We start from the raw sequence: 72,089 nt of genomic DNA, 5'->3' as shown, positions 1-72,089 counted from the left end.
GTAAAATTTAAAGGTCAACGTATCATAATCAGTACTCTAAAACTGAGGTATTAAATTACAAATTTAGTGCGTACATGTCATTGAAAGTACAATCCAAGCTATTGTTGGAAGCTACGTAGGCAATCGATAAATTTTGTCAATTTATATCAGTATATTTAAGCAACCTTGGCTTCTTTATAAAACAACAGGCATTTAGGCATGCAGAAATATACAATTTAGTTTCGTTTCGTATGTTCAGGCTTAACATCCTTACGTAATACCGAGGTTATCAAGGAGAAGACTTTCGCTTAACGTGACATCCGAACCGCTACTTTGTTTACGCATGAAAGAAGGGTTGTGGTTCGACCGAGAATTGAACATGGGACACCTTGATTAAAAGGTAAAAAGGAAATAAAACTAATGCAGATGGTTTGATGTATGGAAACGTGACCATGAAGTTCACACGATTCGCCTGACAAAACTTTTCTTCATTCCATCTATGAAGTAGAAATAGTGCGCGTACTGTGAGTTATCTGACTTCATTTCTTATTGTTTTTAAATCGTTATTATTACTAATTACCAGCAATGACGCTTTTGCGAGGGTTAGGGGGGCGGTCTTTCGGACTGAAGCCTGTTCCCCAAAATTACGGAATGTCTAAAACAAACGAAATATCTATTAGTTATGCCTTTACTCATAAACTTTAAGCTGCCGTCAAATAAAAATTACGAATGTTTAGAAAAACTAAACATTAGTAAGAAAAAAAACCTTCCAAAATACTTTTCTAAATCCACCACTGATTCTCAGTATAAAATGATCTTCAAGGTTGTATCCGGAAGATTATCGCTAAATATATAAACGAAACAAAATACAGTATTAGTTATGCCTGTACTCATAAACTTCAAGCTCCTCCCAAATAAAATTAGGAGATTTTAGAAAATGAAACAATCAGAGAAACCCGTCTCAAAGTACGTTTCTAAATCCGCTACTGATTATTTGTATAAATTAGTATTCAAGGTTGTATCCGGATAATTATTGCTAAATCGTTGCACAGCTACAGTATAACAGAAATATGGAAGTACGGTTAGACGGATATATTGAAAAACGTACGCTTTGACGGATATATAGAAATACGTAAGTTTAACTTCTGCGTTAGAAGCTAGAGTACTAAGCTCTTAGAAATGAAACAGACGACAAACTGAAATGATATCGAGAAGAAAAAATATCGATAACTCAAAAGATAAAATAAAGTTAAATAGCCTCTAAAATTGCCCTCAAATACTACATTCTTCATGTTAGCTTTAATTCGTAAAACATGTGCTCCATCCATCTTGATGGTGAATTTTAGAGCGAAATATGGCATTTAGGTCATGGAATTCTTATCTAAGCATATAATATCCTATAAGAAAGCTATTTAGATAGAAAAATCATGAAAATGAAAAAAGCCAAAATTTCCAAAATTCTCGTTTTTTTCCGAAAAAAGCCGGCTTTTTATGTGAAAAAAACCATCGATTCAAAAAAGCCGGCTTTTTTGCATCTCTACCTATAACTAAACCTTGATTCTAGAGAGATTAATTTGTATAGTATTTTGTGAAAATACTTTTATAGAGGAAACTTTTTATAATAAAAACTGGTAGTGGGAGTCGATTCCGGACGCTCTTTTTATTAAATGCTCTACCCACAATCCTATATGAAACAAAGTTTTACAATATTTAGTCTAATATTAGGAGAGATATTAAAAATTTTAATATAATTTATCCTCAAATTGAATCTGCACCCTCCAAAGCTTTGGACCCTTTCCGAAATAAATTCCTGCGTACATGCCTGTATACTGTAAAACATCAAAATTGTTGTAGTGGTCTAGGAGGAGATTACTGCCAAATATTGTTAATTTAAGTTTCATATAAATACATAGATAGATGAGTTAACAAGTTACAGCGAAGAGCTTATTTTCCTCTTGCAATAAAAAGTCTATAGACCTGGTAACGCTGTATATATTTGTAGACATGCGCAGCGTGTGCATTATTTGCTTTTCTGTTTTGCAGTTTCTACGAGTTCTCAAGTGTTGTTTCTGTTCCATCCATGTCAATCCGATTCTTTTCATATAAATCCATCAACTGGATCCACTCTTTCATTTTCTTTCATTTTTTTGCCATCTGGTTCCACCAACCGAATCAACTGATTCAATCCATCAGTGAGCGAAACTGTCTTTTGATTCCGACAAAGTCAATCCGGTTCGTTTCAGAGACTCCATCCTTTCATTTCACTGAAGGATTCGTTCTTTTAGAACAAATCGAGAATCGAAATCATTCCGGAACTACCCCTCATTAGAAATTACTAAACCATCTCATACCGAATAGTTAGTTTGAGCAACGGATTTTAAGTGCTGATTTCATTTTTTAGACGTAATAGTGGAAACAGCTATGACTATTGTGACAGGGACAGGTAAGAATTTAGTTATTATTTCCAAGTTATTTCAGAAACTGTCCATCATGGAGTGTTTTTAATAGTTTTAATTAGAAATGAGAGTAAGCACAAGTGTGTTAACTTTGTTGAATACTGAATACATAGAGTAAGTATATACATGTTAGCAGGGGTGCCCATAGGGGACACCTATGATGCGCAGCGCGTCATGAGTAATTTGGGGAAAGATAATTTTTCGTCTAATTTCGTTTTCAACGAAAAACTAACAAATTATCCCATGTAAAACTTAACGTAATTCTCCAGAACTACGTTATATTCGTGATAAAATTAAAATGGAAAGAGATTATGCCCATTCACTACCATACAATTCAAAAAATCATGAAGGATAATAAAATTAAACACTATATGGGGGTACTAAGAAAACGTACGCTGTGGGCAGCAGAGAATGAAATCATTAAACGTGAAGTAGGGTAGAGACAGTTGAATTCAGACATCTCAGAGGGTTCACAACCATAGGTTTTGCTGTCGTCCTCTTGAGTTGCATGAGTTGAGTTACGGTAAGTTAAGGTCCATTGGTACGAAGTAATGGTGTCCGAGCCCACTGAAACTTATTAGTGTCCCCCTGAAAATAAAGTCTGAATTCAGCACTGGGTAGAAAATGAAAGAATAAAGTATAGGAATTTTAAGGTTGACTTGAGGGAGATATAGGGAGTGAAGGGATTTTATTGGGGCGCGTCACGTACCTTAGAGGGGGTGGGGTGGGGACTGCTGCATTTAATGAGTAAGTAAGTAGGGTAAGTCGTGTATCCCAGGGACATTTTTTGTCATTTCACTTTCCAGAAGTAAGTGTATTTTTATTAGGCTAAAGAAAAAGTATGTTCTGCAGCAATAACACGAATGGCAGAGCAATTTTAAATTAGCAAGTCGTGTATCCCAGCAGCGTATTCAGGGTTTGTTTCGGGGGCTATGAGCAACACATGAATAATCATTTTAATGCTGTGCCGACAAAGTTTACTTTTGGATGCAGACGAATTTTAATAAATTCCGTGGGACTTGAGCCCGATTGCCCCCTAAACACACCACTCTGGTGTCAATTGGTATGTAGGTGGGAAATGTATAAAGTGATCTGGGTTATTGTACCTAGAACTAACATTAAATCTAAAGATAATTGGTTGTTGTCAAGAACTAATTCATTGTTAGCAAAATAAACGATAAAGTGTACTGTACAGAAATCGTAGTCTGCTTCCTCTTTCTGATTAAAATAACAATTTTTGCTTTGCCAAGGAACTGTAAAATCAAGAGCATGTAGCATGTATAAAACATATAAGGTCGATGCATAAGTTCGTGCGGTTTTCCTTTGGGCAACAATGCAGCATGAAGGGATTGTTTATCGTTATTCCGTTGTTTCACCGTAGTTTGGAGTTTGTGTGTTGTGAAACATGGGTTTGCTTAATTGTGAACGTATTAGTGTATCATATTTCAGACAAATTAATATGTAATGTCAAGTTGAGAAAAGTGATAATTTCCGTCACGTTTTATCCTTGAATTTAACCTAGGATCCAGTGCAGCAGAAGCTGTGAGAACAATTTGTGCAGTGTACGGGAATGAAGCAATTGCTGAAAGAACAGCATAGAAATTCGAACAGGACGTTCACAATTTCGAACAGGACGTTTTGACTTGTCTGGTGATCCACGTTCTGAAAATCCTTCAGATTTTGACGAAAATCGCTTGAGTGAGTTGCTTCATGAGAACCCTCGTCAAACAACGCGGGAAATGGCGCAAGTTTTTGAATGTGATCAGTTAACTATTGTACGCCATTTGCATTTGATGGGTAAGGTACAGAAATTGTGTACACGGGTACCACATATGTTAAGTCACAGTAACAAAAATAAACGATTAAACATCTGTTCGTCATTCTTTTTCCGGCACCAGTTGGCTTGTAATAGGCAAAAGGGATTCCTTTCGAACATTGTCACAGGTGGAGAAATGGTGCCTGTATGTCAACATGAAGAAGAGGAAAGAGTGGCTCAGCCCATCAAAAAATCAACTCCCCGTGCCAAGGATGGTGCCCATCCACAGGAAATCATGTTATAAAGATGGAATTCTTCACCATGAACTTCTTCCTTCTTCCAAAAAACGTATGCTCTCTGCTATGTATAGCGACCAACTAAGACGGCTTGCTGTTGCTGGTGAAAACAAAAGACCGGGACAACCAGTTTTATTACTCCATGATAATGCTCGTCCGCATACGGCGAAATTGTCCAAGGATGTGTTTGTTGAACTTAGCTGGGAACCACTTCCTTATCCTCCGTATTCCCCTGACCATGCCCCCTCAGATTTCCATCTCTTTCGCTCTCTCTCTAACCACATTCAGGGATAAGTGTTTCCTGATAAAGCTTCTCTTGACCAGTGGCTAACAGATTTCTTCCAGTCAAAACCAAAACAGTTCTACAGGCGAGGTATTGAACTGCTACCTGAACGTTGGCAAAAGGACATAGACAGTGGAGTGGAATACATCACTGAGTCATTGTGAGTTAATGTGAGTGACAGTAAAATGTGTGCAATGTATTGTTACACTCGTAGAATATGTTAATTTTATGTCTATGTTGTATTTGTTTTTGAATTAACAGAACAGCAGAATAAAAATAAAATATTAAATATAAGAACCGCACGAACTTATGCATCAACCCAATAATATTGCAAAATTATCACATTGCTAAAATAACATACAATAAGTATTGAAGTAGGTATCTTCGATTTAAAAGCATACATATTCTCAGTTCATTACATCAAAGAATGATTATCATATACAAAGTATTGGTCCTTGGTACATTAAAATCCGTGTCTCTTGGTACATGGATCGCTTTATTTATAAGCAAATGCAAATATAACAAAATGAATGCGTAATAAATTAAAATTATTTATATGTAGAAATCATAGTTAATCTCTTACATAAAATTCAAAGTCCTGAGTGACTGACTGATCCTCGCTCAAGCCAAACAGCTTAAGTTAGAAACTTGAAATTTGGAAAGTACATAGTATACACGACTCCAAAAGTGCATTACCACCTGCAATTCTCGTTTTCCTAAAATAGCAGGCAACCCAAAAAGCTCGGCGGTTGGGTTGGTTGTGAATTCGAAAGGCGCTGGACCAAACCTCAATTTTGTAATAAATATATCAGTGTGGCAGACTGCAAATAAGGGAATAAAACAAATTGTTAAAAATGACAATAATATTATCATGACGGATCAAAAGTTACAAAATGATCTTACTTAAGCAGTTCAAAAAAGAAGAATGGCAAAAGACACATATCAGAGGAAAACATTTCTCTCCTCACCTCCCAAAAAAAGAATCTCATAAAAAAGAAAAAGTTACATAAAGTTACGTAAGATTTAATATAAAAGCCCCACTCTATATTGTGAAAGTTGACACCCGAAATACAAGAGCAACTGAACCAAAGTCAATAAAATTGTGCACAGATGTTGTAGACGTAAAAGGAGGGAATAGTAGTTTCGTATTTTCCTGGAAAAAACTTTTGGGTGGGGCACGGACCCCTCCAAACCTTTTATCACGACATATCAAAACTGCTAGTAACAGTATGTCAGAAGTGTGTAAAAGACATGAATAATTGCAACGGAACATTTTCTATTGAAAATACGCAAAAACTAAAGGAATACGGCCTTTTTAAATTTTCTGCGGAAAAACGGATTTAGGGGCAAAAGCTCCCACCCTAAATTTTGAAACTTGATGTCTGAAAGGCAAGAAGTGAACCGAAGTGAACGAAATTAAGCGCAGATATTGCAAACGTAACATGAGGATACGAGTTTCGTATTTTCCTCGAAAAAACGGTTAGGTGGGGCACGGAACGTGGCACGGAAAATCAAATGTGCTGGTAACAGCATGTCAGATGTGTGTAAAGGACATGAAGAATTTAATCAAACTGCGTCTATGGACAATACGCAAAAAATAAAGGAAAACATTTATTTAAATTTTCTGTGAAAAAAACACTTTTACGGGAAAAAAGCTCAAACCCAAAATTTTGAAATTTGATGCCCGAAAGGCAAAAGGAAGTGAACCGAAGTGAATGAAATTGAGCACAGATTTGTAGATATAAAATGGGGGAATACGGTTTTAGTATTTTTCTGGAAGTAACGGTTCGGTGGGGCACTAACCTCTCCAAACCTTTGATCACGAAATATCAAAAGTGCTAGTAACCGTATCTGAGATGTGTGTAAAGGACATGAAGAATTGCAGCGAAACTTTATGTGTGGACAAAAAAATAAATGAATATTGTTCTTTTTATTTTCCGCGGAAAAACGGTTTTAGAGGGAAAAATTCCCACACAAAATTTTGGAAGTTGACGCCCGAAAGGCAGAAGAAAAATGAAATCTTTGAGTTTTACGTCTCACGGTTATGTCGGTTAGGCTAAGGGAGACAGATGTTGATGATGAGTAATCAATGAAATGATGGAATGAAGAAAGTGGGAGGAAACGGAGAACCCCTAGAAAACCCACGCACACGGTGTTTGTCCACCACAAAGTTCACTTGGCGGGGGCTGGGAACCCGGGACCCCAAGCACCAGAGGTGAATACTCTACCACTGAGCCACGGCGGCCCCTGAAAAGCAGAAGTAAACCGAAGTGAATAAAAATTTTCACAGATATTGAATACGTAAAATGAGGATATGAATGTCGTATTTCCCTGGAAAAAACGGCCGCTTAGGGCACGGACCCCTCCAAACATTTGACCACGAAAAATAAAAGGTCTTGTAACAATATGTCAAATGTGTGTATAGGACATGAAGAATTGCAACGAAACTTTGTGTATGAACAATACGCAAAAAATGAAAGAATACGTTTTCTTAATGTTCTGCAGGAAAACGGTTTTAGGGGGGCAAATGAACCCACCCCAAAAGTTTGAAATTTGACGCCGAAAAAGCAAGAAGAAGTGAACCGAAGTGAATGAAATTTTGCACACATATTGTGAAAATAAAATGTGGGAATTCTAGTTCCGTATTTCCTGGAAAAAACTGTTAGGTGGGGCACGGACCACTCCAAACATTTGCTCAGGAAATATCAAAAGTGCTAGTAACAGTATATCAGATTTGTGTAAAGGACATGAAGAATTCCAATGAAACTTTATGTACGGGCAATACGCAAAAGAAAAAATGGAGAAGGGTTTTTCTGCGGAAAACCGGTTTTAGGGACAAAAGCTCTCACACAAAATTATGAAAGTTGACGCCGGGAAGGCAAAAAAAGTGAACCGAAGTGAATCAAATTGTGCACGGACATTGTAGACATAAAATGAAAGAATATGGGTTTGCTATTTTCCTGGGAAAAAGGATTGGGTGCGGCACGGACCCTCCCTAACGTTTGATCACAAAATATCAAAAGTGCTAGTATGTCAGATGTGTGTCAAGGACATGAAAAATTGCAACATAACTTTGTGTATGGACAATACGCAAAAAGTAAACGAATACGGGTTTTTCTAAGTTCTGCGTGAAAACGGTTTTAGGGGGCAAAAGCTCCCACCCTAAATTTTGAAAGTTGAACTCGAAAGGCAAACAGAAGTGAATCGAAGTGAGTGCAAATTAGAACATATATTGTAGACGTAAAATAAGGATACGGGTTTCATATTTTCTTGGAGAAAATAGTCGTGTGGGGCACGGACCCCTCCAAACCTTTGATTAAAATTCTAATAACAGTATATAGAAAGTGTATAAGGGACATGAAAAATTGCAATGAAACTTTTTGTATGGATAATACGCCAGAAATAAAGCAATACGGGTTATTTTATGTTCTGTTGAAAAATGGTATTAGGGAGCAAAAGCTCCCACACAAAATTTTGAAAATTGACGCCCGAAAGGCAAAAAAGTGAACCGAAGTAGATGAATTTCTACACAGATATTGTAGACGTAAAATGAGGGAATACGGTTTTCTATTTTCCTGGAAAACAGGGTTGGGTGCTGCATGGACCCCTCCAAACCTGTGATCACGAAATATTATAAGTGCTACCAACAGTATGTCAGATGTGTGCAAACAACTTGAAGAATTCCAACATAACTTTCTGTATTAACAATACGCAGAAAAATGAATACTTTTTTTTTGTTCTGCGGAAAAACGACTTCAGGGGCAAAAGCCACCACCCGAAATTTTGAAAGTTGACGTCCGAAAGGCAAGAAGAAGTGAGCCGAAGTGAATAAAATTGTGCACAGATATTGCAGACGTGAAATGAGGGTACGAGTTTCGTACTTTCCTGGGAAAAACAGTAGGGCGATGCACAGACCCCTCCAAACCTTTGATCCCGAAAAATCAAAAGTAATAATAACAGTATGTCAGATGTGTGTAAAGGAAATAAATAATTGCAACATAACTTTGTGTATGGACAATACGCAGAAAGTAAATGAATACGGTTTTTTTATGTTCTGCGGGAAAACGGTTTTTGGGGGGCAAAACCTCCCAAACAAAATTTTGAATATTGACTCCCGAAAGGCAAAAAGAAGTGAACCGAAGGGAGTGAATTTGTGCACAGATATTGTAGACATAAAGTGAGTGAATACGGGTTTCGTATTTTCCTTTAGAAATCATTGGTTGGGGCACCGACCCCTCCAAAGCTTTGATCACAAAAAATGAAAAATTCTAGTAACATTATGTTAGATGTGTGTAAAAGACATGAAGAATTGCAACAAAACTTTCTGTGTGGACAAAAAATAAAGAATATGTTTTTCTTTTTTGCGGAAAGACGGTTTTAGGGGCAAAAGAACCCAAAACCAAAATTTTGAAAGTTGACGCGCGAAAGGTAAGAAGAAGTGAACTGAAGTGAATGAAATTTGGACAGATATTGTAGACACAAACTTATTGAATAAGTTTCCTTATTTTCCTGGAAAAAACGGCCAGGTGGAGTATGGACCCCTCCAAACCCTTCATCACGAAATATCAAAATATCTAGTAACAGTATATCAGATGTGTGTAACGGACATGAAGAATTGCATCAAACTGCGTGTATGGGTTGAGTTGAGTTGATTTTAGTTTAGCGTCCCTTTCAGCAGCGAGGCTATATGAGACGTTGACCTACTGATTAACGTGGAATCCGAACCACATGAGCTCCCGCCGGGAATCGAACCCGGGTCTCCCACGCCAAAGGCGCGTACGCTAACCGCTTAGCCACGGAGGAGCTCTGCGTGTATGGGCAATACGCAAAAAATAAACGAATACATTTTTTAATTTTGGTTAAAAACGGTTTTGGTTGGCAAAAGCCCCCGTCTACAATTTTGGAATTTGACCCCAAAAGACAAGAAGAAGTGGACCGAAGTGAATGAAATGTCCACTAATATTGTAGAGGTAAGGTGAGGGAATACGTGTTTCGTATTTTCCTGAAAGAAAAAAAAATTGTGAGTGAACCGAGGCGATGAGTTGCGGGAGAAGTGGACCGAAGCGAAAGCAATTGTATGTAGATATTGGATATGTAAAATATGGCCTCTCGTGTTTCACAAGTGTCTTGTCTCCATCCGATTTCTTCAAATTTGGCAGATCAAGTAACAGCAAACACAAACAGTATAGCGTATTTTATAGTGTTTCAGGACGCACCTTTAACCCTTGCAATGTTTTTTCAGCACAAAGAAAAACACGTGTCGATTTATTTCCAGTTTGGTATTGGTATGCCAAATTTGAAGCAAAACGGATAGGAACACTTGAGAAACATGAGAGCCCTTAGTTTACATATAATGTCTACACACAATTTGATTTGCTTGGGTCCACTCCTTTCTGAGCTATTACGGTAATATTTCCTTTTTTTTTTGGATGGGACCTAGGCCCCAACACTGTTTTTCCGCAAAAATTAAAACACGTTTCATATACTGTTTTGCAAATAGTCCCTTTACGAAGTTTCGTTCCAATTCTCCATATTCTTTAGGAACTTTTGCGTATGCTTATTTGCACTTTTGATATTCCGTAATCAACGGTTTAGAAGGTCCGTGCCTCACTCAACCGCTTTTCTCAGGAAAATACGAAACCCAATTATCTCGTTTTTCGTCTACAATATCTGCGCACAATTTCATTTAATTCGGTGCACTTCTTCTTGCATTTTGGGTCTCAAATTTCAAAATTTGGGATGGGGGCTTTTGCCCCCTAAAACCGTTTTTCCGCAGAAAATAAAAGAAAAACCGTATTCGTTTATTTTTTGCGTATTGTCCCTACACAATGTGTCGTTCCAATTCGTCATGTCCTTCAAAAACTTCTGTTATTAGCAGTTTTGATATTTCATGATCAAAGTTCTGGAGGTGTGTGTGTCCCACCTAAACGGTTTTCTTTTTTTCTCAGAAAAATGAGAAAAACGTATTCCCTCATTTTATGTCGACAATATCTGTGCACAATTTCATTCAGTTCGGTTCACTTCCTCTGGCCTTCCGGGCCTTAACTTTCAAAATTTTGGGTGTTAGCTTTTGCCCCCTGAAATCGTTTCTCAGCACAAAATTTAAAAAAAAACCGTGTGCCTTTATTTTTTGGTATGTTGTTCATACATAAAGTTTCGTTGCAATTCTTTGCGTCCTTTACACACATTTGCCATATTGCTACTATCACTTTCGATATTTCGTGATGAAAGTTCTGGAGGGATCCGGTCCCCACCTAACCGTTTTTTCCAGGAAAATACGAAACACGTGTTCCCTCATTTTATATCTGCAATATGTGTATAAAATTTCGTTTACTTCGGTTTCCTTGGTTTTTGCCTTTGGGGCGTCAACTTTCAAAACTGTGGTTGGGGTCTCTTGCCCCTTAAAACCGTTTTCTCCGCAGAAAATAAGAAACACGTATTCGTTTATTTCATGTATAGTATCTACCTTCCAAATTTTATCAAGATCGGAGTGTTACACTTCAGAAGTGTTGCTTGTTAATAATAATATATCTCTAAATTTTTATCAACAAATAGAGGCAATTAATCAAAAAATTGGGATCAATTGGAACTTCGGCTCCTACCAACATTGAAAGAAATGACAGCACAAGTATTTAGATGCAAGGTAGACATAAAATTTAGAACTGAGATTTAACTATATTTCTGTCATGATTTTAATGCAGACTTCGAAGTTCTTAAATGCTAATTAAGTCAGGATTTCACATCCAAATTAAGTTGCAACATAATAATTCTTGTTAGAAAACCCGAATCGGCAATGCGAATTTAAGATGAGCCGATACTTTAGATAGCATGGGAAAAAGGTGAAGAGTGTAACCTAAGTGTGCTGCCAAGTGAGTATGGAGGCGGTTTAATAAATTGGATGTCTTCTACTCGGCAGAGTCCACTTCAACCGTTTAATTTTATTTTAAAACAAAACATTTTTGTCATGAGTTACATTTAGGGATGCGCACAAGACGAATCGAGGCAGGATTTTCCTGACAAAATTCGAGTCGAGACATGGCACTTCCAATAGAGAAATATACATTTTTCGAGTCGAGACATCACTTTTACAGCACATTTTCGAGACGAGACAGCCACAAATCTTGTCTCGTGCGCATTCCTAGTTATATTAGCACACACTACATGAGTGACAATTTATATTATTATAGAATATACTATGAGCTTTAATAGAAAAAGTGTAGACACTCGATAATTATTTTATGTAGTAAGATTACAATAGATTCTTATTCGTGCCGTGTATGAAGTTATGATATATGAATTGGTTTCAACAGGCGGGGATCCAAGAGGAACTTTATAGGGGATAGGGATACAGCCCCCCCCCCATGACGCTCAGGTGTACACTGGATAGACTGGGTTTCAATCCTACTTTATTTACACTGGGTAAAGTTGGAAACTATGGTTTAGTCCAGCGTTTCCCAACCTTTTTCAACTTGCGGCACACTTTAGGGTAACTTGAATTCTCGCGGCACACATATTATTATTATTATTTGAAAATATAAAATACTGTAGTATTTTTTTCTGATTACTGACATCCTTCTCACAGAGAAGAAAGCTAGACCACTGTTTTTTCCCCGTGGTAAATCATTATGCTTATTTTTCATTTTAATTTAAAAATAGAAAACAATTACAATCAGATATAGGGCTCAAGTTGTTAAAAATACACTTTTTTTTCGAAAACTGTATCCAACCTTTCATTAAGAAGGAGGATCACTAAATAACGAACGAACAAACGAATCTCTTTTACTTTTAAAACACAAATATAGGTAATTCGTATGCATGTTTACTTTGCCGGAAGGATTGAATAATATTTTAAATTTCAAGTTACGAAATATTCTGCAACAATAACGAAGCAATAATGGTCATAACAATGATAACAAATACTTTTTTTTCATAATTAGAAATGTACAGAAAAATGTTCTACAGAAAAGTAACACAGTATGAAACTTTAAATTTTAGACTCATATTAGTAATTTGAAATACAAATATACATTTTTCTGTATGTCTTGCAATTTGATTGCTATAGAATTAATAATTTTGTTCCGATTTCCTCGTGGCACACCACTGTGCCGTGGCACGCCGGTTGGGAAACGCTGGTTTAGTCCATCCCTTGATCATATTCTGGTTCTGCGGTGTTAATATCTGGTCAGAACTTGCTGTTCTAGAAGCCTTAAGTTCATACGCGATAAAATAGTATTTCCGCATTATGCACCTTTTAAAACTATTTTTAATATTTGTATATATCTTCAGATAAACCCTCCGTGAAAAGCTTTATTTATTGGATACTGTATTTCTGACGATGCTTCCATTATCAAATAGTGTATGTAGTTTTATTTAGCATAGAATTGCATACGACAAAACAGTAGATAACATTCTCATTGTTTTAACTTTTCTTGAGTTGATTTTGAGCTTAACGTCCCTTTCAGCAGCGAAGCTATATAAAACGTGGACCTACTAATTAACGTCGAATCCGAATCACATGAACTCCCACCGGGAATCGAACCTGGGTCTTCCATGCGTTAACTTTACTTGAATTTTTACTCGAACGCTCTGCAGCGGATTTGAAACGGTGGACTTGCCACCCCTGAGTTTTTCAATGAATGTATTTCTTAGTAATTATTTTAATTTTACTTTTGAAAAGGTGTAAGAATTATGCTTTTTTTTTTAAAAAAAATCCTTGAATTATACGTAGTCAGTGTTGAATACAGGTTTCATTTTTGTACGTGGCAATAGTAACTTCCATGGTCCCCTCTCTTCTACCTCTAGACACAGAAATATTGTTTTTAATAACGCCAAATTACGATTTTTATCAATAAAGAGTGGCTGTCCTACTAACACTTGTATCGATTTCCTGCTAAGCAAAGATAAAGTGAATCTAAAAAGGTAGTTGAACGGTAGGTAGCGGCATGACATCACGCCCTCCCCCATGCCTATCTTTGCCCATTTTAATTTCTTAGGAACTGGGGGGACGCCGTACGCATTTTTTGGAGATGGGGGACGGCGTCCCCTGCATTCCCAAGCACTTTTACCTCTGCTGCTAAGTATTAATTGCTGTAAGGACTAACGAAAAATATTATGTGGTAATTCTACTACTACTACTACTACTACTACTACTACTACTACTACTACTACTACTACTACTAATAATAATAATAATAATAATAATAATAATAATAATAAATGATCTGAATGATAGATATTTTTTTAACTTTCTAATACAATCTCTGTGGGCTTTCGCGAATCTGGATATATTGTTTTTATGAGGAATAAAGAGGCTTCAAACAACGACGATTTGTATAAAAGTCTTATCAGGTGTCTGACAGCTGACCTTGTGTCTGTTTTTTTTAACACAATGTTACAAGGCACAGAAGCGTGCGGGCATTTGGCTTTTTTTGCCTGAGTGTAGTTTCAGTACTAAAATCAAAACTTTCGTTCTGCCGTTGGCACGTGTCGAAGCAGCTTGTTTGCTGTGCGATGTTTTGCCTTCAGGCGATCGACTAGATCGAAGAGTCAAGAAAGAAAGAAATAAACAAAACGATATGCTTGTTTCATGGAGATATGCTTGCTTCTTGGCATTAGTGTTTGAAAACCAAAACTGTTCTGAGTATCCATTTTGTTATGTCCATAATAAGTATAAAGGGAAATGTTAATTCTCATATATAGTAGGGGTAAAACTGAGGGGGAACGCGAGGGTAACGTTATACATATTAGGAATGGCCGGATCCGGATCTGGTCGGATTCGAAGATCCGGATCTGGATCCGGATCTCGGATCTGGGTCCGGATCTCGAATCTCGGATCTGGATTCGGATCTGGGTTCGAAATTCGGATCTCAGATCTTGATTCTTATCCAAACCCACATCCCACCCAAATTGTGATAAACTTGAATATCAAAAATTCGCCGAAAGAAATTTCACGAAGTCCTGACAGTGAAGAAGAAAACAGAAAATTAAGAAGAATACTGGCAAGTCTATTTGTCTCCTTCAATCTACAGTAAAGATTAAATGCTTGCCTAACTAAAAAATAATCTGATTTGATCCGGATGAGAGTTCGAATGTCGAATCTAGGTCTACCCGGTGGCAGGACTGAGATGAAATACATACATATTTATATTTGAAACCGGAGTACAAAACACGAATATTTAAAATTCCTCAATACACCTACTTCATTGACAGTTAAGAAAACATAAACAGTTAAGATAAGTATTGACTAGTTTTTACGTATATTTATCTTGCTCAATCTGCTCAAAATATCAAATGTATAACTTACAATTAGATTTAATAATTATTTAATAAATCACAATATGAGCACCGAGAATAAACTATGAATTTTGGTGCCCCTTATCTAGATTTGAAATTTCGGATTCATACATAGAATCAGGCTGAAAGATAAATATTTGAGATCTGGAAACCGAAACAAGTGCTAGTACCAAGATCGTAGCCGTTTGTACCTAGGTAGTGCGAGCGGAAGGCACTTGCACTAAGTCCGGGTGTACTTTGGGGAACACGAGAAACTAAAAACAGATATATATTCTTTTTCAGGGGCAAGTCGCGCTTTAACATGACTTTTCATGAGTGTTGTGTTTAAATACGAAAACTGTAATGGCGACTTGTTTGAAATAAATGCCATTTTTTTAGCAATAAAGTTAGGTACTTTCACATTGAATAAAAATTAGCAAAGCATATTTCACTGATTAGAAATCTTCGGTTCGGTTCTTATGGAAGCTTTCACACTGAACCGAAGATTTCCTCATGTGGGTATCGGATTGCCACAATTCACCTTTCTGAAAGACGTGGTTTATCAGGAGGTCGGCCAAGATTCTTTTGGACTTAGCGTGTAGACTGCTTCTGGTCTCAATTATTCAAATATAGTAAGACTAACCGTATATAAAGTTGGTTCGAAATGATTTAAAATGAAGGGTGCGGTGGCTCCGTGGTAGAGCGTTCACCTCCGGTGATTGGGGTCCCTGGTTCGATCAGAGCACGCGCCGTGTGGACTTTGTGGTGGACAAACATCGTGCCCGTGGGTATTCTCGGGGTTCTCCCGTTTCCTCCCACTTCCTTCATTCCACCATTTCACTCATTTCTCATTATCACCGTCTCCTTTAGCCTAACCGGCATAACCGCGGGACGTTAAACTTAAAGATTTCATTTCATTTCATGATTTAAAATATCACTAATTGACCTTAAGGGGGGCGCGGTGGCTCAGTGATAGAGCGTTCACCTCTGGTGCTTGGGGTCCCGGGTTCGATCCCAGCCCCCGCCAAGTGAACTTTGTGGTGGACAAACACCGTGCTCGTGGGTTTTCTCGGGGTTCTCTCGTTTCCTCTCACTTTCTTCATTCCACCATTTCACTCATCTCTCATCATCACCGTCTCCTTTAGCCTAACCGGCATAAGCGTGGGACGTAAAACTCAAAGATTTCCTAATTGACCTTAAGGGTATAATTGCGATTTAAATATTCGTAAATTAGAAGAGATGTAAACATTAAGCGTTAAAATAAATCCGATAATTCCTAAGGCAACCTAATAATAGCAATAAAACTTCTTATGTAACATTTTCAAAGCTAAGGTTAACAGTTATGTTCTTGAAGAGGGTTTATGGCAACATAGATTATAAATCCAATTATCATAAGTAGTACCTCTGACAACCCCGCATTTCACATCACCATCGCACTTCATCCTGACAATTCCGGACATCCGGGCAATTCACTTACCCACAATGACTTTTCAGGGGTTCCAGTGACATCAATATCTCAGTTTGGGTTTGGGTTCATGCTTCGGTGAACCTTGACTATCACCATCAGCAGCTATTAGAGAATCAGAACTTATTTCTCTATTAGATAATGTGGGTAACTATAGCTTTTCGTCTATAGAAGACTGAAAGCCTGCCTTCGGTGCCCGTGGTCATGGGTTCAATTTCCGGAGAGGCACTCAACAATTTCGATGTTGACCCAGCATCGTGGGGGAGTTATCTTAAGTAAGAGGTAGCGGACTCCAGTCTAGAAAGCCGGCATAAGGACTTCGGGTGTCGATGCGTTGACTACACATCCCCACTTTGAACGTAACGCCGCTGGTAGGAACCAAAGGACTGTCGTGCCAAGAATTTAGTTTGTTTTAATTATCATAAATGCCTTCTTTATTATTAAATTTTATCCAATATTTTCTTTTCAACTAGTTTGCGAAACTCGGAGCTAGCTACTTGTTTTCTTTTTAATTCATGTTCATAGTTAGAAGAACTAAGCACTAAGGAAAAACAATCTTTTCAATAAAATTCGTCTCGCGTCTTTCGTAGCTCTAAGTTTAGTTATTTTAAGTTTTTTTTAAGTTGAAGGGCGGTTTATCATTTCCCCTCGCTTTCTCTATTTTTTCTAGTTTTACCTATATTTCTTTGCACGGACATTGCGCCTATACCTACGTGCTTAGTGTGTTCGCTTACAAAAGCGGGCCATTTTCCTGCCACTATAGAAAGTAAGAGTGCACTGTATCAGAGAAATATTAATTGACGTATGTAAGTGAATATATCTGTGACGAAGTCGTAATTACTCAGTTTTTGCATCGTACATAGTTTCCTCATCCTCATTAATCTCTTTACCGCCGCTTCCTGAATTCCAGTTCTAGTATTCTTTCTTGATAGCGGACTGATGTCTCATGTAGACTTATTAACTATAACATCAGCAATAAATAAAGTACGGTTTAATTTGCACTAATTTTAAAACATTACATTAATTAAATAATAATAATAATACGGAGCGAGCTCAGGCTACTTGTTATGATTCTTGCTTCGCAATTGGATAATACCGGATTCGAATTCGGAGACCAGCCATCCTGACTGAGGATTTTCCAGGGTTCTTTCTCAGTTATACTGGGCAAATGCTAGGTTAGTACCTTGATCTAAGGCTCTGGAGACCTTCCTTCCATTCCTTTTCCAATGTTTTCATCTGTTGATTACTACAGTGTAAATTAGCCTCTGAGGATGTATCTGGTAGCTTATAGTGAAAAAACAATAACGACGTAATATATCTTCACGAAACGTGTGGGTTAATTTAACTACAGCCTTACAGTCCCAATATATAGCTAAAGTTTTAATATCAATTTCCTGACTTTTAAATACTATTTTCATATTGTTTCAGCTTTCAATTTTCTCATGTATGTTCCCACCGAGAATTGAACCTGAGATCACATGAACAAATGCGAATATGTTAAATATTTTTGAACACTTTAATATACTAAACACAAAACGCTTCAATGATACGACGCATGGATATGTTTTGGTTACCTCCTGCAATGTATGTTTAAAGAAACATGGAGGTTGAAGAAAAAATAATAGAAATCTCTTTTATATTTACTCCTTCAACAAACGACCGACCTCAGAAGGGCAAGCCATAAGTTAGGTAATAAAGTCATACAATGAACACAACCATATCGCTCTCCTGAAATTCTCACGCCAACCAGTCTATATTTTTTGTTGTATATACCTTCGAAGTGAAAGATATTCACTATTACATTTGTTGATGGTTGGACTCTAGTGAGTCAGAAACTACTATTAATAAAGTGTTTGTTTTGTCTAGTATTCCTGCGATTAGAAGGGCCTTATCTAAAAGATATTTCATTTGTATATGAGAAAAAAGTTTATTTTCTAAGAATAAAATAAATATTTTCAATGTGAAGCTAACATTAGCTTTCGAAGAGGAGCTAAACAGAAGAATTTGTTACCATTTACATCAGTTTTCAGACAGTTCACTATACTCTGAAATGGGAAGAAATCAATCTTGGAAACATTTTACTAAAGCGACTTCGACAGAAAGTGCAACATGTAAATATTGCAAGGTTAAAATAAAATAAAGAACAAAGGTAGCACAAACATGTTACGGAAACATTTAAAAGCACAGCAACCAACTATATCAGTGAATCCGAAAAAAGTTTTAACGAATTTTAGATATTCAATTTTATAAGATCACAATTTCAGATGTAGGTTTGGATACGAATCAAGATCTGAGATTCGAATTTCGGATCCAGATCCGAGATCCGGACCCAGATCCGGATCTAGGTCCGGATCCGGCAAGATCCGGATCCGAAAACTTTTGGTCATCCCTAATATATATAATAACATAGCATATTTCTTTCCAAAATTTTATAAAAACTATTTATTTTATACAGTTCAAAATTCGGCCAAATATTTATTAGTATTAATATTGCATGTTCACTTTTACTTTTTCTTGCTAAGGTAATATTATAGCGCGCTAATTATAAATTAATTTTCTTCCATTTAAATGCTGTTTAAGATATTGGCTGCATTTTGCAACAGTGCAGAACAGCAGATAGGAATCTAACCAGGTAGATTTCTTTCTCTCTCTTCCCTCGCTAGGTCACGTGCGTGAACTTAGGATTGTCCGCGGAGAAAAAGAAACCGATGGAATGCAGATTGACAGCAAATAAGAACAAAGTCTGTTTTCTTTCTCTTCATAGATCGTAAAGATTTCCTTGATTCTATGTAAACATCTCCGCGAATAATTACCTGTACAGGAATATTGCAGCTAACAACGTAAGAAAGTTTCAGAAAATCTGTCTATGTTGTTTTCAAGTGTGGGGAGTCTGTTCATCTTATAAAATCAGTTTCGAAATGTAGAGTGTAGAACAAACTCACTTATTTTTTGCATCAACTGACAAAAATTTACATACAGATCAAAGAGAAGTCTTAGTGCGTTTGCACACGGCAACGATAATATCGGTGGAAGCATCGATAATGTCGGCGGTGAAATCGACTTCAATGTACTCAAATCGTAGCTTACGCACGCCACCGATATTATCGGCCGATCCTCCGACACGCAGATGCTGTCGGCCAAGCCCCAGATAATGTCGGCGGTATCGCCGACACCGATTTTGTCGGTGGCAATGTTTTCTTATGATTGGATGCACATGTGGCTGATAATGTCGGCCGGCCAGTGGGTTATATGAAGAGAGTGATTGACAAGGCGCTGTATATTTTTGTTTCGTTTCTTGTCTTTGGAATTTTGTTGTTTCCATTTTTTTCTATTATAATTGTATAATAATATTATTATTATCTTGTCCTATAAACAACTTCGGAACAGCTTATTATTTTTTTACAGTCTCTGTTTTGGAGTAGCTAATTCCCTTTATTAAATAAGTATAAAATATGGAAAGTTTGAAGAGTACTGGTTTCCCTCTAAATAGCTATTACCAAATAGAATATGGAAAATTTAGATAACCAAGTTCTTGATTATTTTCCACGAATTTTTAATTTTTGTTCTTTCTCTCTCCGTTCTCTCTCTCTCTCACACACACACACTCTTTGATGGTATATTTTTTTAATCTATTAATGCATTTAGATTTCAATACATTCTGGAAATTAATTTAAGCGTAATTTTCAAATTTTAATAGACTGTGAACATAAGCATATGGAAAAAATCCTGATTCCTTTTATTTTCATTAGAATTGTGTGCAGATCACTTTTCCCGGTTCCACTCAATAAGCAGTGATTGAATACAATATTTTTTGACAAGTCAAAGTAGAATTATTATTTTGAAACGAAACCAACACAATCAAACACTCTTTCCCAAGCTCCAAGGACAAGTTGCTCACTTGGCATTTTCTTGATTGTGATCTCAACAATAGGGATGTGACTTCATGCTTCACTTGTTACAGATTTTTTCTCTCACTTCCAAAACTATCCCAAATCTCCCATTTTAAAAAATAATGTGTAGAATGGCAATTGAAAACAAAGACCAAAGCTATGTATCCAAGTTTTCCCTCTCCTCTTTGTACCGGGATCGACCCCCTGATAGAGTTCTGCATTTTAGCTACAGTGACTGGACCAAAAGGTTGTGTATTATTGCATTCTTACCTTTCTAATTTTCCTTAGATTTTTAGAGATGGCAGGAATTTTCCCATTCAGTATTTTAACCGTTATTGAATTTGTGGAATGTAGACTTTGCATATGGGATAAGATAACAGACTCTTTCAAGGACAGGATTGAAAAGCAAAAAGCACGGCGAGAAATTTATGCAAGCCTTGTCCAGGATTTTGAGTTCATGGACAAAAAGAAACGAGAAACGACAGGTATGTATGCAACAGCGCAAATCTGTCTTCAACATTAGGGGAAGGGGGACGGGTAAGATCGTTCCCATATTATATATATATACATATATAGCGATGTTCAAAATATTTCTGTAGAAGAGAAACAATGCTGTAGAGGATCAGGGGAGCAGAATTGTCTTCAACATTGGGAGGCGGGCAGATTTGAGGCTTATTCTGAGTGGACATTAATTTCATCTCACTTTCCTTTCAAGCGATCGGACACAAATAATCAAATTTCTCTCCCAAAAAAACACATTTCAAATCGGATTATTGGGGAGGACAATCTCCCCAGTTCCAAGATTGGAGGGGACATGTCCCCTTCATCCCCCCGGGATTTGCTCCAGTGTATGTATGGAGCAATGGAAAACAGAATTACTAATTCGAATTTTATCATTTAATCTACTATGACATTAATGTTAACTACATGGAAAACAAAATAATATATATACATGTGTTTTCATTGGGAAGGCCGATGGGGGCTGAATTTGAACGTAAACACTATCGGGGTTGTCACTATACATCTGAGCAATCCCGATAAATATGGATTCGACACAAATATTGGTCATTTTCTACTACTTTTACATGTCCCGGTAAACGCCCCCTGAGACCCCCTTGGTTCGAATTGTGAAAAAATCGCCTCTGGCCTCCAGCCGATACCGCGAAAACTATGAATGTGACACTAAAATCTGCCATTTTCTACTACTTTTACATATTCCGATAAAAGCCCCTATGATCCTCTGGTTCCTATTTTGAAAAAAAAAACATGCCTCTGGCCAGCAGCCGATGGGGGCAGTATTTGGAAGTCAACGCCTGTGTGAGTATCACCATTCATCTCAGCGACAGTGAAAACTATTGATTTGAGACTAATATCGGTCATTTTCCATTATTTTTACATGTCTCGCAATTCTCCACCCCGGTGACTCCCGGCCTACATACGATGGTAGCTGAATTAGAAAATCATTGCTAATGAAAGGATCACCATTGATCTCAGCGACCGCGAAAACTATGAAATCGACACTAATATCGGTCATTTTCTACTACTTTTACATGTCTGGGTTAACGCCCTCCTGAGACCCCCCTGGTTCGAATTTAGTCAAAAACGCTTCACCTTGGTCTGGGACCTGAACCAAGGTATCCGTGTCCAAAATTTGGTAACTCTCGGCCAACTTGTCTGGTTCCCAGGCTGGTAACGGTTGATAAAAAAACTCTTCGTCTTGATCTGTGGCCTAGACCAAGCTACCCGCGACCAAATTTTGAAAACTTTCGTCCACTCGTCTGGTCCACGGGCCGCACACAGATAGAGAGACATACACTCAAGCAAACTCTATTTTATTTATATTAGAAAGGTCAGATCCACCGTTATTGTAATAGAGCGGTGCTTGAGTGATTGATCGTAGAAATTCAAAATCCAATGAGTGATAATTTCATAGCCTTGTTTTATTACAAGTTTAAACTCTTTAGTCAGTAGAGAAGAGGGCATGATTCATGAGGTTTCGGTGGGTCTTGGGTCACAGTGTGTGACAGTGGTTCATGGTGGGTGGTGGGACAGAGTGGGTCACGGTGGGTCATGGGTCACGATGGGTGGTGGGTCAGTTGGTCGTGGCTAAAGTTTTCATTGCCCCACACTCTTTCTGAACTACAGTGTTGAAAATTAATCAGTGAAAATCAATTGCAATTGATCAATCAATTGAAAGTAATTGCTGTGGAAATCAAAAATTGCAATTCAATTAATTGCTAATTAATTTCAATTGCAAATGAATGACTGAATTCAATTGCAATTACTTTCCACTGCAATTACTTTCAATCGATTGATTAATTGCAATTGATTCTCCTTTATTAATGGGCAACTGCAATTAACAATTAACCATTACTTACTTCCGTTGTCAATTGCAATTAACAATTAAATTTACAGATTAATTGTTAATTGTCAATTCAATTGAAATTTGCCCAACACTGCCACTCTTCTCTTCACTGTCCCGATCCGGCCCTTCAAACTTTTTTTTCCTTCTATCGAAGCCAGTACTGCCTATTTGGGAAAAGTCTCAATGTAGAGTGGTAGTGGTAAAAACGATGCATATTCGCCGTTCTGTTGGAAGGGGGGCTGGTGGAATGTGCCGTAAAATTTTACGTTGCCCCCATAGGAAAAAATCTAGATTCGACACTACTAATATATATATATATATAATTGAGAAACACTATGTTTGTGACTATAAATCTCCCGAACCGCCCCACTGATCTTAATCAAATTTGAAACATAAATGAGTTTTACGGCTGGGCTGGTTTTAGGCTATTCACTTTGATGGTACAACTTAGGGGGAGGGGTGTAAAAATAAATAAAATTTAATAATTCCTGAACCACTCTTCCAATCTTGATCAAATTTTCAACATAGATGAGGCTTAGTCCTGGGATCGTGTTATTTAAATTTGACGAAGTAACGTGGGGGCGGAGAAGGAGGATATATATATATATATATATATATATATATATATATATATATATATATATATATATATATATATATAATCAATTTATATAAGACTGAAAGCCACTATTTTTGTAACTTAATAACTCTTGAACTATATCTTGAATATCCGACCGATCGCAATCAAATTTTCGAGATATATGAGGTTTGGATCTGGAAACATTTTTGTAATTTTACTTTAACGGTACATCCTAGGGGGGAGGGGGGAACGTATAAATAGAAACTAATAAAACCTAATAACTTTTGAACCACCCAACCAATCTCGATCTAATTTTCAACAAATATGTGGGTCGGGCCTTGGGTGTTTTTTTATCATTTCACTTTGACGAGCCAACGTAGGGGAGGGAGAGGGGGCAGATATATGTAAAAAAAATAAAAATAAAAATGTCTGTCTCTGTGACTTCATCACTCTTGAACCACCCGACCGATCTAAATCAAATTTTCAATATACATGAGTATAGGGGCAGGGATTACTTTAGGCTATTTACTTTGACGAAACAACGTAGGGGAGGGCGAGAGGGAGAGAAATTTAAAAATCGTCAAAAATGACCGATATTAATGTTGAATCCATAGTTTTCGGGCCCGATGAGACAAACAGTAACACTTCTGATGCTGTTTCAATCCAAGTTCAGCCCTAATAGTTGGGAAGGTGGAGGGTACAATGGAGGAGAGGAAGATAAACGTTTAAAAATGATCAAAACTGAGTAATATTAGTGTCGAATCAATAATTTTAGGAGTAGCTGGGATTAACAGTGACAATTCTGATTTCGTGTGCCGTAGCACGGGGACGGGGGAGCTATATATAATAATAATAATAATCGAAAATAACCAATATTAGTGCCTAATCCATAGTTTTCGGGATCATTCTGATGAACTGTGACATCTTCGATCCGGTTTAAATGCAAAATCAGCTCCGCCACTTGCGGGAAGGGGAGAAAGTGATATATAAAATGATCGATAATGGCCACTATCTGTGTCAAATTTATAGTTTTCTGGGTCGCTTAGATGAGCAGTGGTACTTTCGATCATGTTTAAATTCAAATTCAACCCCACAACTTGGGGGAAAGGGAGGAGGAGATATTTAAAGATAATGGGAAATAACCGTTAATTAGTGCTGAATCCACATTTGTGGGGGGTCGCTGAGATGAACAGTGACACTTTCGTTGCCATGGCCCGCAACATAGGGGAGGAGGAAATATATATATAAATGACCGAAAATGAGTATTATTGGTGTCGAATCCATGATTTTTGGGGTCGCGAGATGATCAATGATCTTTCCGATGCTGTTTAAATCGATGCCATTAAAAACGAAAACAGCATATTTCACGGGTACTAAAGACATGAAATACGGAGTTGTGCTTTAAAATTTTTATTTTAACTTAGCAAAGCGGGTAATATATGCTAGTAATACTAATAAAGCTCAGGTGCTGTCCTTTCTCTATTTCAAAACCACCTATTTTTTTAAATCTCTTGCTATAATATCTATTACTGGTGCTATCAGTATATTTTTGTTTTTCGTCTTTATAGAACACCAAGGTTATAAAGGAAGGTCTTTTATATGTGGGTTCGGAACTTGAATCTGATAGGTCGTTCCCAACCATACTATCTCGCCTCCAGAAAAACTGGATTACAGGGCAGAGTCTAAGGCAAGAAATTTCTCTTTCTTTTGCTAAAAAAACTTTAGTTCGCATACTAGTCATAGCACATGTTTAGAGGTTTTTCAGCGAATCTGTATGAGACGAGACCTGCAAATGACACAATACTGAAAGTTGAGCTTACACCAGGAGTCGAATCTGGTATCATCCTAAAACAAAAATAATCCTAATGGCTGACTACTTTAATGTTCATAAATCATTCTAATGTAAAAAATTTTGGTGAGCCCGGCCCCGTAGACTCCCCGTGGATACGAGCCTGTGTGACCCCCCACCCTCGAACACAATTTTCTGGAAGAAAGCCTCTATTCTTCTTTTTGTCTGTCTAATTTACTGAAAACATGAAAAGCAAACTAGATTACAGACCATAGAGTTGGAAATGATGGACATGTTGCATTGCAGACATATTTCGTACCGTTGATGATTTTGGGAGGTTTTCCAGGGACAAAATTCACCTCGGAGTTATATCTCCTATGGTGCTCAATATGAGTTGAGTTGATTTTGTCGTCCCTTTAAGCAGCGAGGCTATATAAGACAGGACCTACTGATTAATTGAAAAACCCGAACTACATGAGCTCTCACCGGAATCGAACCCGGGTCTCTCACGCCAAAGGCACGTACGCTAACCACTTAGCCACGAAGAAGCTCGGAGCTCATATTTGAAAAGAAGAATGCACATTATAGGAATTTCAGTGCAGGCAACTAAGTACGACGACTGCTAAAAGAATATTTTTCATCTTGAATATATTGTAATAATGGTCAATCTTATTCGATAATATCATTTTTTAAAAAATAGCATTCTCTTTTCTGTAACTTACTACAGTATACAAGTTAAATTTCACACAGTGTGCAAAAGAGGGGAAGGGATTACAACGTACGATGGGCTTCGTTCGCTTCCTCTCCGATGGACAAAACCTTTCTTGTAAAATTCAGCGTTTCAAAGAACCTGTGTGGTTGCTGATAGCTACGCATAAATTGACAGAATTTTAGTACTGTCTGCCTGAAGCAAAGTCTTAACTTTAGTACTGAAGCTGCCTGAGGCAAAAAAGCAAGCACACCGCAGGCGTGGTGGCTTCTGTGCCTCGTAACTTTGTGTTTAAAAAAACAGACACAAGGCCACTTGTCAGTTCTTGCAACTGATAAGGCTTTTTTTCTTTTACACAAATCATATTGTTGTTTGAAGCCTCTTTATTCCTTACAAAAACAATATAACCAGATTCATGGGAACCCACAGCAATTGTAATAAAAGTTGAAAAAATATCTGTATCATTCAGATACTTTATTATTATTATTATTATTATTATTATTATCACATAATATTTTTCGTTAGTCCTCACAGCAATTAATACTTAGCAGCAGGGGTTAAAGTGCGTGGGAACGCGGGGGACCCTATCCCCACCTCCAAAAAACTGTGTACGGCGTCCTCCCACTTCTAAGCAATTACAATGGGCAAAGATAGGCATGGGGGACGGCGTGACGTCATGCCGCTACCTACCGTACCCCTACATTTTGAGATGATTCCATCCCATCTAGCCTAATCGCACCTCGCCTAACGATTTATCAGCCACTTATATCTCCAAAATAAGAATGTCTACCATTTTAGGCGAGATGGGAATTTCCATCTTACTTAATTCCATCTCGCCTAAAATGGCGGTAGGATGCAAGGAGGGAATTTCTGTACTGAAGAGGGAATTCCTCTAATAGAATTTTAACCAGATATTTCAATCAATATTGGCAATCTCTCTTAATTACAATATAAATATATAATAAGTACTATACAAGAAGAAAGCATAGGGGGAAGGCGATTTAGTGAATTTAGTTCACTTTTGGTTTATTTTGGGAATACTGGAAATTGATTGGCAAAGAGAAGCTAATCAGAAACAGGATAGAAATATAGAGCGTGTTTCAAAACAACACTTACAACGTTTGAGAGCTCATTCCTGACACCATGATAAGACAACCTGTGTGCACAATGCTTCCTTTTGGCGCTATGATCAGCCAAAAACCAGTCGGAAAAAATGCCCAAAACAGCCGTAACTCGAGAACAAAATGTCAGATCGAAGTCGGTGGAAAGGAAATGTATAATATTTTTAGTTATGGCTTCCATTAATGCACAACCCGATATGGTACAGAGGTAGCACAAAGGTCACCTCAAATAATTTGAAGAATTATGCGGATATTTTATGAAAGGGGGTTAAAGCCCCCACAAGTTACTGGCACATGCAAGGAGCATTAGAATATTAATTCTGTGACATTTGTGAAAAATCTGACGCTCACTGGCATTTCCGGAACAAAATTTTGAATTTTTATAAAGGTACATCATCTAATGCTTCGTCCCCTGTGCCCCCCTAACGCGGTGCGTTACCAAAATAGCATTCCATATTTCAAAAATGCATACTCTTTTGCTACAATGACGCCAAATTTCACACTAATTAACAAAAACACCTTCTTCTCGTATGTCCCTACTAAGGATATTTCTGGTGATTTTCTTACTTTTGAAAGGGGGCTGTAGCCCCATTATCAGTCACTCTTACATGTAAGGAGCATTGGAGCATTAATTATGTGACATTCGTGATTAATCTGAAATTTACTGGCACTCCGAAAATAAATTTTGGGATTTGGTAACACATCACCCACCAGCTTTTTACGGCCCTTGCCCCCCAAAGGGGGGCCTTCCCAAAATAATATTTGAGACGGCTTTACTAGCTTTGTGAATGAGTGCTTTTGCATTTCGTAACAAATACAACTCATTTGCCCCAAAATCTTTACGAATAATTATTGGAGAAAACTGTTTCCAAAATTTAACATTGAACCTCCCATAAGGAAAATGAACTTCTGTGTTTACACTTCCAAAAGGGGGGCTAAACATTAATTTTCTTCTATTTCCTTTAGAAATTCGAAAAATTCAGATATTTCTCAATAAGAGTGCCAAATTTTATATTAATGGTGTGAAAACTTTATCTTCTCCCAGTGCTGAAGAAAATTACACGAATTGTATAACAGTCTGTATATATATATATAATTCAAAATCCCGTTTTCAGTCAAAAGAAAAAAAAACATTTCATTTGTTTACCTTTGGAATACCAATATCTAATCTAAATGATCTAGACCCTCAAAAGTATTGTAATATTTATTTATTTATTTTGTATATTACTGTTACGCACACGCCTAAAATGCCATGATTGTTCTTTCATTTTAGTAGATATTTCTTTTAAAGTTATGTTTTTAAAGTAACATTCCGTATTTTGGAATGCAAAATATTGATGATAATGCTTCTACAATAACTTTGTTTTCCTTCTGTCGTATCTTCCTTTCTCACCTCGCAAAAGTCGATTTATGGTCAAAAATGGTTGGAAAATGAAAATAGGGATATTTCACCCTTTTTGACAAGTCTTCTTATAAAATACTGTACTTAGAAGGTAAATTCTGTACCACCAGACATGTCAACTCTGACGCGAAATCGTAGCAGTTATAGTAGTATTAACTGTGGTCGTAGTAGTAATAATAGAAGTAGTAGTAATATTAGTAGTATTACAGTACTTTGCAATCTTGAATAAAGAGTCAGTTTCCCAAACACACTACGATTAACATAGACTGACAGTAAGACCGTACGAACACGGCAAACGCAGGGGAAGTGGAGGACATTTAAGGGAAAAAATGACAACATTAGTTTCCAATCCGTCCTTGAGTGCCCGGTTCCAACCCGGAAATACGTGCGCCCGGTTCGGTCCTATAGCATTTGTGTCCGGGCCGAACAGGACACGCCCAGCCCGTGCAGGGCTCTGATTCATATCCACTGCAAACGCTGTTTTTGTTAAATTTTGACTTTTATTTTAGTACTCAGACGAGAATTGTGTTCTATGTCTTAATTTTCTGCATTCTTTCACATATGGAAAGATTCGTTTACGTATCTAAATGTTTCATTACGTATGGAGAGCTAAATGACAATCAGGCATGTGCTGATATTATTACAAAGTTTCGAAATATTGAATTATTAAGTATTTCAATCAATGTTGGTTTTTTTATACAATTAATAACAAGTCTTATTATATTTAAAAGAAGAAAAACATCTGCAAAATTTCTCCCGATTACAAAGGTTGACTTCGAGGTTCGAACCTAGTTTACTTTTTCCCGAAGATACCCGAAGCTGGACTTAAAAATGTTTTTCCTTAAAATAGCAATAAAGAATGCCCTCGACCTTTGAGACAACATGTACCTATCGGGAGTCAACTTTCAAAAGTTTGGTGTGGGTTCTTTTGCCCCATAAAACTGTTTTTCTGCAGAAAATAAAAAAGAATTCCTCTATTTTTTTGCGTATTTGTTCATACAAAAAGTTTCGTTGGAATTCTTCGTGGCCTTTACACACATATGACATACTCTTACCAGCATTTTTTATATTTCGTGATCAAAGGTTTGGAGGGATCCGAGCCCCCTAGCCGTTTTTCACAGGAAAATACGAAACCCGTTTGCCCTCAATTTAAACCTACAATATCTGTGCAATATTTGATTCAATTTGGTTCACTTCTTCGCGTCTTTCGGGCGTCAACTTTTAAAATTTTGGGTGGGTCTCTTGCCGCCTAAAACCGTTTCCCCGCAGATCATAAAAAACCCGTATTCCTTTATTTTTTGCGTATTGTCCATACAAAAGGTTGTGTTGCAATTCTTCATGTCCTTTACACACATCTGACATACTAGCACTTTTCATATTTCGTGATCAAAGGTTTGGAGGGGTCGGCGCCCCACGCTTCCGTTTTCCCCAGGAAAATACGAAACTCGTATTCCCTCATTTTATGTCTACAATATCTGTGCACAATTTAATTCACTTCGCCTCACTTCTTCTTGCCTTTCGGGCATCAACTTTCAAAACTTTGGGTGGGTTCTTTTGCCCCCTACAACTGTTTCTCCGCAGAAAATAAAAAAACGTATTCCTTTATTTTTTGCGTATTGTCCATACAGAAAGTTTCTTTGGAATTCTTGGTGGGCTTCACACACACCTGACAATCTGTTACTAGCACTCTTGATATTTCGTGATCAAAGGTTCAGAAGAGTCCGGGCCCCAACTAACCGTTTTTTTAGGTAAATACGAAACTCGTATTCCCTCGTTTTATGTCTACAATATTTGGGCAAAATTTCATTCACTTCCGTTTACTTTTTCTTACTTTTTGGCGTCAAATTTCAAAATTTTGGGATGGGGTCTTTTGTCCCATAAAATCGTTTTTCCGCAAAAATAAAAAACCCGTATTCCTTTGTTTTCAGTGCATTGTCCATACAAAAGTTTCGGTGCAATTCATCACGTCCTATACACACATTTGACATACTGTTAGTAGCACTTTTGATTTTTCGTTATCAAACGTTTGGTTATCAAACGTTTTTTTTTTTCAGGAAAATACGAAACCCGTATTCCCTCGTTTTAAGCCTTCTATATCTGTGCAATATTTCACTCACTTCGGTTCACTTGTTCTGACCTTTCCAGCTTCAAATTTAAAATTTTGGGGTGGGTTGTTTTGCCCAATAAAACAGTCTTTCCGCAGAAAATAATAAACCCGTATTCCTTTATTTTTTGCGTATTGTCCATACAAAATGATATGTTGCAATTCTTCATGTCCTTTACACACATCTCAGATACTGTTACTAGTACTTTTGATATTTGGTGATCAAAGGTTTGGAGGGGTTGGCGCACTACGGAACCGTTTTCCCCAGGACAATACGAAACCCGTATCCTCATTTTACGTCTGCAGTATCTGTGCACAATTTAATTCACTTCGGCTCACTTCTTCTTGCCTTTCGAGCTTCAACTTTCAAAAGTTTGGGTGGGGCTATAGCCTTTAAAACCGTTTTCCCGCAGAACATAAAAACCCGTATTCCTTTATTTTTTGCGTATTGTCGATACGAAATGTTTCTTTGGAATTATTCAGGTCCTTTACACACATCTGACATACTATTAATAGTACTTTCGATATTTCGTGATCAAAGGTTTGAAGGGGTCGGCACCCCACGCTTCCGTTTTCTCAAGGAAAATACGAAACCAATACTCCCCCATTTTATGTCTACAATATCTGTGCACAATTTCGTTTACTTCGGCTCAATTCTTCTTACCTTTCGGGCATCAACTTTCAAAATTTTGGGGTGGATTCTTTTGCCCACAAAATAATTTTTCCGCATAAAATAAGAAACAAGTATTCATTTTCTTTTTGCGTATTCTCCATACACAATGTTTCGTTGCAATTCTTCATGTCCTTTACAGACATCTGACATACTGTTACTAGCGCTTATGAAATTTCGAGATCAAAGATTCGGAGGAGTCCGTGCCACACTTAACCGTTTTTTAGGTAAATGCGAAACCCGTATACCCTCATTTTATGTCTACAATATCTGCGCAAAATTTTATTCACTTCGGTTCACTTTTTCTTCCCTTTCGGTGCCAAATTTCAAAATTTTGGGGTGGGGCCTTTTGCCCCATAAAACCATTTTTCCGCAAAAATGAAAAACCCGTATTTTTTGTTTTCTGCGCATTTCCCATACAAAAAGTTTCGTTGAAAGTCTTCATTTCCTTTACACACATCTCACATACTATTAATATTATTTTTGATTTTTCGTTATCAAACGTTTGGGAGGGTCGGCGCCCCACCTAACTGTTTTCTTTAAGAAAATATAAAACCCTTATCCTCATTTTACGTCTGCAGTACTTGTGCAAATTTCATTCACTTCGGCTCATTTCTTCTTGTCTTTCGGGTGTCAACTTTCAAAATTTTGGGTGGGAGCCTTTGACCCCTAAAACAGTTTTTCCGCAGGAAATAAGAAACTCGTATTGATTTATTTTATGGTTATTTTCCATACAAAATGTTTCGTCGCAATTCTTCACTTCCTTTACACACACCTCACTGTTACTAGTACTTTTGATATTTCGTGATCAAAACTTTGGAAGGGTTCGTGCCCTTTCCAACAGTTTTTTCCAGGAAAATACGAAACCCGTATTCACTCATTTTACGTCTACAATATGTGTGCACAAGTTCATTCATTTCGATTCACTTGTCCTTGCTTTTCGTTCGTCAACTTTCAAAATTTTGGGTGGGTGCTTTTCCCCGTAAAACCATTTTTACGCAGAAAATAAAAAAAAACAGTACTCGTATGTTTTTCGCATATTATCCATACATTAAGTTTCGTTGCAATTCTTCATGTTCTTTAGACACATCTCACATACTGTTACTAGCACTTTTGATATTTCGTGATCAAATGTTTGGAGGGGTCCGTGCCTCACCGAACGTTTTTTTGCAGGAAAATACGATACCCGTATTTCCTCATTTTAAACCTACGACATCTTTGCAATATTTCACTCACTTCGGTTCTCTTCTTCTTATCTTTCTCGCGTCAACTTTAAAATTTTAGGTTGGGTTATTTTACCATATAAAACTGTCTTTCAGCAGAAAATAATAATAAAAAAGCGTATTCCTTTATTTTCTGCGTATTGTCCACATAAAAAGTTTCGTTGTAATTCTTCATGTCCTTTACACCCATCTGACATTTGTTACTAGTATTTTTGATATTTCATGATCAAATGTTTGGAGGAGTCCGCGCCCTACCCAGCCGTTTTTTAAAGGAAAATAAGAAACCCGTATTCCCTCATTTTATGTTTATAATATCTGTGCAGAATTTCATTCAGTTCGGTTCACTTCTTCTTACCTTTCGGACGTCAAATTTCAAAATTTTTCGTGGGGGCTTTTGCCCCCGAAAATTGTTTTCCGCAGAACATTAAAACCTCGTATTCCTTTATTTATTACGTGTTGTCCATAGAAAAAGTTTCGTTACAATTCTTCATGTCCTTTACACACATCTGACATACTGTTACAAGCATTTTTTGATATCTCGTGATCAAGGGTTTGGAGGGGTCCGTGCCCCACCCTACCGTTTTTTTTCAGGAAAATATGAAGCCTGTATTCCCACTTTTTACGTCTGCAATATCTGTGCACAATTTTATCCACTTGGGTTCAGTTATTCTTGCCTTTCGCGTGTCAATTTTCAAAATTTTGGGTGAGTCTTTTAATATTAAACCTTTACTTTATGTATTTTTTTCTTTTTTAAAATTCTTTTTTTGGGGGGGGGAGAAGGAGAGAAATGCTTTTTCTGATATGTGTCTTTTGCCATTCATCTTTTTTGAACTGCTTAAGTAAGATCATTTTGTAACTTTTGATGTCATCCAACTCCGTCACGATAATAAAATTGTCATTCTTAACAATTTGTTTTATTTCCTTATTTTTCAGTTTGCCACACTGATATATTTTTAACAAAATTGAGGTTTGGTCCAACGCCTTTCGAATTGGGAACCAACCCAACCGCCGAGCTTTTTGGGTTGCCTGCTATTGCAGGAAAACGAGAATTGCAGGTGGTAATGTACTTTTGGAGTCGTGTATACATATCGCACCTCTAAGAAAGGATTTTTGGAAATTTGACGGGGAAGGAGGTGAAAAGGAAAAAGGGGGTGGTTTGGAAATATTATAATAAGATGTCGATATGTCGAGATATTTGAAGGTTAGGAACATGGAATTTGGAATTTCGTCTTCTCATTTAAAATGACCAGACACATCTTGCATGTTCTTTTTAAAATTCAACGGGAAGGGTGGAAAAGGGGTGGGAAGTATTTTAATAAGTTGGACATACTTCTGAATCCCTTAAGCTTAGAAACTTGAACACTTCAACATTTATATAAAATAGCAAGGTAATAAAGGAATAAACTATAACTACGACCACAATCTTCTGCTCTCCCGCAGAAATTACGCAGAAAACTGCCCACTTCTTCCCTCGCAATGTAAGTGCAATAAACGGGAAAATAAGCAGATACGTGTACGAGGGTTTTAGAAAATTCCGTTTATCAGGGTATAGGGTTTCACTCGAGACGAGACGAGACAGAATTTTTGTCACAAAATTCGAGCCGAGACATAGCTCTTCCAATAGAAACATATGTACTTTTCGGAGACGAGGCATCATTTTCATGACATATTTTCGAGTCGAGACAACCTTAAATCTTGTCTCGTGCGCATCCCTATTAGGGTGGAAGGGGCTTAAATGCTGGTCTGATGTAGCGAAGCGGGTACGTTAAGCTAATTATATTAATATATTGCGTACTTGTTGCACTTCCACTTTAAGGCAGCAAGAAAATGCACTCCAAATAGCAGCAAAAATTACTTGGATATATGAAAAACATAATTGCCTTTTAGCTCATTTGTTTCATTGCTGCATGCAATTACTTTATGGTGACCAAATGAAGCATAGGTAATTGATTTCGCTGGCAGGAAGAAAAAAACTGCTACGAAATTCAGGAGGACTGTAGGTGCATGTCCCCTGGTACATTGTGTCCCTGGATGTACGAGTTCCCCTAAATACAGTACAGTAGGTCGTTTGCTTTATATCCGACCATTTTCTATTCGGTACTATCACCTGGCATATCATGCTGGAACTATGGATTTGCTGACGAAAGCAGTTCTGTGTTTTATCTTGTAGGTGCATGAGTGTAGGTATTAAGTGTTATGAAATAGCGCCGAAAATCAAGCGGTATTGGGAGGGTTACCTAACGGCCCTTTTCCAGGGCGCGCGATCGACGATGTTGAAGACTCCGTTTCAAGAGTCAAAAGGCTCAAAAATTTATGAGACTGGCATCTGGGCTTTTTACAGGAATGTCCTCAAACTGAATGACAAGAAATCCTAATTATTCTGTCATTTCTTGATAAAAAGGGAGATATGTTTTGGCGGTATGACTCGAACCCTGTCGATATGGATCATCATCTGGTTCGCGTCCATTCCATTCAATTGTTAGATGTCTCTCCGATAGATAGGTGTCAGAATGGATTCTTGGAAGTATCTAGCATTCACCTTGAGATGTTTGTCCACCTTGCGTATCATCAACTTACCCTCATCCGAATCCCGTAACAACCATAAAGCCACGAGGGAAACTTACCCTGTACTGACGAACAAAGTTGCTTCGCTCCTTGCCGTCAATGTCACAGTATGTGATCACCCCAATGTGACAACCAACAGTGAGATGGATATATGATTCATCCATTGTGACAACTTTCTTCCATTTGGAATCCATCAGATACAAAAACAGCATGGAAAAGGGCCATTCAGTAACCTCCCAATGCCGGTTGATTTTTGGCGTCATTTGATAACACTCACTACCGACACTCACGCACCTATAAGGTCAGACACAACACTGCTTCCACCAGCAGACGCATAGTTCCAGCATGATACGCCAGATGGCAGCACGGAATCGAAAATGGTCGGATATAAAGCGAACGACTTTACGTATATGTAGAGTAAGTACTACACATGTATACGTGTAGAGTAAGTATATGTATAGTGACTGAATATGATGCAATCAGGGTTGAATTCAGGGGGTAGCCCGGGGGGAATGTCCCCCCCGAAGAAAATTCATTCCCCCCCGGAGAAACAAAAAATTTCAGTCACAAAATGTACAAATTACTTCAACCAATTATTTGCTTTTTTTTCCGTGCACGTGCAGACGAAATCCGATCTCTCAATATGCATATAAATCACGCAGACCCATTCTATATAAATATTAAACATGTAGGTCTAACATCTAAGATAGAATACCAAATAGTCAATAAAACTTGTATTTCTTAACGCTATGACCGAGTTTGGCAGAACATGAAATTGTTAACAGTTGAAGAAACGTTTGTATTTTAGTAGGTGCTATATTTTCGCCCTATATTATATATTAGTAGGTAGCACTAGCACAGATTGAGATAGGAAAGGAAAGATAAGGAAGATCTTTCGATCATTCCATATGATCTCTGATGTCAGCAGACTTCAATTCTTGAAAATGTACAGTTCTTGCATTATTTGAAATAGAACACCTAAACCCTATTTCTCGCATCGGAAGTAACAGACTTAAGTGTGTTTTACGATTGCTAAAGTAAACACATCTGTCTTTAATTAAAAATAGGTCAGTTAAAGGGTGAGATTCAGAGGGCGTCATTTAGAGGGATCAGGGAGGAACAGTTGTACCTCCTGGGTTAGATATTTATATAGAATTTATCAATATGATAGTAGTATATAGGTGAAAGATTGCTATTGAAGGTGATGAAGATCCTGCTCAGTGCCGTGCTATTCGGGAGGGGCAAGCGGGGCGACGGCCCCGGGCGCCGAAGTAAGGGGCGAAAAATTCGGGAGGGAAAAAGAAAAGAAGGAAAGAAAAACAGAGGAATGAAACACATGTACACATATATAAAATGAAAGGAAAAAAGTAATGAAAAGTGCTCAAAATCAAGGAAAAGCAGGGTTTACTTTTTAAAATTTTCCCATCTTTCGTGGCTGGTCTGTCGACCTCACTCATATATACGGGGGTGCCGTCGTATACTCTCGCGCCAAGCGCTGATTTTCCACGACACGGCACTAATCCTACTGAAGATTTCGTAAACTAAACTATTGATGTGTATGCAGTGAAGAAACCAAGGCTAATATGCTTGATTTAGAATCAAAAGTGTGAGAAAGAATGATAACTTTTTGTTAAGATATTCCCATGTATGTTTGTTTTAGGACAAAAAATGTTTGAGTTAATTTAAATCTTTTTAAAAACTTCTACATTAGTAACAAACAGTAACTACTGAATATAGGAAATAATAACAAAAATAGCTACTGTAAATAGCAGTTAAAGTTTAGTCTAAAATATTTTTGCCAGTCTTTATTTAATGTTTTAGATAAAATTAAACCATTGTTTTTTTTAATTATAATCTCACATTGAATATTTATCAGCAATTAGTCTTAATATTAGGTAACGTGTGCATGTGAATGGAATTGTTAAATATGCGACTTTCTTGCAAAAATACAGAAAAACAATCCTTCCCCCCCGAGGAGTTGACATTCCCCCCCGGGTGAAAATGTCTGAATTCAACACTGGATGCAATAATATAGAAACAACAAACACAAAAATGGGAACCTATCGAAAGCTTTTTAATTTTTAATTTATATATATATTATTTTTATTTTTTCATATTTACCTTAGAGTGCCCAGTTGCTGACCTGTAGTCTCAAGGTAGATCATCTGACCTATAGTTGCTCAATAATTTCTCTTCAGTTTAATTGTTCAACGTGGCATTCAGTTCAAAGTTAACATAGATATACTCTTTCTTGCTACCTGCATCTTTTTGCAGAAACAATTTCAAACTAGTCAGCATCTACTGTTACCAGTAGATAGCATTACTGAAGTGAAGCACATTGATATGCTGATTTGTAACTTGACGTGTGACTACAAAAGTTAAAAATAAAGGAATTAATTCTTTCCGTATTCGAAAAACTGTTTTACAGTCACAAAACTCTCTTTCTACAATACAGATGTGCAGAAACCGAATTGGTGATAAAGTATGGCTAGAAAGAGACCAGTGGCAGATCTATAAGGTAAAAACTGTGGCGGTGGGGCAGCTAGAACCCAAACTATGATAGGTATACCGTGACTTTATGTAAATCATTTTAATTTGAAGAAGCTTCAATTATTTTTGTAGTTCACGAAACTGGGAGAGAGGCAGGGTAGGCCCCTAGGGTCAGGGCTAAATCCACCACTGGAAGAGTCCTGAAGTTTTGCAGTCGAATGCGAAATGTAGAATAATGGGGTGGACTTTTCTATAAGGCTCTCCGAACTTTACGTTCAAATTCAGTTGTATCCAGATACTTTCGATGACTGAGAGCATACATATATATCAACATATCATTTCGTTGATGGGCACAAGTACACTTTTGTATTACATATCTAACTTCTCAGGAATTTTGAGTTATATTGTTTGTATCCTGGTCTCGCACACTACCATTTTCCGGCGCTTCTGCAAGGACAATAATTGCTTTGAATAAATTCAGATTCTTATCAATTTAAAGGAGACGCATAAAACAAGGGCAACTTACCAGATTAATATGACATTGGAAAACCTTTCGCTCTCGGAATAACTATGATGAGAATTGAGTTGTAGTGGTAGTGAATGGTTGAAAGTGGAACATTAGATTCCACGTGCAGTGCTTCCCTTAGTTCCGTGAGAAATGATTAATGCGGAAATCTGTACCGGATTCTTGGCACAAAAAAGGACAACAGGTTTCTAATTATGTTCAGATTCCCTGTCCGAGCATCTTTGCCGAGGTTGGTTCGTCCGCTGTTTGCCGTCTTCTTCATAAATGTTTGTACTCCCGTACTTGTAATTTTATTTTAAATATTTACTTCTTAATCTCGATGTTCCTCAAACAACGTTGCAAAAACGCCAACTGTATGAATAGGCGCATCATCATTCTGGATTATGGCATCATTGCCTGAGAACAACATATAGTATATAGGACACATTGTAACATTATCACGGGCGGTAAATGTTAGCACAACACTCACTGAAACCACGATATTGCGGTCCACAGCATCACAGAGACGCCGGCATGTTTCACGGTTGGGCGGTGACACTGTGAATTATACGCTCCTTTGGGCGTCCGGCACACAAAACCACCGTCCGTGGTATGAAATAAGATGAACAATGACTCACCCAATCATATCACACTTTCCATCAATCAGGGTTCATTTTGTATGTTTGCAACACCATTGCCGTTGTGGTAAAATGTTATTGTCCTTGATCACCGGTTTCGCCCGTACCCGATGCTGTATGTCCATGTCATGTAGCTCACTTCAGACTGTAGCTTGGGAGGTGCTGCTTAAGTTCCTCCGTCATTTGCACAGCAGTCGCACGACGCTTTTAAGTGACAATCCACTTTAATGCTCGACGAGACCTGTCAAGGGTTTTCGTCTGACAACTGTTATTCTTTGTCGATTTGGTTTTGCTTGAGTTTCGAAGGCCGTCATCAACTTGGTTATTGTCTCTTGTGACACATTCAACACACTTGCCACTTTCGTGACACTCGAACTTAATTGAGAGCTAATAATTTGCCCTCTTTACAAATCACAGAGGTCGCTAATTTTACAGTATATTGTTTGCTTAAGTTATTGTACCTTCCGCTCTACTGCTTTTCTTGTACTACGGAGATTGTCCTAACACATTACCACGAACCCTCAGGCGCTTCGGTAGCTGCCTGACCTTTACCAGCGCAGACCTCAGACTTGTGTCAAGCTCCAAATGTTTCCATTACATTGATACGGACCTGTATATAACACATTACATACATTTATAAGTGGAGATTTACGGAATATGAAGTTTCATTTCCATATGATATTCAGTCAGCTTCTTTTCAGGGTTCTACTATCTTGTTCCTTTGGATTAGTAAGTCCAATAAAATTACAAACACAAAATATTGAAATTAATGGTGGTCACCATGGACTTACCTGAATTGAGGTGTGGGAGACCCGGGTTCGATTCCCGGCGGGAGCTCATGTGGTTCGGATATCACGTTAATCAATAGGTCCACGTCTCATATAGCCTCGCTGCTTAACGGGACGTTAAACTCAAAATCAAATCAAATCAAAAAACTTACTTGAATTGACATGGGACGACTCATAATATATCTCTAGCTACTTTGCTAGGTATAATATCGACTTCTGCATTACTGCAATACTTTATAGTTGATTAATTATGACCACTAGTGTACTTAAGGTTGAATATTCAAATGTGCGATCCTCGATGTGCCACTCCTTAATCAAGGTTCATATCTTGAATATTTCAAATAAAATTTCACGTTTATTCGTCCTCTCATACTGGAAACAATACATTTGTTTCGAACACAGATTACAAAAAAAGATTTAACGACAAACTGTACTTGGTGATATTTTGTTATGTTCTATCCAAACTTCCTCGATTAAACTTATAATGTACTTCTTCTCTCATTTTCACACCCTAGATCTTGCAATTATCTTCCAGTGTAGTGTTTTGACACACACACACATATAAAGACAAAAAGAGATCAAGAAAACCGTATATTTAGTTAGGAGAGAATCATGCTAATTAGAATTCTAGAATTCTATTAGTACCTCATACATACTATCCATGTATATGACGACGTTTTGTTGTTTCCTGGTTGTTCAAGTCATCGAGCCTGGTTTCCGGCTACTTTCAGACACAGGTCACAAACTTGGTGATCCGCTCCATTATATCCATACGATGGTTAAGTCATAAGTCATGGCAAATATTTTTTTTCTCTCGACTGGGAGGTGATAGGACAGATCGAAGACATATGTTGGAAAGCTTATGTAATGTACTGTCGAATGGTAACAAAAGGGAGTGTATGTGACTAACGCTGCATGTCGGAGCACACCTCAAAGTTCAGTAGGTAAGTGCTTGTGTTCCGGAATGAAAATCACGAAGAGTGAACAACGTGCTTATGTAGAAGTAGACTTGATACTATCCGCTGCGTGAGCTGCTGCGATATCATGTAAGACAATGGCATTGTGCAGAAGTTCCGGTTGTTTGGTACTTACTGCACAACGTAACTGTAACACTATAAAAACCAGTAATAACATTATCCCAGGATAACGCTAGTCATATACCAGGATAACACTCGAATTCTTGTTTGTTTTTCTAATTACGGAAATGTCCAGCGCCCATAATCGCGTGAGAACTCTTCCAGCACCATCACCCGTATAACCTTGTCCGCGGATACAGGACACCCACTACAAGGAAGATCGGCAGTAGACACTCTGCCCCCCTTGAAAGCCGCCATCCACCTCACCACTGTTCGATTAGGTAGTGCGCGCGCACCTAGTGCTTCCCATGACTATGTCACATTCTTGTTCATTCCTGCCGCGAAAAAATGATATTTTCTAATATGTACGTTGGTCATTCTTCGTGATTTTCATTCTGAAACACAATCGCTCACCTACTGAACTTTGAGGCGTGCCCAGACATGCAGCTCCACTCATACATAACCTGGTGCGACCACTCGATAGTACATGCCATAAGCTTTCCCACGTATATCTTCGATTTGTCCTATCGTCCCCCAATCGAAAGTTTGCCATGACTTATGACTTGACCCTCGTATGTAAATATTACTCTACACAACAATATTAAATTTGAGAAAATAGTTTTTGCATGCCATATGAACTTACAATTGCTAAATACATTATCATCGCAAGCATCGACTTCAGCAACACAAAAGATCGTTTTATGTATGTGGTAAACGCAATTGGCACACTTATCGGCTGAAGAAATACCGCGACGCCACCAATGGTTCTGTTCTGTGTGCAAGCTCTATCTTTTAGATATTGCCCTGCTTCTCATTTCCCACCGAAAGGGACTGCGTCGAAGCACGATTTGATCAAGATTTTTCCATTCTTGATAAAGACCGACGAATGTGCGCGGCTGACAATGGCTCAATGCTCGTTTGAACAATGGGAAATACAAAAAAAAAACTCAATGGTGGATGTATCACAGGAGTTCACAGGACTGTCTGTAAAAGAAATTTCATGAACTCCTGTTTTACGTACCATCCACTTCATGTATGTCATCGTTGATTTTTTCGTATGACTACCGCCTTATCCTGGTGAATGAAACGCGAGACGTGTCTATGGGATTTAAGGATGGAATATCCTGAAGGAGTAGTGACTCCAAAAATATTAGTCTGCTAATAATATCCAATGGTTTAAATATTTTTGTACATTTTGTGTAGCTAAGTTTACCATTATAGCAGTAACAACAAACCATCGTAAAGCCGCGCTATAATTTTGCACATTCACGAACGCAATCAGAACAACCTTTGAAATCATGGAAACGATAGCTAATGTGCCACTTCTTCACATATCGATCGATACACTCATACCTCGTCCAGAGTCAGTACAAACTTTCACCTGTTCCCTGCAAGATGGCGTTTGTACAGCTTTCGACTGTTCGTCTTCCTTTTCGTGATATGTGTGAGACAGTACATGAACTCGAGCTTATGCTTCTTTGGAAGATGTAAATATTGCAATTTACTGTCGCGGTGGAACGTTGTACCGCTCTTCTTTTTCTTCTTTAAAAAAGGGGTTATCAAATCACACTTTTTGCATCAAGAATATGCGCTGACCTCCGATATCTGTGATGCTTAATATTGGAATGCTTCTTATGAATAGGAGTGACCCTTATGTTGAAATTCAACGTAGCATTGACTATAACTATAACTAATGTCGGAAAGAGCACAATTGTAGCCTTCCCAAAGGGGACCAGTTACACATACAACAGCCGGCCTTCCTGCAAATCAACAGACATCATTTTTGAATGCCCCGCAATAACTTCTCTGTGGTGTGTTTACGCGTGCTCGAATTCGTTACCATAAACCTGAAATGACCTTATATATACTAATCATACTGAGTTAAGTTCTATATAGTATCTTCTCTTATTTGCAGAAAAAGAAGATAGCGTAATGAAATCTAAAGGTATCTTAATAGTACTGTTGGTGCTGATTTTGTATGTGGTAATATTCACGGAAGGAAAAGATAAAGCAAAATTACCACTATCATGTTTTAGTTGTCTTGCAAGAAAAATATTGAGCGAAGAACCATCTTTATCTGTTAACACATGGAGAGGTGAACATTCTTTATGGCATAGAATAGCTTCGGTTATATTGGGAAAAAGCAGGAACAAAGGGAGAATAATTAAATTGACTCTGCAGTGAGTGTACTGGTATATGCATCGCGGATAAATATAACAAGAATGAACACAAGGAACTTTCAAACGTGTATTCGGGGAATGACAATGAGAAGGAAGATACAAGTGCAAACAAAAGTAATCATTTTCGTTCTTATCAAGCAACGCATTAAAAAATGCAGGTGAAACTACTCCAGAAAAAAATGACACTGACACTTGGATATGTGCTAAAAATCAAGGTGGTTTAACACTGAAAATCAGAGAGGTTTCATGTGACAGTTGTTTTAGTAATTCAAATATATTTTCTTTTGTTTTAAACCGTGAAATTTGGCAATCTATACGACCTGTTTTGGACGGACATCGTTTAAAATTAAGAAGTGGGTGGTGTGAATTTTTTTATAAAGAATTCTACAAATTCAATAAAATATGTCCACTCAAGTTTTTATATCACACATGTTACAGCGGTGATGTGAAAAAGAATTATTTTTTACCAGCATATTCAAAGTGTCTCCAACCGAAATGCAAAAAAAATATCAATTCATAATTAAAAATGATCCTGAATATTCGAAAAAAAAACCTATGCCAATCGTTTGTGCTACGTTTGTGCCGGAATGTACCGAAAAATTTTCGTTTGTACCACTTCCGGTACGAAGTTATAATAGTTTTAAAGTCAGGGGGGCTGGGGAAATGGAAGCCCCCCACCTTGGAATTTCGAAACGAAACCTATGCCAATCGTTTGTGCTAGGTTTGTGCCGGAATGTACCGCAAAAATTTTCGTTTGTACCACTTCCGGTACGAAGTTATAAGGGTTTTCAAGTGGGGGCTGGGGAAACGGCAGCCAACCCACCTAAAAATTTCAAAACAAAACGTATGCCAATCGTTTGTGCTACGTTTGTGCCGGAATGTACCGCAAAAAGTTTCGTTTGTACCACTTCCGGTACGAAGTTATAAGAGTTTTAATGTGGCGGCTGTGGAAACGGCAACCCCTTCCTTGGAATTTCGAAACAAAACCTATGGCAATCGTTTGTGCTACGTTTGTGCCGGAATGTACCGCAAAAATTTTCGTTTGTACCACTTCCGGTTCGAAGTTATAAGGGTTTTAAAGTGGGGGTGCTGGAGAAACGGCAGCCTCCAAACTTGGAATTTCAAAACTAAACCTATGTCAATCGTTTGTGCTACGTTTGTGCCGCAATGTTCCGCAAAAAGTTTCGTTTGTACCACATCTGGTACGAAGTTATGAGTTTTGAAGTGGGGTGCTGGGAAACGGCGGCCTTCCACCTGGGAATTTCGAAACAAAACTTATGTCAATCGTTTGTGCTAGGTTTGTGCCTGAATCTACCGCAAAAAATTTCGTTTGTACCACTTCCGGTAGGAAGTTATAAAAGTCATAGAGTGGGAGGGCTGGGGAAACGGCACTCCCCCCCTTTAAAATTTCAAAACAAAACGTATGCCAATCGTTTGTGCTACGTTTGTTCCTGAATGTACCGCAAAAATTTTCGTTTGTACCACTTCCGGTACGAAGTTATAAGGGTTTTAAAGTGGGTGGGCTGGAGAAACGGCAGCCTCCAATCTTGGAATTTCAAAACTAAACCTATGCCAATCGTTTGTGCTACGTTTGTGCCGCAACGTTCCGCAAAAATTTTCGTTTGTACCACATCCGGTACGAAGTTATGAGTTTTGAAGTGGGGGGCTGGGAAACGGCGGCCTCCCACCTGGGAATTTCAAGATAAAACTTATGTCAATCTTTTGTGCTAGGTTTGTGCCTGAATCTATCGCAAAAATTCTCGTTTGTACCACTTCCGGTACGAAGTTATAAGGGTTTTAAAGTGGGGGGCTGGGGAAACGGCAACCCCTTCCTTGGAATTTCGAAACAAAACCTATGCCAATCGTTTGTGCCGGAATGTACCGCAAAAATTTTCGTTTGTACCACTTCCGGTACGAATTTATAAGGGTTTTGAAGTGGGGGGCTGGGGAAACGGCAGCCCCCTTACCTAAAAATTTCAAAACAAAACCTATGCCAATCGTTTGTGCTACGTTTGTGCCGGAATATACCACAAGAAGTTTCGTTTGTACCACTTCCGGTACGAAGTTATAAGGGTTTAAAAGTGGGAGGGCTGGAGAAACGGAAGTCTCTAAACTTGGAATTTCGAAACAAAAACTATGGCAATCGTTTTCGCTACGTTTGTGCCGGATTGTACGGCAAAAATTTTCGTTTGTACCACTTCCGGTTCGAATTTATAAGGGTTTTGAAGTAGGGGGCTGCGGAAATGGCAGCCCCCACCTAAAATTTCAAAACAAAACCTATGCCAATCGTTTATGCCGGAATGTACCGCAAAAATTTCTTTCGTACCACTTCCGGTACGAACTTATAAGGGTTTTAAAGTGGGAGGCTGGAGAAATGGCAGCCCGCCACCTAAAAATTTCAAAACAAAACCTACGCCAATCGTTTGTGCCACGTTTGTGCCGGAATGTACCGCAAAAATTTTCGTTTGTACCACTTCCGGTACGAAGTTGTAAGGGTTTTAAAGTGGGAGGGCTGGAGAAACGGAAGCCTCCAAACTTGGAATTTCGAAACAAAACCTATGCCAATCGTTTGTGCTGGAATGTACCGCAAAAATTTTCGTTTGTACCACTTCCGGTACAAAGTTATAAGGGTTTTAAAGTAGGGGCTTTGGAAACGGCAGCCCCCCACCTAAAAATTTCAGAACAAAACCTACGCCAATCGTTTGTGCTACGTCTGTGCCAGAATGTACCGCAAAAATTTTCGTTTGCACTACTTCCGGTACGAAGTTATAAGAGTTTTAAAGTGGGGGGGCTGAAGAAACGGCAGTCTCCAGCTTCAGAAATATCAAATTCTATACAAATAAAGGTAGAAACATAGTGTTAACGGCAATCATTAGTGCATCATTTGTGCACTTAAGCGCTCTAAGCACTAACGTTAGTGCTACTATATTTTGAGATTTATTCAAAAAATTTGGTGGGGTGGTCAATTTCAGAAATATCAAATTCTGTACAAATAGGGATAGAAACACGGGGTTAATGGCAAACGTTAGTGCATCGTTAGTGCACTTAAACGTACTAAGCACTATCGTTGGTGCTACCATATTTTGGAATTCATTCAAGATTTTCGGTGGAATGGGCAACTTCAGTAATTTCAAATTCTATACAAATAGAGATAGGAACATAGAGTTAACGGCAATCGTTAGTGCATCGTTAGTGCACTTAAAATACTAAACACTGACGTTAGTGCTACAATATTTTGGGATTTATTCAAGAGTTTAGATGGGGGCCAACTTCAGAAATATCAAATTCTATACAAATAGAGGTAGAATCATGCAGTTAAAGATAATCGTTATTGCATCGTTAGTGCACTTAAATGCACTAAGCATTAAGGTTAGCATTACCATATTTTGGGATTTATTCATAAGTTTTGGTGGGGCCAACTTCAGAAATATCAAATTCCATACAAACATTTAGTGCTTTTTAGAAGCACTAACGATACACTAATGAATGGCATTAATTTTTTGTTAGTGCTTGAAGTTGACGCAAGTTCACCGTGCCCTCCAAAGATATTGTACCTGTACCACCTACACTAATGAAGTACTAACGTTAGGGGTTGGTGCACTAAGAACCACTAACAATTGCACTAGAAGATATCATTGGTGCTTTTGAATATGGCGGAAATTTGATGCAATTAAAAATTCCCAATAAATGTCTTATAGGAGTTTAGTGACATGTAATTGTCCATAACTACACTAATATTGAAGGACAAAGGAAACCGTTAGTGTTTTCTAGAAGCACTAACGATGCACTAACGATTGCACTAGAATACATCATTAGTACTCTTGAATTTGACGGAAATTTGAGGCAATGAAAAATTTCCCATAAATTTATTACGTGTTTCGTTACATGTAATTGGTCATAACTAAACTAATATTGAAGTTCTAACTAAATTGTTAGTGTTTTCCAGAAGCACTACCAATGCACTAACCAATGGCACTAAGTTTTTAGTTAGTGCTTGAAGTGGGGGCGCTAAGTTCCCTCTGGCCTCAAAAAGTATTTTAATTGTAGCACATTTACTAATGAAGCACTAACCTTAGGTGTAGATGCGCTAAAAAGGACTAACAATGCACTAACGATCGCTCTAGAAGAGATCATTAGTGATTTTGAATTTGGCGGAAATTTGATTCAATGAAAAATTTGCCTAAATTTCTTGTGAGTCTCGTGATATGTAATTGGCCATAACTACACTAATAGTGAAGCACTAACGAAATTGTTAGTGCTTTATAGAGGCACTAACGAATTGGACTATTTTTTCGTTAGTGCTTAAAGTGTCGGTGCGAAATTCACGCTGACTTCCCCATAAGTTTTTTTACTTGTAACACCTACACTAATGAAGCACTAACGTTAGGTGTTTGTGCTCTAAGAAGCAATTACGATGCACTAACAATTGCACTAACAGAGGTAATTAGTGCTTTTGAATGCGATGGGAATTTGATACAATGAATAATTCCCCATGTCTTTCTTATGGGAGTTTTGAGACTTATAATTGGTCATTTCTACACTAATGGTGAAACACTAACGAAACTACTTGTATCTTCTAGAAGTACTAACAATGCACTAACGTATAAAACTAATTTTTTCGTTAGTGCTTGTAGTGGGGGCTAAGTTCGCGATAATTTCGAAAGTTTTCTTTCCTTGTAACATTAGTGCTTCCTAGTGCACCAACACCTAAGTTTCGTGCTTCATTAGTGTAGGTGCTACAAGTAAGAAACCTTTGCGGGCCAGCGTGAACTTGGTTCCCACTTCAAGCAGTAACGAAAAATAAGTCCATTCGTTAATGTATCGTTAGCGCTTCTGCAAAACACACATAGTTCCGTTAATGCTTAACTATTGATGTAGATATGGCCAATTATATGCCACAAAAATCCCATAAGAGATTCATGTGGAATTTTTCATTGCGTCAAATTTCCGCCAAAATCAAAAGCACTAATGACCTCTTCTACTGAAATCGTTAGTGCTTCTAAGTGCATTAACACCTAACGTTAGTTCTTCATTAATGTAGGTCCTACAAGTAAAAAAACCTTTGGAAGCTTTCATGAACTTGGCGCCCAACTTCAACCAATAACGAAAAAATTAGAGCTGTTTTCGTTAGTGCTTCACTATTGGTGTAGTTATGGCCAGTTACATCTCAGGAAACTCACATAAGAAATTTAAGGGGAGTTTTTCACTGTGTCAAATTTCTGCCACATTAAAAAGCACAAATGACCATTTCCAGTACAATCCTTAGTGCATCATTAGTGCTTCTTCGTGCTCCAACCCCTAACGTTAGTGCTTAATTAGTGTAGGTGCTACAAGTAAAATATCTTTGGTGGTCAGCGTGAATTTGCGCCCTCTTCAAGCACTAACAAAGTAATTAGTGCATTCGTTACTGATTCCTGAAAATACTGACACTTTGTATGGAATTTGATATATCTGAAGTTGGCCCCCACCAAAAATTTTGAAAAAATCTCAAAAGTGGTAACACTAAAGTTAGTGCTTAGTGCATTTAAGTACAATAATCACGCTCTAACGATTGCCGTTAACTCCATTTTTCTACCTCTATTTGTATAAAATTTGATATTTTTGAAGTTTGCATCCCCCACCAAAGATCTTGAATAAATCCCAAAATATGGTAGCACTAACGTTAGTGCTTATTGCGTTTAAGTGCACAAACAATGCACTAACGATTGCCGTTAACCCCATATTTATACATCAATTGTATGGAATTTGATATTTCTGAACATGGCCCCCCACTAAAAATCTTGAATAAATCCCAAAATATGTTAGCACTAACGTTAGTGCTTAGTGCTTTTAAGTGCACTAACGATGCACTAACGATTACCGTCAACCCCATGTTTCTACCTCTATTTGTATAGAGTTTGATATTTCTCAAGTTGGCCCACCCACCGAAAATCTTGAATAATCCCAAAATATGGTAGCACTTACGGTAGTGCTTAGTGTGTTTACGTGCAGTAACGATGCACTAACGATGCGCTAAATTTTGTGAAAATCTGTCTGCATAAAGATGGGTGGAGGGCTAACTTTATATGAAGTTGGTCCCACACCAAAATCTTCAATATCTCGTAAACGCTGAGAGCACTAACGTTAGTTCTAAATGCACTAACGTGCACTAACGATGCATTAACGATGTGCAACGTTTGGTGTAATTTGGGAGAGGTGGGGGGCCAACTTCAGGCACGTAATTTTTTTCCGGTACATTCCGGTAAAAACGCACCACAAAGGATTGACATAGTCTTATCTCGAAATTCCAAGGTTAGAGGCTGCCGTTTCTCTAGCACCCCCACTTTTAAACCCTTAAAACTTCGTACCGGAAGTGGTACAAACGAAAATTTTTGCGGTACATTCAGGCACAAACCTAGCACAACCGATTGACATATATTTTGTTTTGTAATTCCTAGGTGGGGGCTGCTGTTTCCCCAGCCCGCCACTTCAAAACCCTTGTAACTTCGTACCGAAAGTGGTACAATCGAAAATTTTTGCGCTACATTTCGGCACAAACGTAGCACAAACGATTGCCATAGGTTTTGTTTTGAAATTCCAAGGTGGGGGGCTTCCATTTCCCCAGCCCCCCACTTCAAAACCCTTATAACTTCGTACCGGAAGTGGTACAAACGAAAATTTTTGCGGTACATTTCGGCACAAATGATTGGCATAGTTTTTGTTTCGAAATTCCAAGGTTGGAGGCTTCCGTTTCTCCAGCCCCCCACTTTAAAACCCTTATAACTTCGTACCGGAAGTGGTACAAACGAAAATTTTTGCGGTACATTCCGGCACAAACGTAGCACAAACGATTGGAATAGTTTTTATTTCGAAATTCCAAGGTTGGAGGCTTCCGTTTCTCCAGCCCCCCCACTTTAAAACCCTTATAACTTCGTACCGGAAGTGGTACAAACGGAAATTTTTGCGGTACATTCCGGCACAAACATAGCACAAACGATTGGCATAGGTTTTGTTTCGAAATTCAAAGTTTGGAGGCTGCCGTTTCTCCAGCCCCCCACTTTAAAACCCTTATAACTTCGTACCCTAAGTGGTACAAAGGAAAATTGTTGTGGTACATTCCGGCACAAACGTAGCACAAACGATTGGAATAGTTTATATTTCGAAATTCCAAGGTTGTAGGCTTCTGTTTCTCCAGCCCCCCCACTTCAAAACCCTTATAACTTCGTACCGGAAGTGGTACAAACGAAAATTTTTGCGGTACATTCCGGCACAAACGTAGCACAAACGACTGACATAGATTTTGTTTCGAAATTCAAAGTTTGGAGGCTGCCGTTTCTCCAGCCCCCCTACTTTAAAACCCTTATAACTTCGTACCGAAAGTGGTACAAAAGAAAATTTTTGCGGTACATTCCGGCACAAACGTAGCACAAACGATTGGAATAGTTTTTATTTCCAAATTCCAAGGTTGGAGGCTTCCGTTTCTCCAGCCCCCCCACTTCAAAACCCTTATAACTTCGTACCGGAAGTGGTACAAACGAAAATTTTTGCGGTACATTCCGGCACAAACGTAGCACAAACGATTGGCATAGGTTTTGATTTGAAATTTTTAGGTGGGGGGGCTTCCGTTTCCCCAGCCCCTTTACTTCAAAACCCTTTTAACTTCGTACCGGAAGTGGTACAAACGAAAATCTTTTCGGTACGTTCCGGCACAAACGTAGCACAAACGATTGGCAAAAGTTTTGTTTTGAAATTTTTAGGTGGGGGGCTTCCCTTTTCCCAGCCCCCCACTTCAAAACCCTTATAACTTCGTACCGGAAGTGGTACAAACGAAAAATTTTTCGGTACGTTCCGACACAAACGTAGCACAAAAGATTGGCATAGGTTTTGTTATGAAATTCCTAGGTGGAGGGCTGCCGTTTCCCCAGCCCCCCACTTCAAACCCTAATAACTTTGTACCGGAAGTGGTACAAAAGAAAATGTTTGTGGTATATTCTGGCACAAACATAGCACAAACGATTGGCATAGGTTTTGTTTCGAAATTTCACTTTAGGGGGTTTCCGTTTCTCCACCCCCCACTTTAAAACCCTTATAACTTCGTACCGGAAGTGTTAGAAACAAAAATTTTTGCGGTACATTCCGCCACCAACGTAGCACAAACGATTGGCATAGGTTTTGTTTTGAAATTCCTAGGTGGAGAGCTACCGTTTCCCCAGCCCCCTACTTCTAAACCCTTATAACGTCGTACCGGAAGTAGTACAAAAAAATTTTGCGGTACATTCCGGCACAAACGATTGGCATAGTTTTTGTTTCGAAATTCCAACGTTGGAGGCTTCCGTTTCTCCAGCCTCCCACCTTAAAACTATTATAAGTTCGTACCGGAAGTGGTACAAACGAAATTTTTTGCGGTACATTGCGGCAAAAACGTAGCACACACGATTGGCATAAGTTTCGTGTCGAAATTCTTTGGTGCGGGGGCTGCCGACTCCCCAGCTCCCCACTTCAAAAGCCTTAAAACTTCGTACCGGAAGTGGTACAAACGAAATATTTTCTGTACGTTCCGGCACAAACGTAGCACAAACGATTAGCATAAGTTTTGTTTCGAAATTTTTAGGTGGGGGGCTTCCGTTTCCCCAGCCCCCCACTTCAAAACCCTTATAACTTCATACCGGTAGTGGTACAAACCAAAATTTTTTGCGGTACGTTCTGGCACAAACGTAGCACAAACGATTGGCATAGGTTTTGTTTTGAACTTTTTAGGTGGAGATCTGCCGTTTCCCCAGCCCTCTACTTCAAAACCCTTATAACTTCGTACCGAAAGTGGTACAATCGAAAATTTTTGCGCTACATTTCGGCACAAACGTAGCACAAACGATTGCCATAGGTTTTGTTTTGAAATTCCAAGGTGGGGGGCTTCCATTTCCACAGCCCCCCACTTCAAAACACTTATAACTTCGTACCGGAAGTGGTACAAACGAAAATTTTTGCGGTACATTTCGGCACAAACGATTGGCATAGTTTTTGTTTCGAAATTCCAAGGTTGGAGGCTTCCGTTTCTCCAGCCCCCCACTTTAAAACCCTTATAACTTCGTACCGGAAGTGGTACAAACGAAAATTTTTGCGGTACATTCCGGCACAAACGTAGCACAAACGATTGGAATAGTTTTTATTTCGAAATTCCAAGGTTGGAGGCTTCCGTTTCTCCAGCCCCCCCACTTTAAAACCCTTATAACTTCGTACCGGAAGTGGTACAAACGGAAATTTTTGCGGTACATTCCGGCACAAACATAGCACAAACGATTGGCATAGGTTTTGTTTCGAAATTCAAAGTTTGGAGGCTGCCGTTTCTCCAGCCCCCACTTTAAAACCCTTATAACTTCGTACCCTAAGTGGTACAAAGGAAAATTGTTGCGGTACATTCCGGCACAAACGTAGCACAAACGATTGGAATAGTTTATATTTCGAAATTCCAAGGTTGTAGGCTTCTGTTTCTCCAGCCCCCCCACTTCAAAACCCTTATAACTTCGTACCGGAAGTGGTACAAACGAAAATTTTTGCGGTACATTCCGGCACAAACGTAGCACAAACGACTGACATAGATTTTGTTTCGAAATTCAAAGTTTGGAGGCTGCCGTTTCTCCAGCCCCCCTACTTTAAAACCCTTATAACTTCGTACCGAAAGTGGTACAAAGGAAAATTTTTGCGGTACATTCCGGCACAAACGTAGCACAAACGATTGGAATAGTTTTTATTTCCAAATTCCAAGGTTGGAGGCTTCCGTTTCTCCAGCCCCCTCACTTCAAAACCCTTATAACTTCGTACCGGAAGTGGTACAAACGAAAATTTTTGCGGTACATTCCGGCACAAACGTAGCAAAAACGATTGGCATAGGTTTTGATTTGAAATTTTTAGGTGGGGGGCTTCCATTTCCCCAGCGCCTTCACTTAAAAACCCTTTTAACTTCGTACCGGAAGTGGTACAAACGAAAATCTTTTCGGTACGTTCCGGCACAAACGTAGCACAAACGATTGGCAAAAGTTTTGTTTTGAAATTTTTAGGTGGGGGCTTCCCTTTTCCCAGCCCCCCACTTCAAAACCCTTATAACTTCGTACCGGAAGTGGTACAAACGAAAAATTTTTCGGTACGTTCCGACACAAACGTAGCACAAAAGATTGGCATAGGTTTTGTTATGAAATTCCTAGGTGGAGGGCTGCCGTTTCCCCAGCCCCCCACTTCAAACCCTAATAACTTTGTACCGGAAGTGGTACAAAAGAAAATGTTTGTGGTATATTCTGGCACAAACATAGCACAAACGATTGGCATAGGTTTTGTTTCGAAATTTCACTTTAGGGGGTTTCCGTTTCTCCACCCCCCACTTTAAAACCCTTATAACTTCGTATCGGAAGTGTTAGAAACAAAAATTTTTGCGGTACATTCCGCCACCAACGTAGCACAAACGATTGGCATAGGTTTTGTTTTGAAATTCCTAGGTGGAGAGCTACCGTTTCCCCAGCCCCCTACTTCAAAACCCTTATAACGTCGTACCGGAAGTAGTACAAAAAAAATTTTTGCGGTACATTCCGGCACAAACGATTGGCATAGTTTTTGTTTCGAAATTCCAACGTTGGAGGCTTACGTTTCTCCAGCCTCCCACCTTAAAACTATTATAAGTTCGTACCGGAAGTGGTACAAACGAAATTTTTTGCGGTACATTGCGGCAAAACGTAGCACACACGATTGGCATAACTTTCGTGTCGAAATTCTTTGGTGCGGGGGCTGCCGTCTCCCCAGCTCCCCACTTCAAAAGCCTTATAACTTCGTACCGGAAGTGGTACAAACGAAATATTTTCTGTACGTTCCGGCACAAACGTAGCACAAACGATTAGCATAAGTTTTGTTTCGAAATTTTTAGGTGGGGGGCTTCCGTTTCCCCAGCCCCCCACTTCAAAACCCTTATAACTTCATACCGGTAGTGGTACAAACCAAAATTTTTTGCGGTACGTTCTGGCACAAACGTAGCACAAACGATTGGCATAGGTTTTGTTTTGAACTTTTTAGGTGGAGATCTGCCGTTTCCCCAGCCCTCTACTTCAAAACCCTTATAACTTCGTACCGAAAGTGGTACAATCGAAAATTTTTGCGCTACATTTCGGCACAAACGTAGCACAAACGATTGCCATAGGTTTTGTTTTGAAATTCCAAGGTGGGGGGCTTCCATTTCCACAGCCCCCCACTTCAAAACCCTTATAACTTCGTACCGGAAGTGGTACAAACGAAAATTTTTGCGGTACATTTCGGCACAAACGATTGGCATAGTTTTTTTTTCTAAATTCCAAGGTTGGAGGCTTCCGTTTCTCCAGCCCCCCACTTTAAAACCCTTATAACTTCGTACCGGAAGTGGTACAAACGAAAATTTTTGCGGTACATTCCGGCACAAACGTAGCACAAACGATTGGAATAGTTTTTATTTCGAAATTCCAAGGTTGGAGGCTTCCGTTTCTCCAGCCCCCCCACTTTAAAACCCTTATAACTTCGTACCGGAAGTGGTACAAACGGAAATTTTTGCGGTACATTCCGGCACAAACATAGCACAAACGATTGGCATAGGTTTTGTTTCGAAATTCAAAGTTTGGAGGCTGCCGTTTCTCCAGCCCCCACTTTAAAACCCTTATAACTTCGTACCCTAAGTGGTACAAAGGAAAATTGTTGCGGTACATTCCGGCACAAACGTAGCACAAACGATTGGAATAGTTTATATTTCGAAATTCCAAGGTTGTAGGCTTCTGTTTCTCCAGCCCCCCCACTTCAAAACCCTTATAACTTCGTACCGGAAGTGGTACAAACGAAAATTTTTGCGGTACATTCCGGCACAAACGTAGCACAAACGACTGACATAGATTTTGTTTCGAAATTCAAAGTTTGGAGGCTGCCGTTTCTCCAGCCCCCCTACTTTAAAACCCTTATAACTTCGTACCGAAAGTGGTACAAAGGAAAATTTTTGCGGTACATTCCGGCACAAACGTAGCACAAACGATTGGAATAGTTTTTATTTCCAAATTCCAAGGTTGGAGGCTTCCGTTTCTCCAGCCCCCTCACTTCAAAACCCTTATAACTTCGTACCGGAAGTGGTACAAACGAAAATTTTTGCGGTACATTCCGGCACAAACGTAGCACAAACGATTGGCATAGGTTTTGATTTGAAATTTTTAGGTGGGGGGGCTTCCATTTCCCCAGCCCCTTCACTTCAAAACCCTTTTAACTTCGTACCGGAAGTGGTACAAACGAAAATCTTTTCGGTACGTTCCGGCACAAACGTAGCACAAACGATTGGCAAAAGTTTTGTTTTGAAATTTTTAGGTGGGGGCTTCCCTTTTCCCAGCCCCCCACTTCAAAACCCTTATAACTTCGTACCGGAAGTGGTACAAACGAAAAATTTTTCGGTACGTTCCGACACAAACGTAGCACAAAAGATTGGCATAGGTTTTGTTATGAAATTCCTAGGTAGAGGGCTGCCGTTTCCCCAGCCCCCCACTTCAAACCCTAATAACTTTGTACCGGAAGTGGTACAAAAGAAAATGTTTGTGGTATATTCTGGCACAAACATAGCACAAACGATTGGCATAGGTTTTGTTTCGAAATTTCACTTTAGGGGGTTTCCGATTCTCCACCCCCCACTTTAAAACCCTTATAACTTCGTACCGGAAGTGTTAGAAACAAAAATTTTTGCGGTACATTCCGCCACCAACGTAGCACAAACGATTGGCATAGGTTTTGTTTTGAAATTCCTAGGTGGAGAGCTACCGTTTCCCCAGCCCCCTACTTCAAAACCCTTATAACGTCGTACCGGAAGTAGTACAAAAAAAATTTTTGCGGTACATTCCGGCACAAACGATTGGCATAGTTTTTGTTTCGAAATTCCAACGTTGGAGGCTTCCGTTTCTCCAGCCTCCCACCTTAAAACTATTATAAGTTCGTACCGGAAGTGGTACAAACGAAATTTTTTGCGGTACATTGCGGCAAAACGTAGCACACACGATTGGCATAACTTTCGTGTCGAAATTCTTTGGTGCGGGGGCTGCCGTCTCCCCAGCTCCCCACTTCAAAAGCCTTATAACTTCGTACCGGAAGTGGTACAAACGAAATATTTTCTGTACGTTCCGGCACAAACGTAGCACAAACGATTAGCATAAGTTTTGTTTCGAAATTTTTAGGTGGGGGGCTTCCGTTTCCCCAGCCCCCCACTTCAAAACCCTTATAACTTCATACCAGTAGTGGTACAAACCAAAATTTTTTGCGGTACGTTCTGGCACAAACGTAGCACAAACGATTGGCATAGGTTTTGTTTTGAACTTTTTAAATGGAGATCTGCCGTTTCCCCAGCCCTCTACTTCAAAACCCTTATAACTTTGTACCGGAAGTGGTACAAAAGAAAATTTTTGTGATATATTCTGGCACAAACGTAGCACAAACGATTGGCATAGGTCTTGTTTTGAAATTTTTAGTTGGGAAGGCTGCCGTTTCCCCAGCCCCCCACTTCAAAACCCGTATATCTTCGTACCGGAAGTGGTACAAACGAAAATTTTTGCGGTACATTTCGGCACAAACGTAGCACAAACGATTGACATAGATCAGTTTTGAAATTCCTAGGTGGGGTCGGCCGTTTCCCCAGCCCCCACATCAAAACCTTTATAGCTTCGTACCGGAATTGGTACAAACAAAAATTTTTGCGGTACATTCCGGCGCAAACGTAGCACAAACGATTGGCATAGTTTTTGTTTCGAAATTTCACTTTAGGGGTTTTCGTTTCTCCAGCCCCCACTTTAAAACCCTTATAACTTCGTACCGGATGTGTTACAAACGAAAATTTTTGCGGAAAATTCCGGCAAAAACGTAGCACAAACGATTGGCATACGTTTAGTTTTGAAATTCCTAGGTGGCGGGCTGCCGTTTCCCCAGCTTCCCACTTTAAAACCCTTATAACTTCGTACCGGAAGTAGTACAAAGGAAAATTTTTGCGGTACATTCCGGCACAAACGTAGCACAAACGATTGGCATAGGTTTTGTTTCGAAATTCCAAGGTTGGAGGCTTCCGTTTCTCCAGCTCCCCAACTTTAAAACCCTTATAACTTCGTACCGGAAGTGGTACAAACGAAATTTTTTTCCGTACGTTCCGGCACTAACGTAGCACAAACGATTGACATAAGTTTTGTTTTTAAATTTTTAGGTGGGGGGCTTCCGTTTCCCCAGCCCCCCACTTCAAAACCCTTATAACTTCATAGCGGTAGTGGTACAAACGAAAATTTTTTCGGTACGTTCTGGCACAAACGTAGCATAAACGATTGGCATAGGTTTTGTTTTGAAATTCCTAGGTGGGAGGCTTCCGTTTCCCCAGCCCCCCACTTTAAAACCCTTATAACTTCGTACCGGAAGTGGTACAAACGAAAATTTTTTCCGTACGTTCCGGCACAAACGTAGCACAAACGATTAGCATAAGTTTTGTTTTGAAATTTTTGGTGGGAGGCTTCCGTTTCCCCAGCCCCCCACTTCAAAACCCTTATAACTTCATACCGGTAGTGGCACAAACGAAAATTTTTTCGGTACGTTCTGGCGGAAACGTAGTACAAACGATTGGCATAGGTTTTGTTTTGAAATTCCTAGGTGGAGATCTGCCGTTTCCCCAGCCCCCACTTTAAAACTCTTATAAGTTCGTACCGGAAGTGGTACAAACTAAACTTTTTGCGGTACATTCCGGCACAAAGGTAGCACAAAACTCCAAGGGGGGGGGCTGGCGAAATGCACCAAAGAACTTATGCGTAACACTCCACGGGAAGCAATAGAAACAGGAAATTTAACACCCTGTTTTTCCAAGTCGGTTGTTAAAAAAATTAAGCACGAGATGATGAAATCAGTCGATTGCCATACGGATGCCTTCACAGACATAACAGAAACAAGAAAAAAGTTGATCAATGATGGAATTCAATATATTCATGAAATTCATTATATTCCCTTTCGAGTTCACCTATATTCAGTACAACAATTTAAAATACTTGCAAAATTGTGTAAAAGGAAGACTCTGTTCATAGACTCAACTGCATCTATCTGTCGCAGACCTAATTGGTACAGTGGTAAAAGAATATATTATTATGCTGCTGTTTACCAAGTTGAAGAAAGAGAATTACCCATACCTTTGGCTGAAATGTTATCTGCTGATCATTCTGTTCCCTCTTTGTCACATTTCTTTTCCAATATAAACAGGCATTATAAGATGTATTCCGATTCCGATATTAGTTTAATGGAAGTTGATTTTAGTTTCGCTGTGATTCATAGTGTTCTAAAGGAATTAAATGGTGAGAACCTAATATCATATTTAGAAAGAACATGGATTGCGTGCTTTGATAATGAAAATTTTCAAGGGTCTTGCATTCATATATGCAATTCGCATTTGTCTCACGAGGTTCTTACTCACATCTGCAGAAAAGGTGTAGAAAAGAGAACACGAATAGTATGTCGAAAAATCATTCAACTACTTCAAGAGTCAAAATCACTGACTAAAGCAACGTACTGGTACCAAATATACTGTTGGTTACTCTATTCAATGAAAAAGTGAACGCCAAAGTTGTGTTGGCTAAAAGATCACTAGACAAAAACAGTATTGAATTTACATCAGATCGCACAAATAAATATTTAAGACATCAAGCAGGTAATCTCCTCAGAGAAAGTTCTCCGTTTTATCGTCATTGTCTTGTAGTGAGACAGCGAGTTTTTTACTAGCCTTAAGAATGTCGATCTGCCTGGACTACAAAATAATCCTTTTTATTCTGAGCGTGCAGAGAATATATTATTGAACCATTTCAAGGCGTACATCTCGTTATGGGGCGCATTAATTTTGACGCGGAAAACATCATTAAAAGGAAAGGTAAGAAGCAGTAATGCTCTGGTTGAAGGACATTTCAATTATATTAAAAATCATCTTTTGAAAGGAAAATTAGGGAGAAAACCTGGAACATTAATTAGGATTCTCTGAACAAGCATCCAAGGGAAAACAAAAGGTTATGTGATACGATGTGATAACGAAATAAAAAAGGACAAACAAAGTGAACATTTAGTTCAAGAAGTTTGGTCAAGAAGAAAAACACACAGAGAGGAAAAGCCCGAAGTCAACAAACTTCAAACGATAAAGTGTGTTATCCAGTTGACAAAGATTAGCAAGAGAAAGCTTGTAATATACTGGGAATACCTTTCATAAAAGAAAGCACAGTTAACATAACTGCATCTAAAAAAATGTTATTGAAATCATTGGTGATGGCAACTGTGCATTCCGTTGTATAAGTTATATAGCATCTGGATCACAGGAGTACTATGAACAAATAAGGCAAAAAGTTCTTGATTTTGTGATATTACAGAGATAAATTCTCTAGCTATGTTAATTCCGATATTGAGACACATATTAATGGAATGAGAAAGAATGGGAAATGGGCAACTCAGGCAGAACTTTTTTGCGTTTTCCACCTTGCCTAATACTAAAATATGTGTGTATACAAAATATGGAAAACATTACACCTGGTGTTCTCACACACCATACTGGAAAGAATTAAGTTCAGAAAGGTTTAATAATTAAAGGTTTAATTTATTATAACGTTGTGGTCGATGTTTAATATTTTCAAGTTTTATTATTTTCAAGCATTTGTAGATAGAGTACATATTATAATTATATTTGGTGTATGTGTTATTAAACATATTGAGTATTGTGTTTATACGCTGCTAAATAGTTACTAAATAGTTGACAATTAAAATGAAACAGATTGTCACCGAAATGTATGTACGAGGTGCATGTCAAAAAGTGCCGTTATTTAAAAAAAAACAATATACATAAATATATATATTGTCGTTGAAACTCTTCAATGCAAGCCAGTTTCTAAGGTGAAGAAAAAGAATAAATCCCTGTGGGCAAGGCTGTGGCTGTAAGACGGATGATCCTTCCACCAGATCTACCGTCTGAATGGGTCTAGGTCAAAACTCCCACAGCCAAAGCCCCTACAATGTCAAAACGCCCACACGATCGGTCATAACTCCCACACAAATGGACAAATCTCCCAAACGCACGAACGGTGAAAACCCCCACAGTTAAAACTCCCACACTCAGGAAATGTCAAAACGCCCACATGATCGGTAATAACTCCCACACAAATGGACAAATCTCCCAAACGCACGAACGGTCAAATCCCCCACAGCCAAAACTCCCACACTCAAGAAATGTAAAAAGCCCACACAATCGGTCATAACTCCCACACAAATTGACAAAACAGCCACACATACCAACGGTCATAATCCCCACATAAATGGACAAAACTCCCACACAAATTGTCAAATGTCCCTCATGCAGAAATTGTCACAACTGCCACACAAATGAACAAAAACACCACGCAATCGGACAAATCCCCACACTCTGAAATGATCGTGATTGCACGTCTTTGTTGCGGCTCTTTATGACGCCCACTTTAGTGTTTCTGTCATTAGAAAACAGTGCAAGAAGAATAGTTGCAACATCAGTTAAAGTGGCATAAAAAATGTTATTAAAATGTACAAGGGCAAGACATGCAACCAGGACCATATCAGAGTGTGGGAGAATTGTCCGATTATGTGGGGTTTTGCCTATTTGTGTGGCAGTTGTGACAATTTTTGCATATGAGAGTTTTGTCCATTTGTGTGGGGGTTTTGTCCATTTATGTGGGGATTGTGACCGTTGCTATGTGTGGGAGTTATGACCGTTGGAGGGTATGACCGATTACCAGTGTGGGGGTTTTGGCTGTGGGAGTTAAGACCGTTCGTGCATTTGGGAGATTTGTCCTTTTGTGTGGGAGTTATGACCGATTGTCTGGGCGTTTTGACATTTCTTGAGTGTGGGAGTTTTGGCCGTGGGGGTTATGACCGTTGGTGTATTTGGGAGATTTGTCTATTTGTGTGGGGGTTATGACCGTTTGTGTGGGCGTTTTGACATTTCTTAAGTGTGGGGGTTTTGGCTGTGGGAGTTTTGACCTGTTCCCGTCTGAATACTAAGCATTCCGCTAACCTCATCGTCGTGAACTTTTAAACCCTCATTCCGAAACTCTGCGCCATTTTCTGACCATCCCTTCACTCACTACCGTCGGTCCGTAAATGGCACATTATTCCCGATGCTGCATTATGTTCTGTGGCGGCGTTCAGAAATTATATGACAGATCTCACTTCACATTTGGTGGAATTTTGTATTACGGTAGTCATTTCATTTACTGCAACTAGCACGTAAGAAACGCCACTCGGACGATTCTATCTCTGTTGCAAGTATAGAATACTAGGGCTTCCTTATGGGCGTGCTCAAATTAATCAGGGTTGCCAACCACACGTAAAGAAATATTGCCCTTTTTTTTTTACATGTGCCTTGTATTTGTGTATAGTATTATTCATAAAGGGAAATATTTAATTCCATGTTCATTTCTCGAAGTGTAATATAAAACAGTTGATTATAAGTACAATTCATAGTTGCTTTTAAGTAATTGTCTATGTAGTGTCAACTTGAAAACACTAATCATTTATTAACGAAACAACATTATATATCTTCGAATTATTTCGTGGACTTATAGATCTATGTACAATCTGAAAGATCCACAAAAGTTGTGCATTTATTCACAATGTAATTTACGCTGAAATATTGTAGTTAGAAAGATCTAATTCTGCTTCAAAGATGCACCATTTGAAATGGAGTATACATAACATGCGAAAATATATGTAAATAATGTTTAAGACTCATTTCAAAATATATTTCGACTACTTGCTTCATTATTTTTATAATAGTGTGGTATCCACTATCTGATTTCCGATTATTTCCATGATGCGCTGCATTGTAGAGTCCAGAGCCGATAACTAAAAGGCAAGAATTAGTATTACTTTCCTTTAAATTCAATATTTACCGTGCCGTAACATTGAGAGACACATCTTCGATTTCCCCTATACATATATTTGAAAATAAGAGTGTGATACACGTTATGTGATTTAGAACTATTTAAATGATGCACTAGGTTGTAGAGCCTGAAGCAGATAATGATAAAACAGGAATTACGTATATTTTCCTTTTAGGTACAAAGTATACTGTAACGTAGCGATGTGAGACACGCCTACGATTTAACCTATATATACAATTTAAAAAAAGTGAAACCAATTTTGTGACATCAGAAAATTTTCATGATGCGCCGAGTTGTGAGGTCCCGAGCAGATAACGAAAAAGCAAGAGTTACTTCTATTTTCTACTTCAATAAAACGTTTAAAGTGCCGTTACGATGTGAGACACGCTTTCGATTTTTCTTATATTTTGGAAAATATGAGTGTGACACTCATTGTGCCATTTAGGGCTATTTTAATGATGCGCTGCGTTGTAGTGCTCATACCAGATAACTAAAAAGCAACAATTACATGTATTTTCTCTTTCAATACAATGTTTACCCTGCCGTTACGATCTGAGACACGCCTTCGTTTTTTCTTATATTTTTGAAAATAAGAATGCGATAGAAACGGTGTGATTTAGGGCTATTTTGATGATGCGCTGCGTTGTAGAGCTCAGACCAGATAACGAAAAATGAAGAATTACTTGTATTTACTCTTTCAATATAATGTTTACCGTGCCGTTACGATGAGAGGCAGGCCTTCAATTTTTTTCTTATATTTGGAAAAATAACAGTGCCATACGCGTTGTTTGATTTTGGGACATTTTTGTCATGCACTGCGTTGTAGGGCTGAGAGCAGATAACGAGAAAGCAAGAATTACTTGTATTTTATCTTTCAATATAATGTTTACCGTGCCGTTACGATGTAAGACACCCCTTCAATTTCTCTCATATTTTAAAATAAAAGTGTGATACCTATTGTGTGATTTAGGGCTATTTTGATGATGTTCTAAGTTGTAAGGTTCAGAGCAGATACCAAAGAAGCCACGATTACTTGTATTTTTTGTTTCAGTATAAAGTTTACAGTGCCGTTACGATGTGAGACATGTGTCCGATATTTCTAATAGTTTGAAAAATAAGAGTGTGGTACCCATTGAGTGATTCTGGGATATTTTGATGATGCGCTGTGTTGTAGGGCTGAGAGCCGATAACGAGAAACAAGAATTATTTGTATTTTCTTTTTCAATATAATGTTCACCGTGCCGTTACGATGTGAGACACGTCTTCGATTTTTCTTATATTTTGCAAAATAAGAGTGTGTTACCCATTGTGTGATTTACGATTTTTTTGGTGATGCGCTGAGTTGTAAGATTCAGAGCAGATAAGGAAAAAACAGAATTACTTGTATTTTCTCTTTAACCCATTTGGCGCAAATGTCCTATATATAGGACAGTGACAAAATACGTCGGTTTGCAACTCTGACTTATCAACTGAATGATGTTCTGTTTTGCGCATGCTCAGACAAGTACATGCTTTCTTTGTTAGTCGTGTGTAGAAGATTGGCACATTTTGGAGGGAAATCTGGTATCATTAAGTATTTGGAATTTGGATTGTTGATGAACGTTTCTCTTGTCTTCGAAACAGAAAATCGAAAGGGCCGAGAAATCGAAGATAAGCATTTGTTTTATATTCTTAAAATATAATTCGTTTTGATACATTACTTGTTTAAACTCAGAAAATAAAATGTGATAAAAATACCTTGTTTCTTTAGTGTCCTATATATAGGACATCGGCTATTTAGAATACTGTTTTCAAGGAGTTTTAATTTCTGGGTAATAAAGCAACGAAACTCTATGTACACATAACTTTGAAACGGATTTTCCATTTATTTACGGTAAATGTAATACAAATAAACGTACAATAGGAATCTGGATTATGTGGAGCTTCAGAATGTAGACACTACTGGAAGAATTTATATAGATGGTTTACTATAAATATTATATATACATATATATATTTCTTTAGGTAAGGTAATATTAGATTTTTGCTTCAAAATTACAAATTTACTGATAATGCGACTAAATTATTTTAGAAAACTTTGGCCCTTGTACTGAATAAAATGGTAGAATTTTTGACATACAAATAAGTAGGGGTATTAGGGGTTAGGTGAGGTTAGGTCACGCGCAGCGCCTCTTGAGCCACACTCGTTCCACAACCAACTCAGGCCGTCTAGACATGTCCTGGAGGTTTATACCAATTCAGATATTGGAACTTTTCATTGAAAAGATTATTGCACATACCGTTATTGAGACAAACCGATATGCTGCCCAACATAATACAAACTTTTCCGTATGTGAAAATGACATCAGGCAATTTTTAGAATTTTTTTGTATAACGGTTACGTTTTTGTTCCACGTCAGTCGATGTATTGGGAGACATCAGCTGGCTGCAATTTTCCAGTAATTGTGCAAACCATGTCACGCAACAAATTCATACAATTAAAAAAGTTGATTCACTTCAACAATAACGACGTTATAGACAAATCTGACAGTTACTTCAAAGTCAGACCTTTGTATAAATCTAATAAATGATGCTATTCAACAATTTGGGGTATTTGTCGATGAAATAACTATAGATGAGAGAATGGCACGGTATTATGGTAGAAATAGTTTGGAAATGTATATGAAGGGTAAACCGGTGAAATTTGGGTACAAATTATGGATGTTAGCCACACACAATCGTTACCCACTGCATAGTTCCCTACCAACCTGGATCTCAAGAGGATACCAGATTATCCAATTATGTTGTGGAATCTTTGCTGTCCGTTGTGGAAAACCCACAATGCCATTCGGTATATGTGGAAACCTTCTTTTCGTCATACAATCTTGCTTCCATCCTGAGACAAAGAAACATTTTCATGACTGGAACAGTCAGGGAAAATAGAACCGGAAAATGTCCTTTGATGTCGACAAAAGAACTAACAAAAAAGGAAAGAGGATTTGTGGACACAAGGTTTGATCGTAACTCAGAAGTCAGTACAGTTAAATGTAATGATAGCAAGGCTTTGACTGTTGTAACGAATTTTGAATCCGTTTAATGTTTGGAAACAGTAACACGAAATAACAAAGGGAGTAAAGAAATCATCAAACTGCCTTCATGTATTCTTCATGTATTCAAGAATGGCGTAGATTTATTTGACAAATTGATGAGCTTATACTCAAACAAGATCAAGGGCAAAAAGTGGTATTGGAACTTATTTACGAATGTTGTTGAAACTGCTTTAGTTGCTTGATGGAAACTTTATCAGATCTTGAACTTAGGTAATTTGGATCTTCTAGAATTTCACAGAAGTATTACAATGGCATTGCTCTTACAGTTTGCATCGACAAGACTTTGTCCGGGGCCACAAGGACTGTATAGAGAGTCGTCAGAAGCACGGAAAGCTAGCAAACATACCCTAATACGAAATGAGAAAGGAAAGCAAAGAAGATGTCAAGGACGTCCAAAAAAGCCGATAACATCGTATCAGGAATGTCAGGTTGGCTTGTGTGCTGTTCCGTGCTTTGATAATTACCATCGTTAGTGTAACAGTGTTGTGTAAGACACATTATACGGGTATGTAATCTTGCAAACGTTGTTTAATAAAACTTAGTAAAAATTAGATATAATTGTGTTTATTTTTTAGAACTGTCAACCCAAAAGGCCAATGTCATATATATAGGACAGGCTGTACCGGGCGTACCCCGGTACATACAATCAACACCTATTTTTCTTTTGTATATGTGTCCTATGTAAGAGAAAATATGTAGCACTCAATCAAAAATATGCATTAGAAAAATTATGGCACCAAATGCGTTAAATATAATGTTTACCGTGCCGTTACAATGTGAGACACGCTTTCGATTTTTCTGATATTTTGGAAAATAACAGTGTGATACTCATTGTGTGATTTAGGGCTATTTTGATGATGCGCTGCGTTGTAGGGCTCAGAGCAGATAACGAAATATCGAGAATTACCTGTATTTTCTGTTTCAATATGATGTTTACCGTGCCGTTACAATGTGAGACACGCTTTCGATTTTTCTTATATTTTGGAAAATAAGAGTGTGATACTCATTGTGTGATTTAGGGCTATTTTGATGATGCGCTGCGTTGTAGGGCTCAGAGCAGATGACGAAATATCGAGAATTACCTGTATTTTCTGTTTCAATATGATGTTTACCGTGCCGTTACAATGTGAGACACGCTTTCGATTTTTCTTATATTTTGGAAAATAAGAGTGTGATACTCATTGTGTGATTTAGGGCTATTTTGATGATGCGCTGCGTTGTAGGGCTCAGAGCAGATGACGAAATATCGAGAATTACCTGTATTTTCTGTTTCAATAAGATGTTTACCGTGCCGTTACAATGTGAGACACGCTTTCGATTTTTCTTATATTTTGGAAAATAAGAGTGTGATACTCATTGTGTGATTTAGGGCTATTTTGATGATGCGCTGCGTTGTAGGGCTCAGAGCAGATGACGAAATATCGAGAATTACCTGTATTTTCTGTTTCAATATGATGTTTACCGTGCCGTTACAATGTGAGACACGCTTTCGATTTTTCTTATATTTTGGAAAATAAGAGTGTGATACTCATTGTGTGATTTAGGGCTATTTTGATGATGCGCTGCGTTGTAGGGCTCAGAGCAGATGACGAAATATCGAGAATTACCTGTATTTTCTGTTTCAATATGATGTTTACCGTGCCGTTACAATGTGAGACACGCTTTCGATTTTTCTTATATTTTGGAAAATAAGAGCGTGGTACCCATTGTGATTTAGAATTTTTTTGGTGATGCGCTGAATTGTAGGGCTCAGAGCAGATGACGAAATATCGAGAATTACCTGTATTTTCTGTTTCAATATGATGTTTATCGTGCCGTTACGATGTGAGACACGTCTTCGATTTTTCTTATATTTTGGAAAATAAGAGCGTGGTACCCATTGTGATTTAGAATTTTTTTGGTGATGCGCTGAATTGTAGGATTCAGAGCAGATAAAGTAAAACCACAATTTGTTGTATTTTCTCTTTAAATATAATGCTTACCGTGCCGTTACGATGTGAAACACGTCTTCGATTTATCTTATATTTTGGAAAATAAGAGTGTGATACCCGTTGTGTGATTTGAAGCTATTTTGATGATGCGCTGCTTTGTAGGGCTCAGAGCAGATAACGAAAAATCAAGAATTACTTGTATTTTCCGTTTAAATATAATATTACTTTCCCATTGCAATTATTTTGAAGTCTGATTATATTTAGATTTTCAAGAAATAGTAGCTTTGAATTCTAGTGTTTCTTTATAACTTCGTTCCTTGATATTTTCTGATTTCTCTGTGAATGTTTTCACCATAATTTTTGTGGTCCTGCAACCTTGATAATTTGTTAGCAGATGTCTGCCAAAGTAACTCCGCTGTTTACTGTGCATAATCTAATTTAAGAAAAATAATGATAATAATAAAATAAATTAATGCAATAATAATTTTTTTTTTAAATGGTAATCCTGGATTCTATTGTGTTGAACAACATGGCTTTCCTCAATGCTACCTCAATAAGGGCGATAAATACGTATTATGAAACACTCCAGTTCACACTGTTGGTTAGCCAACCACAAACCGAGAAATGTCTCAAATTTATTTTCCATACCTGCTCCCCCCCCTCAAAAATTCCTGGATCTGTCCCCGACATAAGTTGATGCTGATTAACTGATAATAGTCGTAGTGTACCTTTTGAAATGTTTTCAAACGTTATTTGCATAAGGAACAGTTTTCCGTACTCTTTCTTTTTCTTTTCTTTTCATTTTTCGCCGTTTTACTGTGCTGGAAAAATACTACGAGTATGAGCAGTCGTAGCATAATAATGAATCTACATGAACAGTGTTTGGCACACGCTAAGTGAGAACAGCAATCAGCTCTGAGTTGAATGTTTTCAAGCCCAAGGCCACCGACACATTTTGATAAGTACACTGTTCCATGACTCACCCTTAGAGAGTGAGTATGCCACAGCAGTTGCATTGTGTGTTCCCGAATGATACTGATATATTTCTTTGGCAGGAAAATAGTTTTGTAAGGAACCAAAGACGACTGCATATAAAAACATTTGAAAGGTATACTCGGCCTGCAAGACTTACAGGCCAGGCTTTACTTTGATGAATAAGGACAACCACTACCACAGTACGTGTTGTGTAACGAAAGTTGTAGTCTACGTGTCTCCTATGCGACGTTGCCAAGTGATGCCTAATATTTTGGTTCGATATGTAAAAGGAATCACAAATAACCGTGTTGTTCAGCTGGGTTTATAAACATCAGGCTTGACTTTTGTTTGTTGAAAACAGCACCTGAAATCCACTCATAATTCGATATGAGGGTTTCAACATGTGACAGTTCTTGTGGATTGTTAACCCTTTGGAGTTCAAGTACCTATTTTTTTAGCTATTAAAGTAGTATCTTCATAATTCGATTAAAAATAACCAAAAAAACTTTTTACTTTTTTTGTTTTTCATGTCTAGAGGCATTGTAGAACACGTTATGTGTAGTTCCACGCCTTTCTGCGTCGAGACATAGGAGGTGATGACGTCATAGTAGTAGTCCCCGGCGTTCGCCCGAATGACTCATCCTCACTCTCTTTTATGACCAGGATTTTTGAAATTTGTTTCCTTTTAGTGCTTTGGTACCTCGATTCTGATTGGCTGATAGAGGTCACGTGACTTTAGGCCCCGCCCACGCGGGAAATTCAAATTTTCAGGTCACGTGGTATGACGTCATGAGTCACCCCGCGGGGAAATCCCTCACCAGGGATTTTTGAAATTTGTTCCCTTTTACGGGTAAGATGAGTGCTTTGATACCTCATTCTGATTGGTTGACAAATGTCACGTGATCTTAGACCCGGGATATTTGAAATTCGTTCCCTTTTACGGGTAACATGAATCCTTTGGTACCACGATGCTGATTGGCTGACAGAGGTCACGTGATCTTAGGCTCAGGGATTTTTTTTAAAATTCGTTCCCTTTTATGGGTAAGATGAGTGGTTTGGTACCTTGAATTTGATTGGTTGATAGCGGTCACATGATCTTAGACCCTGGGTTTTGAAATTTGGGTATCCTCTTTGATGAGTACTTTGGTACTACGATACTGATTGGCTGATAGAGGTTACATGATTTTAGACCCGCTACACGGTGAACAGGTCACATGGTATGACGTCATGTTTTATCCTTGCGGGGAAATCCATTACTAATTCGTTTCCTTTTATGGGTAAGATAAGTGCTTTGGTACCTTGATTCTGATTGGATGATAGAGATGACGTGATTTTAGGTCCTAGGATTTTTGAAATTAGGGTGTCCTTTCTGATGTATACTTTGGTATCTCGATTCTGATTGGTTGATAGAGGTCACATGATTTTAGACCCGCCACACGGTGAACAGATTACATGGGAAAACCCCCTCACTCATTTGTTTCCTTTTACAGGTAAGATGAATGTTTTGGTACATCAATTTTGATTGGTTGATAGAAGTCACATGATCTTAACCCCCCCCCCACAGCCCATGAGTGAAATATAGAGCGATATGTCGGTGATCACCCTAGACCTGGATTTTAGAATTTAGTTCCCTTTTTATGGTTATGCGTAAAGTTCCCATGAAGGGTTCAACCTCCTCCTTAAATAACCCTTTTTTGGTATCATGATATTGTACTGAAGTTTACATTAAATATTATCGTTCTCTTTGACAGATAAGATGATTACCAGCTTTTTTACCTTGATGGAGATCTTGTCCTTGAATTAGTAGCCTATGTCTCTGGAAGTAACAATGGTGAAAGAGGGGTCCATCGTTGTCGCTTGTAGATTTCTTATAAAGCATTGTTGTGAGTTTAAGCGATTTTTTTTAAACGCTCAGTAAGCGCTTCATTAATGGAAACAGTGTTGCCAGATTTGTCTTACCTAAACTGCTCCGATTCTTTTCGAAACGGTTCCGCAGAGTGCAAGAATTTTCAAAACTGAAAATTTTCAAACTAAAAAATTTCCGAACTAAAAAATTTTAAACAAAAATTTTCAAACAAAAAATTTTCGAACTAAAAATTTTGAAACAAAAATTTCAAAAAAAAAATTCGAACTAAAAAATTTAAACAAATTTTTCGAACAAATAATTTTAAACTAAAAACTTTCGAACCAAATTTTCAAATCAAAAAAATTTTCGAACTAAAAGGAATTTAAAAAATTTTCGAACCCAAAAAAATTTCGAACTAAAAAATTAAACAAAAATTTTTCGAACGAAAAAATATTTTAAACTAAAAAACTTTCGAACTAAATTTTCAAACCAAAAAAATTTCGAACTAAAAAATTAAACAAAAATTTTTCGAACGAAAAAATATATTAAACTAAAAAACTTTCGAACTAAATTTTCAAACCAAAAAATTTTCGAACTAAAAATTTTTAAAAAAATTTCGAACCAATTTTTAAAAACAAGTTTTGAACTAAATATGTAAACCACATTTGAAAGTTTTCAAATCAATTTTTGAACTAAATTAAAAACCAAATTTTGGACACTAAAAATTCTTTAATTAATTTTTCGAACAAAATCATGTAAACCAAATCTTGGATATATTTTCCACCTTAAATTTTCAAGATTACCATGATTTGAAAACAAGTGTTCAGGGTTTCAAGAAATAATAAAACATATTTTTTTCAACTTGTATTTTAACGAAAGGTATGTGCTTTTCTCATACAAGGTGATTAACATAATAAATACAGGATCTAGTTAATGAATATGTTGGACGTGTCATCATCTTCGAATCTTGTAGACGTATCCTGTAAAGAAAAAGAAGAAACAACGGATTACTTTTTGAATTTCTTTTTTTTCTGAAACAATGAAAACGAGTCAATATTGATAAGAGAGAAATAAAACTTACTCGTAAATGATGGATCTGTTTAGGCTCATCTTCCTCCTCGGGTACGAGATGACAGCATTTCTTCCACTGATGGATGTTTATGAACTCTTCTGGGTACTGCATTTTTCTTGGTGTTGCTGCTTTATGGTCAAGATTCCTCCTTCGGTACGAGATGACTACATTTCTTCCACTGATGGTGTTGGTGGTGATTTATGAACTCTTCTGGGTACTGCGTTTTTTTCTTCTTGGTGTTGGTTTTGTGATTAAGGAGAAAAAAAAGGAAAAGGAAAAAAGAAATGGTGGCCTTATTGGGTGTTTACAGTTTTTTCTTCTTCATCTTCTTTTTCCAGTTCCATCTTCTATTTTTTAACGTACCCGTACGGAACCGTATCATAGGAATTGAGTTCTTTAAATCGACGTTTTGTGTATCGGATGCTGTACATTTTTTCTTCTTTGCGTGTGACGATGGTATGGTCTTTGGTCCTGCATATTTTATGGGGGATAGTGATGGTGACTTGTCCACGGCATTGATTTGTTATCATTTCTTTTAGCGTGTTGAAATTTAATTGTTGTCCTGCATTGTAGTTTAATGTAAATCCTCTAATTTAACATATGTAACTGGTGACGTTGGTATCTGGATTGTATATTTCTAAGCTGTAATTTTTCGGCCCTCCACTGACAAATGTCTTGATGTATGCTCGTGGTCCATAAGACTCCATCTCATCCGATAAGCATCCCAAGTACGTTGAAGGTTCAATGGTTGGTTCTCCAGGCTTTTCTGTAAATATCACAGAATCCGTGTCGAAATATAAAACACGTTCCTGCAACATTTCCAGGTACTTGTACAGTTCCAGACGTGCCTGACATGTTGTAAATGCACCTAACACGACATTGGTGTTTCGGTTTTGAACAGGCACATGTTCATTGTACTCCCAGAACGCATATAACATCGTATCATTGATGGGTACAATTTGATGGAGTTTAATGTCGGGGGAAGTGAGTTTTTCATAAAATTCTTCCGGCCGATCAATAATTGTGGTCAGGCTAAAGTTTGTACGCTGGCAAAGCTTTCCCCATAGAGAGTTACCACAAAGCTTAGATAAACTTCTTCGTGCAGGATTATTTTCAATTTTGGTCGGATCCAATGCAATACCTTCACGCTCCAGGACGGTTTGTATAAATTTTGATTTGTCTTCTTCGGTGACACAGGAACTGGGCCAGCCAGAAGCTTCCATTTTTGATTTCAGAAACGTATTGATATATTCCGTGAACAAGCCACCTGTTTTCGTGATGGGATCATATTGTTCAATGTCATAATCCCAAATTTCAAAAATTTCCACCGGTTGATATCCTAATTCTATTGTCTTCTGTATTTCATATGATACCCAAGTTCCAGTGAGGCATCGCTCCTGGTCGTTGTGCGTACACGTTGCTGTAGGGTCTGGGTTCATTTCTTCGGCACAAGCAGCACACAGTGGAAACAATAGTTTCTTGTTACATCGGTAAGGCAGGAGACCATGATAAAGATGTTGACTTGGTAATATCGTCATTTTGATCAGACCATTGACTTTATTTATTGATGGTGTATTTTCATCACCCTGTAGATAAATTCTAGGATGGCCTACAGGGTATTTAGCACACTTATTTATGTAAGGATAAAGCGAGACAATAT

Source organism: Thermobia domestica, chromosome 4, assembly GCF_964235325.1.
Source record: "Thermobia domestica chromosome 4, izTheDome1.hap1.1, whole genome shotgun sequence".
Taxonomy (NCBI): domain Eukaryota; kingdom Metazoa; phylum Arthropoda; class Insecta; order Zygentoma; family Lepismatidae; genus Thermobia; species Thermobia domestica.
The sequence above is the reverse complement of the archived record's forward strand: the minus strand, read 5'-3'. Positions refer to the sequence as shown.